This window comes from Pyrus communis, chromosome 2, assembly GCF_041283825.1.
Source record: "Pyrus communis isolate YQ-2024b chromosome 2, ASM4128382v1, whole genome shotgun sequence".
Taxonomy (NCBI): Eukaryota; Viridiplantae; Streptophyta; class Magnoliopsida; order Rosales; family Rosaceae; genus Pyrus; species Pyrus communis.
In genome coordinates, this window is record NC_142566.1 from 8,999,965 (window position 1) to 9,061,931 (window position 61,967).

Consider the following 61,967-nt stretch of genomic DNA (forward strand, 5'->3'; position numbering starts at 1 on the left):
TGTGCCGTGCATTCTCTACCAATCCAAACACCATTTCTTCTCCTCCATTGCAGCCACTCCAACCATTCCCCACTCCATTCCACACACATCTAAAGCCCTAAACATTTCCTTAGACCTTGTGCTACAACAACGAGGAAGAGAAGAGGACCTAAACGTTCATACAATTCAAGTTTGAGTTGTTGGAATGTTTAGGTGTTTCTTTGATTTCAATGTTTAATTTTAATTCTCTTTGTTTTGTACGTATGAGGAATGGAAGAGAAGAGTGCCTAAACGTTCATACAATTCAAGTTTGAGTTGTTGGAATGTTTAGGTGTTTCTTTGATTTCAAAGTTATGAGGAACTAAACCCCCTTTAGCTAGGGGGTGATTCGAAACTATGTTTATATTTGCAATATGAATTGATTACCTTTCGTTGGAATTTCATAAGTTGTGGATTCAATTTGTTTAACCGTTTGATTGATAACTTATTTATGTACGTTTATTAAGAATGCGCGCTTAATTTTCATGCATGAATATGACGCTAGAATATAAGTGAGTTTCACCTAATCATTACGAACTTATATTCACAAGTAGTGGAGGTTGCTTATAAACAATCGCGTTAAATGAATTCTTGGCATGAGTTTCATGCTCATCATAGTAACGAATGCCTCGTCAATACTTATAGTTTTCATAATGCTTAATGATCTTTGATTGTATCTTTATTGTGCTGTTCACGTAAAGGACTTTTGGAGAATGTTGTGAATTGCGTTGCGCAAACCCATCCAATTCATTAACTTAAGGAAAACTTGACGGTTAATTTAAGCGGACCTAATTAACCCAGGGTGTTGAGTTTCATAATTTATCGAAAGACCAACTGAGAATCAATCTTGTATGCAAGTGTAACATGTGTGGAGAAGAACCCCTTGGCTATTCCATCATCCATATTTTCATCACATTCATATTTACGTTTTGCCTTTAATTACAATTTGTGCATTTTAGTTAATTTCGTCCAATCAAACTCCCCCCCCCCCCCATATTTTGTTAAGTCTTAGTCATTTGATTTGTTATAGTATTTTACGTTTGTTTAGTTTTGCATTCTTTGAGTTTAGTTTAATGTTTTATATTTTATTTGACGTTGTTTAGTTTTGCATTCTTTGAGTCTAGTATAGTGTCTTATATTGTGTTTTTACGTTTTTGAGTCAAATCCAAGTGATTAACAATCCCTCCTAATCCCTGGTCCAGAACGATCCCTACTTACATACTTACTACAATTGATAAAAAGAGGGTTTAATTTGTGCGCGTATAGTTCTCGCATCAAATTTTGGCGCCGTTGCCGGGGATTAGCAACTTTGCTAATCCTTTGGATTTTTATTTTCGTTTTCTTATTAGTTTTAGTTTTCGTTTCTGTTATATATTTTAGTTTTAGTTTGTGATTTGTGTTTTGTTTATTGAATTCAAGTACTAGAGAAGGATAACATGGCACTTGATAATGCTTCTCTTTTATCACAGCTCATGGAAAGGTCCCAAATGCAAAGCGTTAGGGCATTTGATCTTCAATCAAGGAATAATGTGTTTTCGAACACTTACAATTCAGATTGGAGTGATCATTCAAACGCGATGTGGTGGGAACGTCAACATGTTCAAGAAGAAGGATATTGGCCGCCATATGAGGAATTCTATTCAACGCCTATGCAGCCACCACAACCTGCCCAAAGCAATGTAGGTAATTCAAGTGATAATGATAAGATTTTTCAATTACTTACTACTTTGACGCAGGGAATCCAACTTCAAAACAAAGAGAGGCAAAATCAAGACAACAGGTTGGACCACTTGGAAAGACAAATTGGGCAGATAGCGGAGTTTGTAGAACAATTTTGCGACCAAGGCAAACTCCCTAGTTCAACCATTGTAAATCCGAAGGGAGTATTTGAAACCACCAATGCTATCATGTTAAGAAGTGGCAAGGAGGTTGGAACGTACCCTTAACCCTCAAATTCAAATCACAAGGAAGATGAAAGATTGCAATTTGAGGAAGAGGAGTTGGACCAACCCACGACAAGGGTGGAAACACCTTTGCCGGAGGCACCTATTGCTCCTACGTCATCTAATTCAATTAAGGTTGTTCCAAATTTAATTATGTCTAACCCCGTTCTAACAAATATCCCTATTCCTTGCAGGTTCATGATTTCCAAGGAAGAAGAAAATGAAAAAGACACCTTGGAAGCCCTTCCAAAGGTGCAAAGTATGGAATATCATGAATTCATCAAAGAGGACGTTCTTCCTGAAACGTTCAACGAGGATGTGTTTATTCTTGAGTTCATGTCGGAGCACACAGGTAAGCCGCCTCCCTGAATTTCAACTTTCTTTTATACTAACATGTTGTTAATAATTCAGGCATCCACTCTAGTACTTAAACTATTAACGGATCATCTCAAGTATCACCTCCCATTCAAAGATCCATTGTATGTTGTGGGTTCTAAGTAAGAAATAAAGTTTTCGTCCGGCTGCAAGACGATAAAAAAAGCGCTACTTGGGAGGCAACCCATGCATTCAACAAAGGAAGACTTAGAAAACACTCCAATTCCAGACTTGCATTCCTAAACTCTTCTCTTTGTTGTTATTTCGTTTCTGCCATGTTTGGTTGTTTTATTGTTGTTTTTTTTTTGTTTGTTAATTATGTGAGTCTATGATTGGAACATTGAGAAAATGCTTGATTTATTGATATGCACTGCTAAACAAAGAAAGAAGGAGCCTTCACAAAGGTCGTTTACTAGAAGCCCCACTACTTGGGAAAGTTACAGAAGCAGGAGGCATCAAAGAAGAGGCCTCAATTGGTGGAATGCTGGATGAGCCAGGAAAAATGTGCCTCTGGAAGAAAGCCGCAAGCCGTTGACGGTCACTTTGACGGTCACTTTGAATGCGACCACTGGATTCTTGCAGCTCATCAAGCTTCCTCTTCATGCCAGTCGAATAGTTATTTGCAAGCACATGCAAACTTCTATTCTCGTACTTAAGCTGTTTGATCTCCTGCTTAAGAGTTTCCACCTTCGCCATCAATGATTCCACTTGGCGGGATCGAGTAAGTAGGCGTTGGCCCATGTTGGACACAGAGCCTGCGCACTAAACACTGAGAGCGAGGGACTCCTGAATGGCCAACTCATTAGACCGTTCTGAAAGCAGCCTACTATCTTTTGGAGTGAGGAGGTTCCTAGCCACTATCGTAGCTGTTGTTGTGTCCTTCATCACAGAGTCTTCACTTGTCAAAGGGCCATTAGAAGAAATGAAAGAAGGGCACCATACATTTACCTGACGCGGCGCACTCGGATCACTGCTTAGACTCAAATCTAAGCAAATGTTAGACGGGTTAGCCATTGTCAAAGGGTTAAAAGAGAAAGGTGGATGGAGTAAAATCTGAAAGGGCCGAAGACGATTTTCACAAATGAGCAAAGTGTGCATGTTGGAGGTGATCGATACCTCTATAAAAAGCCAAGGCAACACGACCACCGATTCAAAGAGCCGGATTTTCCTGCGTGAAGTTCGGCGACGCTTTCGCAGCTTTTCAGACAACGCGTTCAACTTTGTCAAAAGATCTCTGACAAAGTTGAACACACGTGAAGGTTATCATCCCAACTACGCACTTTTGCCAACACGCTGTTGGAAATGTGCCCTAAAACCAATCATATGATGATACTTTACGGACATTTCACAATGTTAAACTAATCTAGTTTAATATTAAGGGCAAACATTATTGTTTGAGCCGTCTCATATAAATGTTATATGCTTAAACGATAAGTCCAAGGAATATGTGATTGGGAGAATGCGATCTAAAGAAGTTAGATTCATGAGACCATTCTTTCGTAGACACATCCTAAACGTTCCTGATCATAGGATTGTCAATTGGGCATTGACAGTCCGTTAAGATCAGTAGGTGCTATGTCTTCTCTCAGGGAGAGTGACTAGTCTCGAGTCATTGGTGTGTATGACATCAAGACAAGCATGTAGGTGCTCAATAGAGAATGAGTTCACTGAACACGATCAACGAAGAGTTCTCATATTCATGTCACATGAGAACTCATGGTTGGGATAATGTAAATTAGTCTTTTGACCTGAGGCATCACAGTTGTCTTGTGGTTAGGTCCTTAATCTTTGATTATGTCAAAGTCACTCCATCAGGAGGGTGTCCACGGCATCGTTGGGGTTAAGCCACTTAGCCATGGAGGCAAGTGAATGCGCAACAAGGGATCTCTAACCTTCAAACTGTTTGAGGGAGAATACTCTATGTTATGATTTAGAATCTCTGGCTAGAGTATGAATGAGATGTTGGAATGCGTTCCAGATCACATTCAAGGTAATCATATAAGCACAAGATTCACATTGGATAGTAGACATGAATAAACTATCAAACCAAACAATGTGGTCAAGAGTATTGTATTAGAGAAAGACCGTATTGCATTTGTAATCCTAAAACTGAATAGGTTCTCCACCTCTTCTGATTAGCTTAGGTAACCATGACATGCTGCTAGGCGTCAACCATGGTTTGTGGAAGCCCTAAAAGTGTATTATCACTAACGGGAGAATTGAAAGTAACTTTCAATTCACAATCGATTTGAAAGAGTTTGAATCGCCCACTGCCTCGCTAAAAGGAACCTAATGGATCGTACACCGTGTAAGGTAGAGATTGAAGATTCAACGAAGATGGGTAAGAATAATTAAATGGTTTAATTATTTATGGCAAGGATTAATTAATATGATTATTAATCAAACGAGTAAGTTCGTTAAAAGACCTCGGGATAGTTTTGGACCTTAAGGCCCAATGGGCTTCGAACGTCAAGTCCATCAACTTAAGTTGTATGACAACTTAATGAATAATGATTCACAAAGGCCCAAATAGCCCAATAAATCCCATATGGCCGGCCATTTAGAGGAGGGTAGTGAACTTGGCTTAATTGCAAGTTTGCCACTCCATTGTGAGGTGGTATAAAGACATCTTTATAGCCATTTCATCCTTAGGGTTTTCTTAGGAGTAAAGATGAGAACAAAAACCTCCCTTTGCTCTCAAAGAGGCCGGCCACCCTAGAGGAAAACATCTAGCAATCTTACTTCCTCTAGGTCACTCATTTCTTCTACAATATGCCTTGGTGTGGAGACTTAGAGGTTCTCAATTTTGGGAACTTGGAGAAACCTTTTCATTCATCCAAATCCATGGATCTAAGATGCAAGGAATGAAGGCCCTCTCTTTGGGTGATTAGCCTTTGCTTATGCAAAGAGGAATCTACAAAGGTATTGATTTCTCAACTCACTTTGTTTTGAGTTGAGTCTTGGTTCACCTATCTACTAGGCTTTGAAGTTCATGGGTTAAGTTTTGTTTTTGAGTGCATATAAACATGATTCCGCCTTTTAATTGTTAATTGCATGTTGTTGATGTTGCTCAAATGAACTAGTTTTTCACAAATCTTCCTTCAAGTGGTATCAGAGCCTAAGTCTAGTAGTTGGTGAATCCTTTTGGGTTTTGTAGTTCATAGTTTGTGATTTGAATGTTGTAATTGTTACAAGCTTTATTCTTGCTTCTTTGAATGTAAATTTTGTTAGAAAATTTGCCATCTCAAATGTTGTAGATGTAGTTCATATGAGCATGAATTTTGGAGCTAAATTTTGGTGCCATGTTTTTGGGGAAATTCGGCCAAATCCAAAGGGTGGATTTTTGGGTTCTTGTTTGACTTGTTAAAAGTGTTTTAAAGTGACTTTTGGAACCCCTATGTACCCTAGTATGGTTGTATGTTATTTCCCTTAAGTTTGAGTGGTTTTGGTATGTTTTTGGGTGAAGAATGTTCATGGAGCTCTTATGGGTTTTCATGGATGTTCTTCATTGTTCTTGATATGTTCTTGCCAAGAACAAAAGGTTTGGTGATTTGATTCAAAGTTTTGATTTATTTCATAAAGTTTTTGTTTTGAAATATTTCTTATGTTTAAATATATTAGATATTTATTTTGAAAAATATAAAGAAATTTTAGTGGGTAGGTGTGTAATGATTTATTCCATTTCACACACCCCACTTACAAAAACTTTGAAATTTTTATATATACTTTGCTTCAATGGCCGGCCACCCTACTCAATTAGCGTCCTTGTGGGGCTTTTATGCAATTACATAAAGTTTTGATACTTTTGTGTATTTGTAGTTTGACCCAAAGGTTTACGTTTTTACGTAAAGGTCCAAAATCACTAAAAAGACAAATTGTTTTGCTCCTTTAATGAAGTTTTAGCTTTTGTGGAAATTTTTGGGTTCTAGTTGTAATTACATGAAGTAGTGGACTTTTGTGTTTTTACAAAGTGACCCCAAAAGTTTAAGTTTTGCAAAATGGCCCAAAAGTTGAGGTCATAGCATTTTGGCCCAAATTAGGTAGAGAACAAAATTGTTTTGTCTCTTTAAATGAGAATTGGATTTTCATTTCATTTAGCTCCATTGAAATCAATTCTATGGATATAAAAACCAAATGAAAATGTTGCATTCAAGTTTAGTTAGTTAAAGCGTTAATTAATTAAAGAAAGGGTGATTATGAACCTTAGCCTACGATAATTGAGCTATGTGAATGGCCGTTTCAAATTTGTTTGAACCATGGGAATGTGTAGATTAAATTTTGGTTGTAATTTGATATGATCAATTGTTGTAAAAGAGCATAAGCTCTTCTTCACTTTAAAGTAATTTGATTTGATCAATTGTTGTAAAAGAGCATAAGCTCTTATTTACTTTGAAGTACTCCTTTCTTGTTTTATTCGATATGCATGAAATTGGAGTAGTTGGGTCCAACGCCCAATAAGACAACACGCCTTAATGTGATTAAACGCGTAACTAAAATCAATCACCATCCCTAGACCGAGATTCAACACTAGGCTCGTGTTGAATCGAATCAAAGGTTCATAGTCATCCTAAGGCCCTAAGGCAACTATATAGAACATCAATGAATGCAAATCTCATGTTAGTAGTACCATATAGTCTTGCTTTAAAAACCGTTTTACAAGCATAGTGGGAGTATTATATACTACTAAATCAATCATATGGACCAATAGTTGTAATAGGACCAAAATGTTTTAATTGGATTAAAATGTATATTTATGTGATGAGACCTAAAACCCTCAACAAACGAATATTAAGTTGATAAACGAGAGATGTTTTGAACATTTCTTCGTAGGCCTTCCACCGTGGTGGGCTCCAATCGTTTGTGACTCATGCACCGACTTCACCCTATAATGGGGAAGTACAAAGTATGTGCTTACATCCAGGAGGAGTCCATAAACATATGATGAGGTGAGTGTAGACAACGAGTATGACCAACATGATATAATTCTGAGGTTGTGCTTGAACCTCTACATAAACTAAGCATGGTGGGAATAACTTAACTAAGTGCAATGGTGCCAACATGATATAATTCTGAGGCATTCATTCTCTAGAGGCCAAACTAGATGGGTAATTACAAGAGTTGTAAATGACTAAAGTGTTATTCTCTCATCATTATTTTTGCTAACCAACATGATATAATTCTGAGGTGGGCTTGGTAATGGTGAGTCTCCCATGCCCCGCTAAGAGTTCAACAAAACTCTCGAATTCCGATGAGGGATATGGAATTTGCCAAAAATAGTGGGTGGTGCTATTTGATTTAAAGACCCGAATCAGATGGTTTAAAATCAATCAATTTATATTCGTTATGTATTTGTTTACCAATATATTTGCAAACGCTATCCAAAACTTGACAAAGAAAAACCGAACGCTTTAGTTTCCGAACTTGGTACCACAATCCCATAGATTGTCTTGAATGGATTGTAAAAGTGCCTAAGTAGTCTCATCCTCACAATCTTCCTATTGATAATGTATCAATGGAAGAACATGTTAGATAAGTCTACCATGAAGAGGACAATCCAAACTCTAGTGCTTGTCTCTTTGTTACACGAACAAGGAACTTGAGAAGTAAGCACAAGGGCATGGACACTTTATGTGCCATGATTCTTCACTTACAAATTGTTGTATGAAGAAATGAGAGTTGCCTTGAACAACTCTTGAAAGTTTGTAATTATGTTGAGAACATAATGGTTGGTTGACAAAAATAGTCCATCAACATGGACTTATGATGATTTTGAATCATTGAATGTTGAAGTGTCAAAACACTTAACGAGACGGAAACTAGGCAAGGACTTCACCTTTGTGTCCCTATCCTAATGGTTCACTAAGTTTATTGTAAACTAAATAGTGAACAATAACCGCACGCTCTCCAAATCGTTTGACGTGTATAACACATTTGAAATAAGTTTCAAGAGAGATAGTGGGAGTTTAGGGACCATGACTATTGTAGTCAAAAGGGAAGTCAAATGAAGAAGGCAAAATAACTCCAAGGGAACAAACTTCCTTTATGAAAGGATGGACATTGGAAGGGGTATTTGCAAGAAATGTCTTGCAAGTGTCAAGAACACACCTTTCGAAGGTGTTGTAAAATGTTCTTGAATAATTCAAAACAGTTGGTTCTTCTACTTGAATACATGATTCTATATTAGCAACTATGTTTTACAATTGTTGTAAAATTGTGCTAATAAAAAGTAGAAGATTAATGAGAGAAGAGAAAGTACTTCACATTCGGAAAGTGAATAAAATATAGATCTCTGCGAAAGCGGATTGTACTTACTTCCTCATATGAACTACCAAAGAAATTGGAAAATACTAAAGATTGTCTTTACATTCCAATTTTAAGGAACTTAAATCCGTCACTATAGTAGAGATGGATAAATGTTTTGTTTGACAAAACATTGTTCTTTATTAATCAATAAATAGATTATTGTAATTTAATTGGTTGTCTCTATAGTAGAGATGATGTGGTAGTTTAACTGTTTAGAATACGATGATGCTTAAAACCCAAAAGGTTGCAAGGTAGTGACTAATCCCAACTGAGTTGTGATACCTCTAAAACATAAGTTACGAGTTGGTCATAGATGGATGCTTTGGATCGTTAGATCCGGATCCAATACCTTCTTGTTAAAATTGTATAGAAGCGAAATGTTCGAATCTTTATTCTTTTGGAAAGAAGAAAGAATCACAAAGTTGTTGAGGTTAATTCACTTAGATATTAGTGGCACTTGTCCACAACATAATACTACTCATGCTGTATGACATTCACCTAAGATCACTCTCGGTTGGACTATAGTTTATTTTGAATAAACACAAGTCCGAATACTTTGCAAAAGGTTTCAAAGAATTCAAGAAATGTAAATAGATGAGTAAGACGTCTAAAGTATTTACCTCCTTAGATTTGATCCAAGGAAAGATAACACTTTAGATGAGTTTCCTTGAAAGATATCAAGGAAAATAGCATCATAAGATAATGAATTTCTCCATTAGGAGAAGAACGAACTTGAATAAAATTTAGTTCGTTGGATGTTATCTATTACCCATATATAAGATATATATACTTCTAAAACAATATGATTGTCAATTAGAAGATCTTCCAAAATTTTCATAACTCCATAAGATGTAGTTGGAAAGAAAGACAAATCTTAAACATGTTAAGATTTGGGGTTGTGTGCTAATAAGCAATATTTGTTTGATATGATCAACAAATATAACAACCTAGTTCCTACACCACAAGCTCCAAGGTAGTCGAGAAGGATTTATAAATCGTCTCAGTTGAATGGTTTGAACTTTATGACTATGTCATAGAGTTACACCTCTTAATTCGAAAGAAATAAGAATGAAAATCCTTATGACTACACTTAGTGGGAGCTATAAGCATCTTATGAGAAAAATGATCAAATCGTTTGATTTCTCATAAAGATGTAAATGAATCTTTTGTTTACTAGGTTTACAAAAGATTAGTGGGAGTTAATCATATTCCTAAATTTAATATATATACATGATATATATTAATTTTGAAAATGAAAGGAATTCTTCATTGTTAAAGTTATGACTTTAAACATTCTATAATGATAGAATGTATATGGGACATATAGTCTATGGGATGGAAATCTATAATGATATATTTCAAGATATAATTGGATTATATCAATCCCTAAAATAGACAAGAGATGCTAGGAAGTTTCTCATATGATGATAAACTTCAATTAGAATGACAATTCTAGTGAGACTAGGAAGTTGTTCTTCTCAAAGGGAATGTACCCTTTGACTCCCAAAGAAATAATGCGTAAATAGAATCCTTTATGCATACGCAGAAAGGTGATTTATGTATTTCATATTGTATGAAAACATTGATATAAGTTGTACCTAGAACGGTACAAAATGATATCAATGCAAGCCCAGGATCAGAACCATGGCAACAGTCAAGTGAATCCTTAGGTATTTAAGAAATACTAAGGATGGATTCCTCAAGAATGAGGAAGAATTCAAGTAACGTAATGAAAGCGTAAATGTATTAGATTATGAATCTAATCCATCATAGAATATCTCTTCATTATGAATGAAGTGATAATGAGATATCTCTTTATTATGACTAAAGAGATATTTGGGTGGAAACGTTAAAAAGTAATGACTTTAATGTGTTCCATCATGTATGCAAAATATATTGCCATATAGAAGCTTACAACATTGTTGTTTGGATGGGAAAGTTCATTTATGAACTTTCCATTCGGTTCCAACCAGAAAGTGTATGACACTAATGGGGCGATAGCTCAAGCCAGGGAATCAAGGTCTCATCAAGGTCCGAACTCAAATGAGAGACTGAACCACATGATTGAGAATCATGTATAATGGTGACGTCGTTATTCTCAAGGTTGCTTCTATGGATAACATATAGATATCCATTGTTTAGGCCTACTACTCAGCCATTTATGAAATGAATTACAGAAGAGGTATCATCACTGATGACTAAGTTGATTGGCTCTAGTGCAAGTGGGAGATTCTTGGAAATGTGCCCTAAAACCAATCATATGATGATACTTTACGGACATTTCACAATGTTAAACTAATCTAGTTTAATATTAAGGGCAAACATTATTGTTTGAGCCGTCTCATATAAATGTTATATGCTTAAACGATAAGTCCAAGGAATATGTGATTGGGAGAATGCGATCTAAAGAAGTTAGATTCATGAGACCATTCTTTCGTAGACACATCCTAAACGTTCCTGATCATAGGATTGTCAATTGGGCATTGACAGTCCGTTAAGATCAGTACGTGCTATGTCTTCTCTCAGGGAGAGTGACTAGTCTCGAGTCATTGGTGTGTATGACATCAAGACAAGCATGTAGGTGCTCAATAGAGAATGAGTTCACTGAACACGATCAACGAAGAGTTCTCATATTCATGTCACATGAGAACTCATGGTTGGGATAATGCAAATTAGTCTTTTGACCTGAGGCATCACAGTTGTCTTGTGGTTAGGTCCTTAATCTTTGATTATGTCAAAGTCACTCCATCAGGAGGGTGTCCACGACATCGTTGGGGTTAAGCCACTTAGCCATGGAGGCAAGTGAATGCGCAACAAGGGATCTCTAACCTTCAAACTGTTTGAGGGAGAATACTCTATGATATGATTTAGAATCTCTGGCCAGAGTATGAATGAGATGTTGGAATGCGTTCCAGATCACATTCAAGGTAATCATATAAGCACAAGATTCACATTGGATAGTAGACATGAATAAACTATCAAACCAAACAATGTGGTCAAGAGTATTGTATTAGAGAAAGACCGTATTGCATTTGTAATCCTAAAACTGAATAGGTTCTCCACCTCTTCTGATTAGCTTGGGTAACCATGACATGCTGTTAGGCGTCAACCATGGTTTGTGGAAGCCCTAAAAGTGTATTATCACTAACGGGAGAATTGAAAGTAAGTTTCAATTCACAATCGATTTGAAAGAGTTTGAATCGCCCACTGCCTCGCTAAAAGGAACCTAATGGATCGTACACCATGTAAGGTAGAGATTGAAGATTCAACGGAGATGGGTAAGAATAATTAAATGGTTTAATTATTTATGGCAAGGATTAATTAATATGATTATTAATCAAACGAGTAAGTTCGTTAAAAGACCTCGGGATAGTTTTGGACCTTAAGGCCCAATGGGCTTCGAACGTCAAGTCCATTGACTTAAGTTGTATGACAACTTAATGAATAATGATTCACAAAGGCCCAAATAGCCCAATAAATCCCATATGGCCGGCCATTTAGAGGAGGGTAGTGAACTTGGCTTAATTGCAAGTTTGCCACTCCATTGTGAGGTGGTATAAAGACATCTTTATAGCCATTTCATCCTTAGGGTTTTCTTAGGAGTAAAGATGAGAACAAAAACCTCCCTTTGCTCTCAAAGAGGCCGGCCACCCTAGAGGAAAACATCTAGCAATCTTACTTCCTCTAGGTCACTCATTTCTTCTACAATATGCCTTGGTGTGGAGACTTAGAGGTTCTCAATTTTGGGAACTTGGAGAAACCTTTTCATTCATCCAAATCCATGGATCTAAGATGCAAGGAATGAAGGCCCTCTCTTTGGGTGATTAGCCTTTGCTTATGCAAAGAGGAATCTACAAAGGTATTGATTTCTCAACTCACTTTGTTTTGAGTTGAGTCTTGGTTCACCTATCTACTAGGCTTTGAAGTTCATGGGTTAAGTTTTGTTTTTGAGTGCATATAAACATGATTCCGCCTTTTAATTGTTAATTGCATGTTGTTGATGTTGCTCAAATGAACTAGTTTTTCACAAATCTTTCTTCACACGCGTGGTAACAGAGCCGCACCCGTGATCACTACATGCCATGCAGAAATCGAAGGGGCGTTTGTTCAGAAATCAAAGAGCCGTTTGCTTAGAAATTGAAGAGACGTTTGTCGACAAGGGTAAAAGAACAGTACCACCACTTGCTATTGAGAAATCCCTATATATGTCGACCTTCATCTCTTATGGCAAAGCAGACCTGAAGAAAATGCCCAACTCTTCCTCACCTCTGAGGGCGCACTCCCAGCAAAGCCTTTTGAAATACTCAATTTTTTCTCCCCCAAAGAAGATACCAGATACCTGGAGTACAAATGAAGCAGAAGGAAACGGTCGATTGAAGCATGTAGAGACAACCACAACAAATACATGTGCTGCTTCATTCGCCGTTTCTTCAAAAGCAAAGGTATCTCATATCATCAAGGTCTAAAGCAAAAGTATCTCATATCATGCTCTTTCCCTGTCCTTTTCTTTGTCCTTGTTCTTACTTGCATAGCAAAGTGAGAGAAGTAATCAGCCGGCACTTGGAGTCAGTCTTCTGATCTGGAACCGACTGCCTGGAATCCATTCCTGATTGCTTACCTAGCGTTGCTCTCGAGTAGTCATCTTCAACGGTTGATACACTGCTAGAGAAGGGACCACTTCTGCAAGGGGAGCAAGCAAGGCAAGTGAAAATGATACATTGAAGCATGTGGAGACAAGCATAGGCTGAGTTATCCTCCAACCCTTTTCAATACGAATTGGAAAGATTGAACAAAGAAACAGACCAAAGGAGTAAGCTCAGACCTTCGGGGGAGACCAAAAGAATCCTGCTGCCCAATTCAAGAGTAGCACAAAGGAAAATCAACGATGGGAGGAACCCCTGTGGAATCACCAACATCAAGCCTCAATGCAATCAACAAGGAGAAGATGGAATTTACATTCCACAACCAGATTTGCGTCTCTAAACTCATCTCTTTGTTATTTACATTATGCCATGTTTAGTATGTTTCGTTGCTGTTTTTATGTTTACTTTTGTTTGGTGTGATTTTAAGCTTAAAACATTGAGGACAATGTTTGATTTAAGTGTGGGGGGGGGGGGGGGGGGTAACTAATGTTGTTGATACAAATTCGTGAGATTTTATCACCCATAACTTCAAGCGTTGTTCCTTGCTGTTTTAAAACGTTTTTAAGCTGTTTTAGAGTGTTTTAGTATTTGTTGTTTTATAACTCCGAAAATCACATAAAAATTTGAAAAACATGTTTTGAAAAACCTAAAAAGAGTGTTTTGAGTCGTTTTTGTGTGTTTGTGTCTTAGGATACCTTCCAACACAATGATGAGGATTTGGTTTGTAATTGCATGACTGTTAAAAAGAGTTATAAACATGGATGAAAGTTTGATTTACTCTTGGTATATGCTTAGTTATGGTTATAATGTATGACTTCACATGCAATCATAAAAGAAAAATTCGTTTTTGTAACATGCTTGAAGGAAGGAACTCATACAAACGCTACATCCCTATGAGACTCGAGCCATTACTTTCTTTGGAGAGTTATAATCTGTGCTTCTTTGTTTTCTAAAGTTGTTGCATGATCTCATTATTCCTTGCTTGGTTGCTACTTAGAATGCAATTGTATAATGATAGAACTAAATGCTAGAACTTATATCCGTTTCATTCAAAGCATGACATTGAATTGCATAACATATATCAAGATGAAGTTGTGTAGTTGCCACCATAGCCAAATATCCTTATTTCCCATATTACGTATATATTGTAAGTTTTAACCCCGTTGAGCCTCGTTTAGCCCATGTTCTTTGTTAACCCATATCATCTCACCTAGCCTAGATTAGGACCATCCGTACCCTTGTTCTTGAAGCATAGTAAGCATGACGGAAAATGAATTCCTTTTGAGTTACATTATGCAAGAAAATGAGTGTGGGGGAGTAAAAGTTTGTTCTTAAAAGTTTATATGTATGTTTTGAGATTCAAAAGAAAAAGAAGAAGAAAAGAAAGAAAAGGAGTGAAAATAAGTGAGAATGAACTCACGAGCGTTGATGGTTGAAGAAAGGGTCCAAAAAGTTGAATATGGCCCTAAGTTTTGTGAGATTCCCCCTTGAGTGATCAAAGTTGATTTTTGCATTCTAAAGGGAATTCTAAATGTCTAATTCATTACTTTGCTCGCTATTGCTTAAAGAACCTTTATTTTCCATATTCCTTCTTTGTTATCCAAACACCCCAAGCCCCGTTACAACCCGTGACTTCAATCTTGAGTGTTATGTATTTCAATTGTGGAGTTTGAACTTGGTATGAGCATATGGTGTCACTGGTTCTCGCATCTAAGTAGTAGCATTCCAGTCATGAGATCATATCTAAACATGCTTATTAACTCCAGAAATTGCTTCCTTTGAAATACATATATGTGAATGTTCGTTTTTATGTTTACATCAATCTTCTCACATATAACTAGTTTAGGGTGTGTAGTCAGAAAATCTGAGTGAAAACAGAGTGCATATCTTGTAAGGAATTGAGCAAATTCTCTAAGGCATGTTACTACATTCAAAACATGGCTTTAAATGCTTAATTGTGAACTAATATGTGGTGACTATGATTAAGTATGTACTTAAGTGTAAGGATGATTAAAATCTGTGGGAATGATGATTTTTTACATGTCATGTGCATTGGAAATCCCTGAGGCAACGTTTGAAGGTTTAAGTTTGTCTTTGGTTTGTTTCGTTTCGTTTTGTTTTGTTTTTCTGTTTTGCTCGAGGACTAGCAAAAGCTAAGTGTGGGGGTATTTGATAGGAGCATATTCATGCGACTTAAATGGCTTGTTCTCGTACATTTACGTTATGTTTCTTTAGTTATTTTAGTCCTTTATGCTTCTTTTGTGTGTTTTCAAGATCATAGAACGTGTTTGACGAAAGGATGCATTTTGGAGTAGTTTGGGGCATTAAATGGATTGCATATGCTTAAACGCCAAGTAGATGGACGAAATTGAAGACCAAACTATCATAACCACCTATCATACACATATCATTCACTTATCACTTAACATATCATTCACTTATCACTTAACATATCATACACTTATCATAACAACATATCATACACTTATCATAATCATTCACTTATCACTTATCATAATCATTCACTTAATCTTTCATCATTCAACCACCAATTCAACACATGCATTCATCATCATAACCTAGCTGCACAAAACACTCCACATACATCAATGCCGTGCACTCCCCTCCACATTCCAGCTTTCCTTCTCTTTGCAGCCACACTTCCACATGCAATCCCTCTTTTCCTAGCTGTTTTTCCATCATTATTTCAACCTAACATTCACCCACATGCACCCTTTAAACAAACCCAAACATGCAGCCACACAAACACCAACCCTTGCCGTGGCTTTCACATCTCCATTTCAGCACACTCCACATGCAATTCCAGCTTTCCAACCTAGCCACATTCACATACATTCACTCATAATCATTCACCAAACTTGCAGCCACATTTCCACCTATTCCTAGCTATCATGTTCCCTATTATTTACCTATAAATAAGCATCCATTGCAGCCACAATTCATTCATTCCATTCACAACACAACACACAACACACACAACAACCTTGTGCCGTGCATTCCCTACCAATCCAAACACCATTTCTTCTCCTCCATTGCAGCCACTCCAACCATTCCCCACTCCATTCCACACACATCTAAAGCCCTAAACATTTCCTTAGACCTTGTGCTACAACAACGAGGAAGAGAAGAGGACCTAAACGTTCATACAATTCAAGTTTGAGTTGTTGGAATGTTTAGGTGTTTCTTTGATTTCAATGTTTAATTTCAATTCTCTTTGTTTTGTACGTATGAGGAATGGAAGAGAAGAGTGCCTAAACGTTCATACAATTCAAGTTTGAGTTGTTGGAATGTTTAGGTGTTTCTTTGATTTCAAAGTTATGAGGAACTAAACCCCCTTTAGCTAGGGGGTGATTCGAAACTATGTTTATATTTGCAATATGAATTGATTACCTTTCGTTGGAATTTCATAAGTTGTGGATTCAATTTGTTTAACCGTTTGATTGATAACTTATTTATGTACGTTTATTAAGAATGCGCGCTTAATTTTCATGCATGAATATGACGCTAGAATATAAGTGAGTTTCACCTAATCGTTACGAACTTATATTCACAAGTAGTGGAGGTTGCTTATAAACAATCGCGTTAAATGAATTCTTGGCACGAGTTTCATGCTCATCATAGTAACGAATGCCTCGCCAATACTTATAGTTTTCATAATGCTTAATGATCTTTGATTGTATCTTTATTGTGCTGTTCACGTAAAGGACTTTTGGAGAATGTTGTGAATTGCATTGCGCAAACTCATCCAATTCATTAACTTAAGGAAAACTTGACGGTTAATTTAAGCGGACCTAATTAACCCGGGGTGTTGAGTTTCATAATTTATCGAAAGACCAACTGAGAATCAATCTTGTATGCAAGTGTAACATGTGTGGAGAAGAACCCCTTGGCTATTCCATCATCCATATTTTCATCACATTCATATTTACGTTTTGCCTTTAATTACAATTTGTGCATTTTAGTTAATTTCGTCCAATCAAACTCCCCCCCCCTCCCCCATATTTTGTTAAGTCTTAGTCATTTGATTTGTTTTAGTATTTTACGTTTGTTTAGTTTTGCATTCTTTGAGTTTAGTTTAATGTTTTATATTTTATTTGACGTTATTTAGTTTTGCATTCTTTGAGTCTAGTATAGTGTCTTATATTGTGTTTTTACGTTTTTGAGTCAAATCCAAGTGATTAACAATCCCTCCTAATCCCCGGTCCAGAATGATCCCTACTTACATACTTACTACAATTGATAAAAAGAGGGTTTAATTTGTGCGTGTATAGTTCTCGCATCAATGCGGCCGAGATAGTAATAGACAAACCCTATGTTTGCAAGGCCTTGGCGCAGGTGAATTCCAAAGACACCAAAACCCGTTTGGCCGTCGAGGAAATGAGTAAGTCATCGAAAGTATACACTTTCGATATCACCAAAGCTGATGCAAACTTCGATCAATTATTGGCAGCAAAAATCATCAAGCTTCGGCCGGGACATAATATCCCTAAGGCCGATGAATTAAAAGGAAAGATATACTGCAAGTATCATAATTCTAATAAGCATGCAACCAATAATTGTGTTGTGTTCCGAGACACAATTCAAAGTTGGATCGAGAAAGGAAAGTTGAAATTTCCGGAAAAGCAGATGGCGGTCGACGTCAATCCCTTCCCTTCAACAACGATTGGTATGGTGGATGCTCATATCCCTAAAAACAAAGGGAAGGCCGAATACGTCCCGGTGCAGCATATCCATCAACGGAATGGCCGAACAAGACTAAAGCTTGATTTGTTTTCAAATGCACCACCTGTGGAACAATCAGGGCCACCCGCCGATGATCCTATGACGAGATCAAGTCCCGACGGAACTCATGAATCAACAGTTTTATGTGATCATTGTAAAACACCAGTTGACCCTGGGAATAAGACATCTTCAACACTCCCCACGGCCCCTGTAACATCACCGAAGGGACTTGGTAACGGTCCACGACGTCAAGTGTTTGATTGACTCGGCCCAAAAGTACAGCCGAAAGACCAGACCTCGGTCAGGCGGCGTCTGGATTTCGACGCACCTTTCTACAATGAGGATTATTACTCGCGCAATACCAACAGTTCGGGCTCACCAGCCGATTGCAAAACTTTCAAACCACCCAGGACATCGGATCAACGCTGGTACAGTTACAATTCTCCGACTGGCTTATATACGGCGCTGTCCAAATCCCAAAAACGTCGTCGTCAACGGATAGATTGCATAGCTCGGCGACGAGAAGCCCAGGCCAGCCCGGCCAACCAGTGGCAGCCAAAGAAGGCCGTGGAAGACATTAGCAAACGGCTAACCCCGACTATCATGACCGAGTTAGCCGAAGGGAAGAAAGTAGCAGCTACCGGTTTCGAAACCACCATTGAGGAATCTGAGAAACGTATTAAGATCTTTCTCCGGCCTGGGGAAACGAGAGCTCGTCTAGAGTACTTTAGACAGGAGGCCAAAAAGAGACTTTCTCCGTTACCACCGCGCGAGCCGTTTATTAAAATATGACGCAACTTACACCCTCCATTCCTCGGTGAATCCCTGGAATACATGCGAGAGTTTCATAAGAAATACTCCGCCAATGACTTGTACGGATTACCCAAGGTGTGTCAGGAAGCCCTCGACTTAGCTTTAACTTGCCCTGATGCCGAGCAAATTAACCAGAAAACTTCCAACCCAGCGATTAAAGCTAGGTTCCAACATATACGGGAAGCTCGGGTCCTTGGTTTTGAGGTCGATCCCTATACAGACATCGACACCGCCGAATTACCTTTTTCGCTTGAAGACCTCCAGCATTTACGCTATCATTTCGAAGTTTCCTCGGTTGTATCGCTTTTCGGCCTCACGGCCGATGAGGAACAACGGATAGCACAGTTGGATACATATCTAGACACGAGGAACGCCCGTATTGCCTATGAAGAACGAGCCCGTGTAGCCAAGGACCAACGTAAATCTTCGGCAGTCAACATCGTCGAGGGAAATAGCCCACCCGCACTTGATTTGGTTCCCACGTCTCAGATACCAGTTCTTACCAAGGAACTCAAAAGTTTAATTGAGGATGTTCAGCCAACTACTACTGAGGTTAGTTCTGCAGAGGACGACGACCACGATCCAATGGGTCTCTCGGTCCTCGAACATATGGAGATCAGTAATGTCCACGTCCTACCAGCTGAATTCTAGCCAGGTACCCACCAGTCGAATTTCTTGGACGGGGACGTAGTTGCCGAGGAAGCAACACAAGTAGACTTCGTCGCAAACTACGACGACAGAGAAACCCGAAGCGGGGACAACCTTAAGGCAGCTTTGGCCGAGCTATTTCCCCGCTCCCCCTCGGTTAATCTCCAACACCTGAAGCCGTTGTATGTTATAGCTCACATCGAAGGATTTCCCATTTCTAAGGTGTTTGTCGACTGTGGTGCCATAGTCAACATTATGTCAATCTCCATCATGAAGGCTTTACGCCGTTCTGATAGTGAACTCATTCCGTCAGGGATCACTATGAGCAGCTTCGTTGGTGATAAGTCTCAGACCAAAGGAGTACTCCCGTTGGAAGTTAGCATTGCCGGTCGTCAACACATGACGGCATTCTTTATCATTGATTCCAAGACCAATTATAACGTATTACTTGGTCGCGACTGGATCCACCAAACCAGTTGCATTCCTTCAGTACTTCGACCTCGGCAGGTGTCGGTATCGCAATTCAGTCGCCTGACCACTGTCGATGGTATTTTTCTCTCAAGTTAAATTTCAGCTGCACCAATAATCAGGCCGAGTATGAAGCCCTCATTATCGGCCTCCATGTTTTACACGATCTGCGGGCCCCCCGCGTTCTCGTCCTTGGTGATTCCGAACTTGTGATTAACCAACTGAATGGCGTGTTTCGTTGCATGAGTTGTACTTTAGCTCCCTATCACATGGTCGCCACCTACCTAGCCGAGTCGTTTGAACGAATCACATTTGAACATATTTCACGTATCCACAATACTGATGTCGACGAACTCGCCCAGATCGCCTCCGGAGCACAACTCATGGGGCAAACTAGGTCGAATTATGGGAATTGCGAACACGGGTCAACGCTTGTACCCCGCCTTGATCAATCAGCAAACTCTCCAATGCGCGCACATAATACGTACAAGGGTAATGTCGCTCCCATCCTTACTAGAACGAGGAGATCCCATAGAAGTATATGTCGTCGAAGTAGAACCAGATGATTGGAGAAAGACGATGTTACGGTACCTCGATAACCCCAATGGGAAACACGACCGAAGAACGAAGGTGCTCGCCACGAATTACGTGTCATATCAAAATGAATTATATCGCAAGGGCGAGGATGGTTTACTACTATTGTGCCTCGGCCCACACGAGGCTGCCCAAGCAATGGCCGAGGTACATGAAGGAATTTGCGGGGCACACCAGTCTGGACGAAAGATGCGCTGGTTGCTACGACGACACGGTTATTTTTGGCCCAATATATTAAAGGATTGCATCGAATATGCACGGAGATGCGTATCATGCCAAATTCATGGACCTGTGCAGAGAGCCCCGGCCGAGTTACTACACTCGGTTACTAAACCATGGCCGTTCAGGGGTTGGGCAATGGACGTAATTGGCAAAATCACGCAATCATCGGGGGCAGCGAAACACGCATGGATAATTGTAGCAACTGATTATTTCACTAAGTGGGTCGAGGCAAGGTCATACGCCGAATTAACTGCTAAAGAGGTATGCAACTTTGTAGAGGAGAATATTGTGACCAGATTCGGCGTGCCAGAAACGATCATAACTGATAATGGCACTATATTTACGGCCGATAGGTTTAAGGAATATGCGGCAAGATTGAATATCCGACTCGAGCAATCTACGCCGTACTACCCACAGGCAAACGGGCATGCTGAGGCAAGCAATAAAGTGTTGATCAGCATCCTTGAAAAAATGGTAAAAGAGAAACCTGGGTTGTGGCATTTGAAGTTAAATGAAGCATTATGGGCGTACCGAACTTCACCCCGGTCGGTCACTGGAACCACTCCTTACGCGTTAACTTATGGACACGACGCTATGTTACCGGTCGAATTGAGGATAAGCTCGTTACGAGTAATCGAGCAGAGTGATGTGTGCAGTATCGAATATAGTCAAGCGATGCGACAAGAGTTAGAAGACTTAGAAGAAAGTTGAATCGACGCGGGTAATTTATTGGTAGCACAAAAGAAAATTGCCAAGCGAGCGTATAATCAGCGTGTAAGACAAAAAACGTTCGGCGAAGGAGAATTAGTTTGGCAAACTGTGTTGCCTGTTGGGATTAAAGACCCCAGATTTGGCAAGTGGTTCACCAAATTGGGAAGGGTCATTCATCGTTCACAAAGTCCTCGGCAAAGGGGCATATCATTTAAGAGATCGGACGGGTTCAGTTCACAAATTGCCGATTAATAGAAAGTTTTTAAAGAAGTACTATCCAATTACATGGGAAATGCAAGAGTAAGATCATTATATTGATAGCAAAATAACCATTGTATTGATAACAAGAGAACAAATATGAATACAATGATAAATTCCTAAGGGGTCGAGGGGAGGAAAGTCTCGAGGGCATCTTTTAGCTCCAGCCACTTCGCTTCGCTCAGAATAATCTCAGCCTGCCTTGTCTTCTTGTTGCACTGCAGTTGCTGGATACGCCGTGCGCTGGCAGCGTAGGCCGTCAGCCGAGCCTTGTTGGCCTCAAAGTCCTTCTCAAGCTCGGAAGCAGCAGCCGACCTTTGCCGTTGAAGGTCAGAAATTTGACGTTGGAGGTCAGAGATCTGACGATCAAACTCGGTCAGCTTTGCTTTCTTCGCCTTGGTTGCCTCCATCTCTACCCGGCCAGCCTCATGCGCGACCTTGGCCACCTTCAAGTCATCCTCAGCTTGTAAGGCTCGCTCGAAGATGAGAAAGTGTTGCCGAGTCCGCTCCAGGAGATCGGTGAGAAAAGAGATACCCTCTGGGCTCAGGTGACCACCGCTGGCGAGGTCATTGAGACACTCTCCAACAGAGTCAAGACCCTTACACCGGAGAGCTTGGGAGGCAGTCAGAGACAAGAGTTCGTGCAGTTTCACGAAGACTTCGGCCTCGGGCACGGCGCCTGCCGGTTCGGCGGGAGCAGTAGAAGAACCGGCCTCACCAGTCGTGCTTTGAAGAAGAGCGTCGAGCTCTACTTCCCACGATGGCTGCACATAAAAGAACTTTGTGAAGGAAAGTAAGATGTCGTGATATAGTGCATAAAGAAAAAGGGGATTGTTTTAGACCTGGCGAGAGGAGACTTCGGCCATGCCCTCTGGGTCATTGCTCGAACCCAGGGAACTTAATGGCCGAGCCCAGTGCCTTAGACCGCTACGCAATTCACGCGACCGATGGAGGTTATCTACATTTGATGGCCACGACGGCGGCCAGGAAATATAGACAACGCCCCTCGGCGCATAAAATTGCCGGTGAAATGAATGTTTGGGCACCTGACATTTAATATGTTTTTAAGAAAAACATGTGTCACGAAAAAATCAATACAAAAGAAACGAGACTTACAAAGGCCGAAGAGACTTCTTGTGAAGGAATGGGAGGGTCTTCATCCTGCGGATGGATCGGCGTTTCGGCCGTGGCCTCAGGATTGGCCATAGGCCTCTTGGCACGATCCGCCGCAGAAGAACGCGGTCGAGCGGTCGTCTCGACGACCGGAGGACGATGGACGGGAGGAGAGTTGACTGGTCGACAGCGGCGTTGCAGCGGGACTTCGTCACTCTCGCTCTCGATATCCTGAACAAAAAGAAAAAAATATTTAGCATTACGACCAGAAACCTAAAGAAACAAGTGGAAGCAGAATCATACCTCCAAAACGACCGTTGGAGTCGAAGGTGCTTCGGTAGGCGCAGCCGACGCCACGACCGGCTCCGAAGCTGGAGCGGGTGCGACGATTGGATCGGCCAAGGAGACGGCTAGAGGAATCGGGGTTGGAGATGCCGGGGCAGCCGGCACAGATGGAGAGCCGGCGGGAGCAGGCGTCCCAGTAGTGTCACTGGTCGCCCTTTTTCGCCAATTTCTTGACGCGTTTAGAAGGGCGAGGGGCCTCCTCCGCCGGCTCGGCCCCTCGGTGGGGGCGTTTGGCAGGGACCGGCCGCTCGGTGACAAGGGTCCTCTTCGTGGGCACCTTCTTTACCCTTACCACCACGGCGACCACTTCGACCGTCCTCGACCCGCGGCCCCCTGAAGAACAAAGTAATTAATAACAAAAATGATAAGTAAAAACAAAAAGAATTCAAGAAAAATGGAAAGACTACCTTGGGCCGACTCCTTGGGTTGAGCCGAAGACGTTGACCTGGGACGGTAGGCGAAGATCTTCCTCACCAGATCTTCGGCCGGGGCGCCGAAGAAGTCGCTGGTGTACTCCTCCCACCAGTCCCCGAAGGTGTCGGTTCCCAGCGATTCAGGAACTGTCGGTCGAATCCGAAACTTCCTGCACTTCTTTTGGAATTCCTGGTCCGACGTCTTGCATTCCCTTTCAGAGGAACCGGTAAGACACCCCCGACTCAGGAGAGACCGAGAAGCAAGCAGGGGGACGGGGCAGCCTTGAAGATAACTGAGCTGCCGGGCGACAAAATGGGGGTGGTAGACCTCCCAGCTGGCTCGGCGGGTATCGCAACCAAGAGGAAGGTCGCGAGCCAGAACGAACGACCCCCAGCACTGACAGATGCCAGCATCCTCGGACTCGGCCCATGCTGCCGTAGGGAGCCTAAGCGAGGAAGGGTACTCCTGGCGCCTGCATACCAGGAACTCGTCATCTGAGAGGACGTCGAGGCTGAGGAAGTGTCTGAAGACCTCGTCGGCTCGGTGAGGTGGCGCCGGTCGAGAGGCCAGTTGAAGGCCGAGGGCGGCCGTTCGCTGTAAGGCAAGAACCTCCGGTCGAAGGGTGGAGAAGTAAACCTGCAACCAGAGTTGGAACACCCAGAGGGGTCTGTTCTGGTGCGGGTCAATCTTGCCAATGGTCGCCTCGGCTAGGCAACGGTAGAGGTTGGCGAGTATAGCTGGACTGAGCGTCAGCGAGCGATCATTAGCCAGTGCCTGGGCCACCGGCATATTCTCCACCAAGCATTTGTTTGACCTAGTACAACAGATGAATTTGTTGTACCAGTAGAAGAGGAAGGCCTCGTGCTCTCCCTTCCTAAGGCCTTCCTCGCCTCGGCCGGCGAAATGAAGGATGAGAGTGTTGTAGTTGAAGAAGTTCTTGTGGAGCTTCTGAACTTCTTCCCTTGAGGGCTCCCGATTGCCCCGGCTTAGCGTTTCGACGGCCCTTTCGTCGAATAGTGCCTTCAGGTCGAGAGGAGAAGGATATCCGGAAAGGGCGGCGTCAATAGGAAGGCCGGTCGGGGAAGTCCCAAGGATGGCCGAGACGTCGAGGACTGTGGGGCCGAGAGGGCCGAAGGGTAGGATCATGGTGTTGGTGGCCGAACACCATAAGCTCAGGGCCGCCATAAGCAGCTTCTTATCCATGGCAATCTCCATGGTCGATAGAACGATGGCATCATAGATGCCGAGAGCCTGCCATTCCTCGCCGAAGAATGCTTTCATTCGATCAACCCAGTCAGCCCAGGCCATGGTGGTCGAAGGCCAGGCTCCCTAAGGCCGCGCCAGAATCCACTTTGACCAATCAAACCCCTGCAGCAGGGGTGTTAAACACTGCTCCTTGAGCAGGTTAGTGACAGACGACGGCACTGCGTCTCTGAAGAGGGGACCCAGCATCTGGTGGGTGGTGGCCATGTCATTTTCGAATCGCAGCGTCTTGACGGCGCTCCGATCGATGAAATCTTTACACTTGTTGACTTCATCGGAAAGTTTCGAGATAAAGGAGGCCATTGGAAGAGATGATAGGAGATAGTTTGGAAGAAGAAGAGATTGCAGAGGGGAAAACTGGAGAAGAAATCGCAGAAGGAAGAACTGGAAGGATTTTTTGCTTAAACGAACAAGTATGATAAAATTGGGATTTTGGAGTTTCTGAAAGCGTACAAGAATTCGAAAATGTGGGTATTTATAGGCTTTTCAGAATGCGAAATGGCAGAAATGTGGGTATTTATAGGCTTTTCAGAATGAATATCAAACGTCTGGAATTCGAAAGGCACTAGAATTCGAAAAGCACTGGTTCAATTTGGGGGGAAATTTAACCGGGAAAGGCTCCAATCATTTCGGATATTTTGGGAACCTGCGAAGAGGGGATCGAGGAGTCGAAAATCCAGAAAGCACGATTGCGTGCGGCGCCAGTTTTAATGCATTAATGAGGATAAGACGTTCCAGTTAGTGCACGGTCTCGAGGCCCATGATTGAAAGTTTTGAGAGCGGCGGAAAATCGACACGTGGCCACGCGTTGAGGGCAACGAGGAAAGTGCAATCATGTCTCATAAATGCGCAGGAATAATGGTCATTAAGGAAGTAAAATCCACAAAAGCAATAAACGTTTTCGCTTCTTCAAGGCCGAGGCCCGACCAAGAGTTAATAGTCGACGACCTCAGAAGCGAGGGGGCAATGTTTGGGCCCAAAATATTATTGCTGGGCCGAGCAACAGGATGTGCTCAGCCAAAGTGATGGTAAATACTATGGGCCGAGTAATAAATCCCGGGCCAGCTGGCAGGATCGGCCAAATCCTATCCTAAGTAGTCCGGATGAATAGGAAAGGTCGAGGAAGTCCTAGTGCGACCAGGATTCTCGACCGGCAAGGAATGGAGTCCCGAAAAGAAGGAAAATTCAGAATCCCAGTAGGAATAGGTTTGTTCGAGTTAGAGGCGAAATGGAACAAGGACTCCCAATCCAAATCAGAATTGGTTTCAAGGAATGGGGAACTATAAATACAAGAAATCATGCAACAGAAAAGGACTACACAAAATCAGCATACAATTGCCCTGCGCAAAACCTCTCAAACACCTTGAGATTTTTCCTTTTCTTTTCCGGCCGACACACCTTCAGTTTGGATAAACAGCACTGTGGAAGCACCCGGCGAGCATCTTCAGTTTGGATAAACAGCACTGCTGCCGCAGAATCAGCCGACCGAGAAGCACCTTCAGTTTGGATAAACAGCACTGCGTCGAGGTCGACCGGTTATCTATCCAAGTCTCGGCCGAGAAGGGTTTTCGAACCTTTGTTGGCAGAGGTCACCTCGCTAGCCTTTTCGGCATAGTCAGGTGTTACGAACTGCATTGCTCGGCGTACAGGACGCCGAGTTATTTTATGATTGGATACTCGCAAGTAGGTTTCAGGGTTCGGCATTCCAACGGCCGAACTACGTTTACCATCAAGACATACATCACGTTTGAGTACCTGTGCCCATATAGTTTGGTCTCGATTCGACGTGCTTATACTCTTACGAATATAATCACAGTGACCGAATCGGGCTCCGACGATTTGTGAACTCTGCAGAATTAGTAGCCTTGTCTTCAGGCTGTAGAACCCAGAGACCGAGAGTGTTCCTTCCTCGGTCGCAATCGCAAGATAGAGAAGTCAACGACGCGTTCAAAGCGACATCAACAAATTTTACTCCTCGGCCAAGCTCGGCCGACGAGTTGGCACGCCCCGCATTCGACCGAAGGACGTAGTTAGCTTACTAGTTACTCGGCCTGCGCGCCACGTAGGTTTTGATGTTAATTATCCCTAAGTTTTGTTAAGGAATTGATTATAAAAGAGCCTTATTACTTTCCTTTTCTCAGTTTCAACCATTCTGCGCACTTAGAAAGTTTTTGGTGATAATTCAACTATCTGGAGGAGTTTTGATGTAAGGCCAATTGGAGAAGGAAGCTAAGAGGCTGAAGATTGTTGTGTCCGAATAGATTCATAATTTTCCATTGAGCCATTCATTCCAGTTTTACAAATCAATTCCACAAAAGTTGTTTTCCCATCAGAATTGTGCAGTTATGGAAGAATGAAGATTTGAAGGCTTTCCCAATTTTTCCTAGTGACATGCGATATATGCCTGGAAAGATAAGGGATAAAGCTACGTTTTCCATATTTTTACAGATTTTTCCAGAAGATCAATCGACCCCAAAACTGGCGTGCAAGACAAATAATGTGTTTCCCAAGCCAAAAAGGATTCTTACCTAGTTTGTGTCATTAATTGTTTAGGAGTTTGTTTTATTTAGGAGAGTTTCACCCAAACTTTTAGGGTTTTCTAGTATAAATAAGGTCCCTAAGCTCTCTCTAAGATAACCCATCCATCCCCCCACATCCCCCATATTTCTCCACGCCAGACTACCATTCACCATCTCCATAATTTGTGAAGAAGAGCTTAGGGACGTGCTTTGCCATGGATTCCGGGTTCTATCTTTCTTTTATTTTTATTTCTATGTGTAACTAAGTTATTTTCTAAGGTTTATGATGAAGCCATGACATGAATATTTGCGAAGTACTTTGTTGATTATTATCCGATTATATGCCATGTTATATTCTTAATCTTTGTGGGTATTTTATTCTAGATTCGAGTTTCTAATGACTGATCACCTTTAGGAATTTTGCATCTAGATAGTTAGATAAATCTATGAGGATGACCAATCAATTAGGTTTATTGGAACTAAGATTAAGAAGAGTAGACAAACTAGTGAGGATGACCAATATCAAGCTAGTCCTACTTGGTTGACATGATTCTTCTATGCTTAATGGGTTTTTATGTGTTTAATTGTATGCTTAACCAATAGGATATAATTATCATGTGGAGATACAAGAGTTGATGCCTGACCATGAATTTGTATATCTTACTACAATTGATTCGTGTGATTAATCGGTTAAATTGGTGTTAAAACAATCCATGTCGGATCGACCTCGTATTTGTATATCTTACTACAATTGATTCGTGTGCTTGCGAGTTTAATTTGGTTTAAATTAATCTATTATTTAGGTTAGTTTAAATATACATGAAGTTTTTAGCGCCATCGTCAGGGATTGCCCCTTAATCCCAATTTGGCTTGCGCTTTACTATATTTTATTTTCGTTTTCTATTTTTATTTGTGTAGTGAGTTTATTTTTCTGTCTTTCTATTTTCTGTTTTATTAATAAAAAAAATTAAAAAAATTTTTTTTTTTGCCGCAAGTGTTTGGTTTTGAAATTCCGAATGTTTGTGGGATTCATTTCTTCATAGTTTCCTGTTACTCATTAGGTTCAGTTTTAATTCCTCTTTAATATTTTTTTTAGGACAGTTTTTATTTTTATTTTTTTTTCCTTCTTAGTTATTAGCCTTTTTACTTTTTGACTTGTTTCCTGTAGGCGGAAACAGTTGGCTTGGCATCAACAATTTCCAATGGAACATTGGCCTAGTTCTCAATTCTCAAAATTTATACAAGAAGTCACACCCGTGGAGCTCACAAAACCTTTATGGGAAGAAACTTTTGCACTGATGGTTCAAGTTAACACGCAATATCAACAAACCACCTTTCAAATTTTGCAAGCTCTCCAACAAGGGCAGCAAGCGTTCCAACAAGAGGAGCAAGCATATGCTCATGCAATCGCAAAATTGGAGAAGCAAGTTGGAAAACTTGCTGCGATATTGAGTGAAAGAGACCAAGAAATATTTTCAAGCCAACCTGAAGCTAATCCCATTGAGCAAAGTGTGCCATGTACAAGTCAATGCAACTGAAAAATTCGAGAGTGAGGAAAAGATGTACAACAAGCTTGGTGAACTAACCAAAATGGCAGCATAAGACGAAGACAATGATGCCACCTCACTATCTAGAATTCTTACTTATGAAGAGGAGTTGCCCTTTCTGCAAGGTTTCACGAATCCACATGAAGAGGAGCCAAACATAGAGTTCGGAATAGGAGCCTACCCATCACCTCCCTCCTTCTTTTCCTCTCAATCCAAGACAATAGAGGCCACACCTCATTTTTTTTTTCTCTTCCTCTCGATGTAAGCAAGTAGAAGGCCTGCACCTCCCTTCTCACTCACCAAGCGGACAAACCTAAGCTTAGGTTTATTCTCTCTCCCAATCAGCGCGAGGCCCAGCTGGGCCTTTCTCATTTTCCTTCCACTTTTGGCTCGGGTCATCCATCTCTTTTCATGGGCTAAGCCTAGCTCTCCCAGTCCACCACATCAACACCCTAGCACTTAAACCACCAGCCTGAGCCAATCATTTGGCTGGCGCCAACCTCAAGTCGTTGCCCTTGCCATGCCAACTCTTCAACTTAGCTGACCCGACTCCTTCATAGCAGCAGCCTTAGAGTAGCTCCAGTTTGTGCTGGAGCCCGAGAGACAGGCGAGGGAACAGGGCTAGAGAGCCTGAGCAATCAAGCCCAACGTGTGTTGGCGATAGAGCTCAAGTAGGCCTGTGGATAGTTGCCAGCCCGAGAGCCCAGAGTAGGTTTGATGCAAGGCTGAAGTCGCCTATATTTTTTCTTTTGATTTGCGTAAGTCGCTAGGAGCCATGTGCATAGCTGCATTAGTGACCGTTGGAGGCCACGTGGTGCTTTGGCATCCGTTGGATCTCAACGGTTATTTGTTTTATATCGTTGGATTTCCAACAGTATTAATAATTTTAAAACCTTATTTAATTGCAACCGTTGGATTTGAGATCAACGGTCCATGTTATTCACTTTTATAAATTTAAGAAAAAAAAGAAAAACAGTTTAAAAATTAGAAATCTTACCATTGTGCCATGTGGCACAATCTGGAGTGTTGGAATTCAATTTTTTTTTAATCCAACGGCATAGATTAATTAAGTGAGTAAAACTTAATAAAAATCGGAAAAAAAAAAAATTGATTTTACTTTTCTATAAATACCTTCTCATTATATTCTGCTTTACACCACAATTTCATATTTCTCAACTACTTTCCACCATATTCCTATCTTTCTCTCAAAGTTTCAATCCAATTTTTTTCCAACAAAATGACTCATGATGTAGGTACGAATTGGACGCTTCTTGAAGTTACTCATGATTTGCTTATAGGTAATGAGATGCAGTTGCGAGAAATGTGGAGTCTTGTTTATACCAATTATCTTGAGAAAATGGGTGGGAAAAGAACCAAAGAATCGATGTCAAGTCGTTGGAAATTACTTAGCCAATCGTTTAGTACGTGGAGAGATGCCTTGGCGCAAGCTAGTGGTAATCTTCGAAGTGGGGAAAATTTAGCAGATCAGGTAACAATATATTATTTATTTCTTTGTCTTATTTATTTGTTAGCTACTTTGATTATAATTATTTGTTTGTATTATTTATTTGTTACCTGCTGTAACATCCCGCATCACCCAAGGGAGTGGATCATGTAAGCCTTATATGTGTATTCCCATCTCTACCTAGCACGAGGCCTTTTGGGAGCTCACTGGTTTCGGGTTCTGTAGGAACTCCGAAGTTAGGCGAGTACGGGGTAAAAGCATTTCCAGGATGGGTGGCCCACTGGGAAGTTCTAGTGTAAGTTACCAAAAACAAAACCGTGAGCGTGTGGTCGGGGTCCAAAGTGGACAATATCGTGCTACGGTGGAGTCAAACCCGGGATGTGGTGGGGGCCCGGGCCAGGATATGACACTTTGGTATCATAGCCAATCCCTGGCCGGAAGTGTGCCGATGAAGACGTAGGGCCCCTAAGGGGGGTGGATTGTAACATCCCACATCACCCAAGGGAGTGGATCCTGTAAGCTTTATATGTATATTCCCATCTCTACCTAGCATAAGGCTTTTTGGGAGCTCACTAGCTTCGGGTTCCGCAGGAACTCCAAAGTTAAGCGAGTATGGGGCGAGAACATTCCTAAGATGGGTGACCCATTGAAAAGTTCTCGTGTAAGTTCCTAGAAACAAAACCGTGAGGGCATGGTCGGGGCCCAAATCGGACAATATCGTGTTACGGTGGAGTCGAGCCCGGGATATGGTGGGGGCCTGGGCTGGGATGTGACAATTTGTAACATCCCACATCGGTTAGGGGAGTGGATCATGTAAGCCTTATATGTATCTTCCCATCTCTACCTAGCACAAGCCCTTTTGGGAGCTCACTGACTTCAGGTTTTATAGGAACTCCGAAGTTAAGCGAGTACGGGGTGAGAGCATTCTTAGGATGGGTGACCCACTGGGAAGTTCTCATGTGCGTTCCCAGAAACAAAACTATGAGGGCATGGTTGGGGCCCAAAGCGGACAATATCGTGCTACGGTGGAGTCGAGCCCGGGATGTGGTGAGGGCCTAGGTCGGGATATGACACCTACTTTCATTATAATTATTTGTTTGTATTATTTATTTGTTACCTACTTTCATTATAATTATTTCTTCTCCTGCATTGTGCAGGAACTTTAAGCACAAGCTTGGTATAATGCCAAAACCAAAAGCAAAACCAAATCATTCAACCGGTGGGAATGTTGGAATATTGTCAAAGATTGTCCTATATTTAGAGTTGTGCATGTCGTTCCAGAAGTTTTCATGAACAACACCATTCTACACTCTACACCCGATCATTCAACCGGTGGGCATGTTCATAAGAAGTGACCGAAACGCCCCTCTAACAAGCGTCGGGGTTAACCCGTTATCCAATTCGGCCTCAAGGTAATAAGGCTTCAAAAGGAAAAGACCAAAAATGATTATGCAAAGTATATGGAAGAACTTGTTCGCCAAGGTGAATTGACTTTGGCATGGGAAATGGCAAAATTTGAGGATGATAAGGCAAGAGAGGAGGCAAAAGCTGCAGCTGTTGAGGGAGAATTTCAATCTAATGAGAAAGAAAAAGAGCTACTTAGGCAAGAAAGGGAACAGGTTAGAGAAGAAAGAATGGCTTAATAGGATTGTGACATTATGAACACGCCTCTAGAAGGGAAGTCTCCAAATTCTAAATATTATTGGATGTCGGAGAAAGCGGACGTGGTGCGAAGGAGGTGTGCAAGAGAAGCGAGAGCAAGACGACATGGTCCTAGCATGACAAGAGAAGATCATTCTAGCACAACAAGAGAAGATCATCCTAGCACCACAAATTGGTTAAGTGATGATGAATAAAGTACTTTGGGTTGTAATTTATTATTTACTGAATAGAGTACTTTATGTTGTTTTCAATTTATTGAATTTGGTACTTTATTTAAAGTAAGAGTAAATATATTTAATTTGGTAATTTATTTATACTAAGAGAATCTTTATTCAAATGGTATAAACATACCACATAATAAAAAACTCACTAAATGAACTAAAAAAACAAACCAAATTAAATTAAATAAACACACCAAATAAAAACAAACACACTAAATGAATTTAAGTATCTTGAGTTGGTTTCAATTCTCACTGGTGCTTTATCAGGTCAACTTGCTGGGCATTGTGCATGTATGGCCTTTGAAGTGCAGTACATCATTGAGCCTTTCATTGTAACGTCCATCCCTTTCTAATGGCTCGTGTTGCACGGGTTCTTCGGTGGAGTCATGAGCACAATATATTTATGTTTTAGAATTGTTCATCGTGTCTGGTTCATGTTCATCAACGACATCATAATCGTACTCATCTTCCACAATCATGTTGTGAAGAATAATGCATGCCAGCATGATGGATCGAAGCGACTCTACATGAAACATTCTGGCTGCACCCCTGACAATCGCCCATCGAGCTTGGAGGATACCAAAACAACGCTCCACATCCTTCATGCACCCTTCTTGACAGCTTGTAAAGTGTTTTTCCTTTGCACTTTACGGACGTGGCACTGTTTTGACAAACATTGACCACCTTGGGTAAATGCTGTCTGCTAGGTAGTATGGCCCATCATACTTACGTTCGTTGACCCAGTACGTGACTTTTGGGGCATTTCCTTGCAGTACATCGTTGAACACTGGGGATTGGGTAAGGACATTGAGGTCATTTTGAGCTCCCGGAACCTCAAAAAATGCATGCCAAATCCATGTATGCCACTGCCTCCAAAATGATACTTTTTGCTCCTTTTCTGTCCCTATAAGCGCTTTGCCATGCACTTGGACAGTTTTTCTAGGTCCAATGCATACAGTTGATGCTTCCAATCATCCCAAGAAAACCTTGTATCTCACCCTTCTTCAGATGCCTTTGCAAGTCTATGTCAGTAAGTTTTCGGAGGTACTCTACGGTGTACATAGATTCAATTGCTCCACAAAACTTCATCAGGGACTTAAGAATGGTTGATTTCCTCATCATCGCTATCTCATCCACTTGGTTTGCACATGCTCTATATGTAAGCATCTGTAAGGCAGCAGTAATTTTTTGCTCAGGAAAGAGACCCATAACATCAAAAACATCATTCTTTTGCACAAAGTAAGAATCATGGTTGCAAACAGCAATCATGATTTTGTTGAACAAATGTCATTCCATTCTAAAACGACGTCTAAAGTACGTATCAGGAAATGCACTATTACGAACAAAATAATCGTCCAAGAGATCCGTACCTCGTCGTTGCCTGTTTCTATCAAGGTTTGCAGAATGGCTGGGCCTGGAGATCTGAGCCATAGCTTGGATGACTCGACGAGAATGTTAAGTTTTTTGGCTTCTTGCTTTGTCATCTCTCCTTCTACGCTCCTCATCCTCTTCCCTCTCATTTTGGGCCACCTAGAGATTGAACATTCCTTCTAATTGGTTAAACAATTCTTCCTCTTGCTGATCAATTTCCCACATCATCCTTGAAGAAGAAGACATTGTAGGAAGGAAGCAGAAACTATGAATAATGATACAGATTTTGATTTTGGTGAAGAAGGAAGCAGAAACTATGAATAATGACAGAGATCTTCAGACAATTGGTGTGAGATTTCTGAGGATGGATGGTGGATTATATGGAGGATTCAGAAAGGATTAGGTTGTACATAATGTCAAGTGGCATGCTGTCATTCGTTAAAAATCTGATCGAAATCTATCCTTAAAAATTGTAAACAAATTGTGACACGTGACGCGACATGATTGGTTAAAAATCTTAATCGGAAATCTATCATCAACGATTCTGAAAAGGTAACAACACACGGCACGACGACATTGGATAAAAATCTTATCGAAATCCATCACCAATAATTGTCTTTTGGATAATGACACGCGGCGCAATGAGAACAATTAAAAATCTTATCTGAAATTACAAATTAAGTCATTTTGTATTTATTTTATAAATAAAAAATACTAATATTTTATTGCCTATTGTCAGGGCTATTCAGTGTAGGGGTGGAGATGCAAAAGGCTGTTACTGTTCATTAAGGGCAGTTACTGTTCACTGGGTGGATTAAATAGTGAATAACCTGGGGGGGCCTTTCCCACGGTGGAACTGTTCTTATGGTCTCCCAACCATGCCAGTCCAGGCCTCGACCTTCTCTAAGCCTTCCCATCAAGCCTCGCATTTCCAGAAAATAAAAAAAGAAGAAGAAAAATTTAATTTTTCTTACCTTGGTGCAGCACAGAGAAGGAGAACGATAATAAGCAACTTTTCGCAAGGGCAAGCAAACAAGAAGACCAAGGGAGGGGGTACAAGTTCTTCTGGTTTTCTCTTTTTCATGTTGGGATAAAAATTGCTCTCCAAATTTATTTAATCCTCTACTTAAGATAGACTTAAATAAGTTTTGGTGGCAATTGGTTTTCTTTTCCTAGAAGGCTTTAACTTCAAGTCAAAGTGCAGAATCTACATTAGATCAGGAAACAATTTTCTGTTCACCTACTCAACTTAGGATTTTCTACACCTCCTACCCTTTTCAGCGCGTAGCCCAGTAAGTGTGCAGGCATTTTGTGGAGACAAGAGACAAGCTGGTATTTTAAAAAATTGTTTCCATGTTTTTTGGTTGGTTTTAATCTTCTTTTTTTTTTTTTTTTTTTTTTTTTTTTTTTTTTTTTTGTGTTTTTGTTTGTCTTTGAAATGTTTAAAGCTAGTAGAGTTCTATGAAATATAGTGTATATTTTGTCTTCATATGTCAAGCTGTAACACAGATTTTTTTATTAATGAAAAAAAAAAATTTAATACTCGAGTAAATTAGATGGTTTGTTTGTTCCTCCTAAAAGAATTAACTGCCTTCCTACAACATATGGATTATGTTCACTGGAGTCGAAGGCACATTTACATATTATATGTCATTTCCGACTTTATGGCCAACACCATGGAGCCACCATCACGATCACGATATGTCACGTTCAAATGATTCATGACATTTCTGTGTTTTTATCTGTTTCTGGGTCAAATGGAAAAAGACATTTCAGACACGCCTGCACAAGAGTTTCCTCTTTTTATGAATCCCAATGCTCAATACCAGCCTCACTAGTCACTACAACTTTTGTAAAAAAGTTGACCGCATGTTATATTGATCGTTGACTCTCCCAATTTCTATCATAATCGTTTTCTGTCTATTAAATTTTACTGCTAACCGAGAGATTTATAGTCTGTTGATTGATAATATTCTAGTCATATTTAAGTTTTTACTCATGCGCCTCGGGTTTGAAATTTCTTCATATCCTAAATTAATGTAATAGTTTCGAATTATTCCCCTGCCCGTTAATAGTAATAATGTTTTTCTTTTAAAAAAATTAAGAATATTCTCTCTTAGGGCTGGAAAAAAATTCCCGAAAATCCCTAATTAAACCAAAATTCCCGAAATTTTCAGGTTGAAATCCCAAACCAATCCTGAAATTTTGGTATGGGATTTGGTATTGTATATGACACACCCCGATCAAGATCAGGGCATGCTAGCCGTCACGTGGAAGTGACGTAGCCATGTGCATAGTGCGGAAGCTAATAAAATAATAATGTAAATAGTATGAATAATAGAAACTAGCATACAAAAAGTAATCGAAACAAGTGCTAGCGTAAGTGAGACACGAGTTCAGAGCATAAGCCTAAAGCAGTCCAAATGAAAATGAGGCGACAACAGTACACCCGAAGGTGGCCCTACGTTGGTGAATGTCTGTCAGAAATGCCGGGAAGCCCTCTGGGAAACCACCGAACCTGCTACTCAACTAGAACCTGGAGGGGCGCAAAACAAAAGCGTGAGTGGGCAAAAACAAAGCTTTTCGAAAACCATTAATAAATACGTTCATTAATAAATACGTTCTAACCCCTCGCCGTAAAACATGTATACTTCCCAGAAAATAGATATACGTATAATATATACAATCATGCTCAAGAATATGCCATGCCAAAACCTCAAAATGAAATGCAAGTGCTCAGGTGTAAATCATATCGATATCATATAATCTGGCAGCCGGAGTCACCTAACGTGACCTGTACGGCTGCATCTAGAGCTCAAATCTCAATCTCACTAGTTGGACCTGCACACGAGTCGGAACCACCTAAAGTGGTCTGTACGACAGGCCTGGGTGTAATACATATATACCCTCTAGTGATAAGATCACGTGAAGGCTGGGCGAATAATCGCGGGTCACCTACGAGTCAGAACCACCTAAAGTGGTCTGTACGACAGGACTGTGCACCTAACTTGGATCCAAGCTGAGCGTGTGGTGCGGGAGGTGAACATCACGTGAAGGACTGTGCCCTACTCTGAGCGGGAGCACTAACACCGGGGGTGCAGGTTATGAGCTCTATAAACATCTCGAATCACTACTGAATGTAAACATGAATAACACTTACCTAGCACTTACCTGTGCGTCCACAGCACCAATATGTACACATATAAATGCAACTAACCAAGCATAATCAACGGCAATATAAAATGCATGGCATATAAACTAATAAATATTTCAATCAATTTCTGGGAAAATATATGTATATAGGTATATACGGAAAACCAAAAGCCCACTCACTGGTATGTGGAAGGGTCGTAGCCCCCCTGCCTCGAGTGACCATGCTCGTCCTTGGGATAGGTATCACCTATATGCGAAACAACTACAAAAACGTTGATTTTAAAGCACAAACCAAACCTTTTGAAATAACTTCTCATACAATGCTCAAATGGGGTGTATGAATACACCAACGTGATCTACTCAACCTCAGGAACATCCCCATATTTTTAAAATAATTTTTCACCGTCGCACGCGCCGGCCAAGGCACGGCCACACGCGCCGGCCACGCGCAGGCACGTGCTTGGCACACTGACGGCGTCAATTGACGCCGTTAGGAATATTCCGTCAGTTTTAACAGATTCCGTTAACGGCGTCAGGAATATTTCGTCAGACTTGACGGAATATTCCGTAGCCTTCTCCGGCGAGCCTCCGGCGCCGGAAAATCGGGAAAATTTCAAACTTCAATATCTTCTTCGTTTTTCAACCAAATTTCACAAAATTGGTACCAAAATGAAGCTTAGCACTTTCAAGTGCTAAAAACCACGAAATCTCACCTGGAAAATCACCCCAATTCCGGCCAACCTCAAAACTCGTGATCCCGATGTCCAAAACCTTCAAACGAACCACCCCGAGCCTCCTAGGGACCTCACCAAGCTTCTTACAAGCTTGAAATTCCCTAAAATGTGAGAAATCACGTGTGCATGAACAGTACAGGAAATCGGGCATCGTGGATTCGACGTGAAAATGAAAGTGTTCTTACCTGAAAAAGGTATGGTTGGACTCCTACAAGCCTCACGAGCTCGAATGTGTGCTTGGATTCGACGATCTGTGAAGGTTTGATGTGTTTTGGGTGTGGTCCGTAGAAAGAAAGGAAAAATAGGAAAGGAATGGGGCTCGGGACAGGTGCAGGGAAACAGGAGGAAAGGTTGTGGTGTGTGGGAAAATGTGTGTGGCCTACAACATGCCAACCAAACTCAAGATCAACCAATAAACGTAAAGAAATCGAACTAGGGGCAAAATTGTCTTTTCACGTGTACGTTGTAATATTTCTGGGACGGGCTGTCACAACCTACCCACCTTACAAGAATTTCGTCCCGAAATTCAAAAAAACCAAATAACAACCCCTAGTGATCAAAGAACAACTGAGGATACAAATCCCTCATCCGATCTTCTGTCTCCCACGTAGCTTCCTCGACTGAATGATTCCTCCACAAAACTTTTACTAAGTTCACCGTCTTGTTCATCAGAACCTTTTCTTTCCAATCTAGTATCGTCACTGGCTCCTCATCATAAGTCAAATCTGGATTAATTTCCAAGGGTTGAAGAGGTATCACATGAGACGGATCAGCAACATAATGTCGAAGCATAGACACGTGGAAAACGTTATGTACTCCAGCCAACTCCGGAGGCAACTCCAACCTGTAAGCTACCTCACCAACTTGCTCTGTGACCATGTATGGTCCAATATACCTGGGACTCAGTTTAACCTTCTTTCCGAACCGCACAACTCCTCTCCATGGTGAAAGCTTCAAAAATACCCAATCTCCGACCTTATACACTCTGTCCGTAGCATGCCGATCTGCTAAACTCTTCTGCCTGTCCTGGGCTGCCTTCAGGTTAGACTTAATCACCTGAACATTCTGAGTAGTCTCCTCAACAATCTCTGGACCCACTAAAACTCTTTCTCCGACCTCTGACCAACACAACGGCGTGCGACAAGATCTACCATACAATGCATTAAATGGCGCCATGCCGATACTTGAATGAAAACTGTTGTTGTAGGAAAATTCCATTAAATCCAACCGCTTGTGCCAAGCATCACCAAACTATAGCACCAAAGCTTGCAACATATCCTCCAAAGTCTGAATGGTTCTCTCAGACTGTCCGTCCGTCTGAGGATGATACGCCGTACTGTAAAGTAGTCTCGTACCCAAAGCTTCCTGAAAAGCTACCCAAAACTTGGATGTAAATCGTGGATCATGATCCGAGACAATACTCACAGGAACACCATGGTATTTCACAATCTTCGAGATAAACAATTCCGCTACACGGCCCAAAGAATACTTCTCCCTCATAGGAATAAAATGTGCTGACTTAGTAAGCCGATCAACGATCACCCAAATGCCATCAAAACCATTATGTGTACGCGGAAGCTTGTACACGAAATCCATAGTGATATTTTCCCATTTCTACTCTGGAACGGGAAGCGGCTGCAACAACCCAAATGGCTTCTTCCTTTCCGCCTTAACTTGCTGACAAACAGCACACCTACTCACATACTCGGCTATCTCCTTCTTCATACCCGGCCAATAATAAATGGTCGAATGGTATGATACATTTTAGTAGCTCCTGGATGCATGGCGTAAGCCGAGATATGTGCTTCATCGAGAATTTCCTTATTCAAATCCAAATTATTAGGCACGAACATTCTACCCTCCTGCATTAACATGCCATCCGATTCATGAACTCTGAGGTCTCTCCTCATTCCTCGATCTTGAGCTTGAATTAGTTCTTGAGTCTCCCTATCAGATACCTGAGCTTCAAGCACCCGATCAACTAAAATTGGTCTAACTTGAAAATTAGCAAGTAAAGCCACATCTCGGTCTTCTGCTTCCAACCTCACTCCTGTAGAACTTAAATCTGCCAAAAGAGGAATACGACTCGCATACAACACATTAATGCGGCCTTGAGACTTCCTGCTAAGTGCATCAGCAACTACATTTGCACGACCAGGATGATAATCAATCGTGCAATCAGAATCACTGAGCAACTCCAACCATCTCCATTGACGAAGATTAAGATCTTTCTGCGTAAAGAGATATTGAAGACTCTTGTGATCTGTAAAGATCCTACATTTCTCTCCGTAAAGGTAATGTCTCCATATCTTCAATGCAAAAATGATGGCTGCCAACTCCAAATAATGCGTAGGGTAATTCAACTCATGAGGTTTCAACTGTTGTGAAGCGTAAGCAATCACCCTACCATGCTGCATCAACACATATCCCAGACCATTCAAGGAAGCATCACTATAAACCTCAAAGTCACCATTATCGTCTGGGAGTGCCAAAACAGGTGCATGAGTGAGACAATACTTCAACTGCTGGAAACTCTGCTCACACTTATCATCCCACTCGAATTTAACGTCTTTCCTTGTTAATCTCGTCAGTGGTAAAGCAATCACAGAAAAATCCTTAACAAATCGCCGATAATACCCTGCTAAACCAAGGAAACTCCTCATCTCTGTGACGGTTCGCGGTTGTTCCCAATTCTCCACTGCTGCGACCTTCTGAGGGTCCACCAAAATACCCTGAGCTGAAATAATGTGCCTCAAAAATGCAACTTGATCTAACCAAAACTGGCACTTGCTAAACTTAGCATACAGTTGGTGTTCCCTCAACCTTTTCAACACCAAAGTAAGATGTCGAACATGCTCCGCCTTCGATTTAAAATACACCTGAATGTCGTCGATGAAAACAATAACAAACCTATCCAAATACGGTTGGAACACCCGATTCATCAAATCCATAAATGCAGCTGGTGCATTCGTCAACCCAAATGGCATAACCAGAAACTCGTAATGACCATAACGAGTCCTGAATGCCGTCTTAGGAACGTCATCCCTACTAATCTTCAGCTGATAATACCCAGACCTCAAAGAATACACAAGCACCTCGAAGCTGATCAAACAAATCATCGATACGTGGCAACAGATAACGATTTTTAATCATCACTCGATTCAATTGCCTGTAATCAATACATAGCCTTAAAGTATTGTCTTTCTTTCTCACAAACAATACTGGAGCACCCCAAGGTGAAGTACTAGGCTAAATGAAACCCTTATCCACTAATTCCCTGCAACTGAACTTTCAATTCCCTTAACTCAGTGGGAGCCATACGATAAGGAGTCAAGGAAATAGGATTAGTACCTGGAAGTAACTCAATAGTAAACTCCATGTCTAGGTCTGGTGGTAAACCAGGTAAATCCTTGGGGAAAACATCGGGAAAGTGCCTGACTACTCTCACATCCTCAACGTTACTAGGAGCGGCCTCATCCAACACCACATGAGCTAGGTACCCCTGGCAACCTTTAGATAACAACCTTTTCGCTCGCAAAGCTGAAATAACGCCATGTCTCACCCCACTCTGCTCGCCCACAAAAGTAACCACAGGTAGTCTAGGACGATGAAACGTAACTATTTTCCCGTAACAATCAATATTGGCACGATTGAAATGCAACCAATCTGTGCCTAGAATCACATCAAAGTCAACAATATCTAATGGGATAAGATCAGCTGGCGTAACCACATCCTCTACTATCACTGGACATCCTGGGTACACACAATCTACAATACATCTCTCCCCTTTAGGCATAGCGAACTCTAAATCATACCCTAAAGGTGTGGGGCGAGGTTGCGTCACTTGAGCAAATGTATGAGAAATCACAGAATTTGTAGCACCACAATCAATTAATACTCTAGCAAAATAACCAAGGATATTTAACGTACCCATAATCAAATCCGGATTGTTCTGAGCATCCAGCAGTGAAATATTATGAATACGCCCCTGGGTCTGTTGTCGTCCACCTCGACCTCTGCTCGCCTGGCCACCATGACTCTGTGTGCCACGCCCCTGACTGGGCTGACCAGACTGCCTCGAAGACCCCGCACTACTCGTAACAATCTCTCCCTGTTGGAACTGTCCTCCCTGAAACCACTGAGAACCACCTGCTGAGGCTGGAGGATACGGCATATAGCCGCCAGAATACGGAGGATAACCACCCTGGGAATACAGGTCCTGGGGATACTGATACTGTCCCGAGGCATAAGGAACAGCATCACCCTGATAGTGGTAGGCACCACCTCGACCTGCCTGTACATAACTACCCGGACCCTGAATCTGCTGAATCGGCACAGGTGGCGGCAAGAAAACCTGCTGCGGTTTTTGCTGCTGACTCTGGGGACAATTTGCAGCCCGATGTCCTATCTGCCCACAAGTGAAGCAACCACGGCTGCCACGCCTACACTCACCAAAATGCCGGTTATTACACCTACGGAAAACTAGGGCCCTGCCTCGAACACCATCACCCTGTCTCTGCCCTCTGGCACCACCAGCAAACCTACCACCTCGTCCCTGACCAGTGGCACTAAAACCACCGCTAGAAGAGCTAGAACTAGTGCCACCCCTCTTGAAGTTCTGTGTCCTACGAGACCCGAGCGACGCCTGACCTTTACCCTTATCATCTTTCTTCTGATTACCATTCTTCTCTTCCTCCTCACTCTCGCTCGGCATGTTCTCTGAATCCTCAATCCTCAACAATATCTCATAGAAATCCTGGTAGGTATCACAGTGGGTAGTGGTCGCCATCGAACGCCACTTCTTCTTAGTACCTAGGCGGAAACGACGAAGCATCTCCGCCGGATTACCTGCAACATCTGAATGGTAGCGAGACAGATTAGTGAACCTCCGATAATACTCATTCGCCGTCAACTTCCCCTGTTTCAGCTCAGTGAACTCTTGCTTCTTACGATCAATGTACTCAGGAGGCACAAACCTTCTCCTGAACAACTCCTGGAAAACATCCCAATCAGTCCTCTTAGCTGGAGTCAAACGACGAGATTCCTGCTCCCACCAAGCTGCAGACTCCTTACCCAGAAACCATGATGTCGTCTCAACCCATCTCTCAACAGGAAGGTTCCCTTGATTGTGTAACACACGAAATGTCTTCTCAATATGCTCCAACCATCTCTCTGCACCCTCATGACCCTCACTACCTTCGAACTTATCCAATTTCAAATTGTACATATTCTCCAGAGGAGTCCTCTGGGGAGGGCGGATCACCGAATGAATGGCTATAGCAATAACTTCCCCCAGCTGAGCAATATCAGGAAAACTAGGCTCAGTAGAGCGACGTGGTTCCCGACGAGGCGGCATAATTCTGACAGAAGACACCAAAACCATGAAAATACTCACAAAAACACAAGACTGCCAAACCTAGGCTCTGATACCAAACTGACACACCCCGATCAAGACCAGGGCATGCTGGCCGTCACGTGGAAGTGACGTAGCCATGTGCACAGTGCGGAAGCTAATAAAATAATAATGTAAATAGTATTAATAATAGAAACTAGCATACAAAAAGTAATCGAAACAAGTGCTAGCGTAAGTGAGACACGAGTTCAAAGCATAAGCCTAAAGCAGTCCAAATGAAAATGAGGCGACAACAGTACACCCGAAGGTGGCCCTACGCTGGTGAATGTCTGTCAGAAATGCCGGGAAGCCCTCTGGGAAACCACCGAACCTGCTACTCAACTAGAACCTGGAGGGGTGCAAAACAAAAGCGTGAGTGGGCAAAAACAAAGCTTTTCGAAAACCATTAATAAATACGTTCATTAATAAATACGTTCTAACCCCTCGCCGTAAAACATGTATACTTCCCAGAAAATAGATATACGTATAATATATATATACCAATCATGCTCAAGAATATTCCATGCCAAAACCTCAAAATGAAATGCAAGTGCTCAGGTGTAAATCATATCGATATCATATAATCTGGCAGCCGGAGTCACCTAACGTGACCTGTACGGGTGCATCTAGAGCTCAAATCTCAATCTCACTAGCTGGACCTGCACACGAGCCGGAACCACCTAAAGTGGTCTGTACGACAGGCCTGGGTGTAATACATATATACGCTCTAGTGCTACGATCACGTGAAGGCTGGGCGAATAATCGCGAGTCACCTACGAGTCGGAACCACCTAAAGTGGTCTGTACGACAGGACTGTGCACCTAACTTGGATCCAAGCTGAGCGTGTGGTGCGGGAGGTGAACATCACGTGAAGGACTGTGCCCTACTCTGGGCGGGAGCACTAACACCGGGGGTGCAGGTTATGAGCTCTATAAACATCTCAAATCACTACTGAATGTAAACATGAATAACACTTACCTGGCACTTACCTGTGCGTCCACAGCACCAATACATACACATATAAATGCAACTAACCAAGCATAATCAACGGCAATATAAAATGCATGGCATATAAACTAATAAATATTTCAATCAATTTCTGGGAAAATATATGTATATAGGTATATACGGAAAACCAAAAGCCCACTCACTGGTATGTGGAAGGGTGGTAGCCCCCCTGCCTCGAGTGACCATGCTCGTCCTCGGGATAGATATCACCTATATGCGAAACAACTACAAAAACGTTAATTTTAAAGCACAAACCAAACCTTTCGAAATAACTTCTCATACAATGCTCAAATGGGGTGTATGAATACACCAACGTGATCTACTTAACCTGAGGAACATCCCCATATTTTTAAAATAATTTTTCACCGTCGCACGCGCCCCCACGCGCCGGCCAAGGCACAGCCACACGTGCCTGGCACGCTGACGGCGTCAGTTGACGCCGTTAGGAATATTCCGTCAGTTTTAACAGATTCCGTTAACAGTGTTAGGAATATTTCGTCAGACTTGACGGAATATTCCGTCGTCTTCTCCGGCGAGCCTCCGGCGCCGGAAAATCGGGAAAATTTCAAACTTCGATATCTTCTTCGTTTTTCAACCAAATTTCACAAAATTGGTACCAAAATGAAGCTTAGAACTAGAGGAACACATTCATACCACTTTCAAGTGCTAAAAACCACGAAATCTCACCTGGAAAATCACCCCAATTCTGGCCAACCTCGAAACTCGTGATCCCGACGTCCAAAACCTTCAAACAAACCACCCCGAGCCTCCTAGGGACCTCACCAAGCTTCCTACAAGCTTGAAATTCCCTAAAACGTGAGAAATCACGTGTGCATGAACAGTACCCGAAATCGGGCATCGTGGATTCGACGTGAAACGAAGGTGTTCTTACCTGAAAAAGGTATGGTTGGACTCCTACAAGCCTCACGAGCTCGCATGTGTGCTTGGATTCCACGATCTGTGAAGGTTTGATGTGTTTTGGATGTGGTCCGTACAAAGGAAGGAAAAATGGGAAAGGAATGGGGCTCGGGACAGGTGCAGGGAAACAGGAGGAAAGGTTGTGGTGTGTGGGAAAATGTGTGTGGCCTACAACATGCCAACCAAACTCAAGAACAACCAATAAACGTAAAGAAATCGAACTAGGGGCAAAATCATCTTTTCACGTGTACGTTGTAATATTTATGGGACGGGCTGTCACAGTATACTCAATCTTTTGGTAATTCCATACAAAACCGAAAATAAATAATATATATTATTGTATATTTATATATATTTGAATTGTTGCATTTGAAAATAAATAATATATATTATTATTATTATACATTTGAATTGTTGCTAACTACTAGTAGCAATATAATTGATGTGGTCTAAGCTAGTAATCATAGCCCTTTGTTGCCACATTTGGCGGCATGAACCTCCCACAAATGTGTCTATTTCTTCAACATAAAATCAAAAAATTGTAATGTTAGTTTTCGAACATATTAGGTTTGTAACTTATTTTTTTACTTTTGGGTTTGATACTTATTTTATTTTGGTTGCATTTTAATTTAACTTGGTATGAATGATTACTATTTCAATTTGTATGAAATTTGGGAATATCAAACCATCCCGAAATACCGAAAATTGGGAATACCGAAATTTTGTTTTGGGATTGGTGTTCAAATTCTCATCCCGAAAATTTTCAGTTTGGGATTCGGGATCCCATTTTCGATTTGGGATCCCATACCAAACCACTCCTAGTACCTAAGGTTGCAAATTCAAAATCCCCCGCTCGTATAATTCAATGCAAGTCGCAAAGATGGTAATTAAGCATTCATCTAGCAAGTCTTATTAACCTAATTCTTGAACTTATGTAAATACCAAAGTATAAAATCAAGGAAATATCATAGAAACATTTATGAGAAAAATGATGTAGCAAAGATATGAATGGATGATGTGGATAATGATTGGCAAACTTTTGCGGTTGATTAATTCCTATCTCATATTTCACTACTCAAATGCTAAAATTTCATGCAAAAAGAAAGAAGCACTGATTAAAATCTAAAAAGAAGTGTTTTGTAATATTTTGTGGGGCTTACATTTGTTGCTTGCTTTTTGAAAAGTTGGCAAATTAGAGGCTTGAAAGTGTGGTTTTGGGCATTGGAATTAGGAAAAGGAGAAGAGGAGGCATTCAAAGTAGGTTGTTTCATTTCATGATTCCCTATTCTCTCTCAGCTGGTCTTTGGTGGACCAAACACTTTTAATCCTGCACCAAATGAGGAGCATACCTGCAGCAAGCATAGTTTACCCTTTTGTTCATTTCCTTATAAAGAGAGAAAGAGGATTGGGATCTGAATATCAAAATTTTCAACTAGCTAAGTTTGGGTCACTCAATACTACAATTTGGTGGTATTCCTTTTCACTTGTTATTGGGAGATTTTATGTTCAAATCTCGTAAATATCAAATTTGATACCAAATTAGGTTGCCTAGTGTGTGACTTAGCCGAACTCCCCCCTCCGCTTGCTATAAAATATATTGTTGTACTAAAAAAAACTAGCTAGGTTTGCAAACTTCTTACTCCACAAAGATGCTAAGAATTTGATTATTCTCTCCAACGCTGATACGACCAATATTGCATACATTTTAATGCCCCTTAATTTAGATTCTTGTAATGTTTTTGAGTGACTTTAGTTTGTTTCACTAGTTTTATGTTTTTTTCAGATTTGATGAGTGAAGAGGAAGAAGGAAGAAAAATGAGCACTTTTGCTATTGAAATAAGTTTGGCATGCTGGAAGCAGAAGCTGTTTGTGCAGATCAGCCAACTTTACGGATTAAACTGTACTTCCTCAGAATGAAACAGCTGTTGAGCCTTGTACCAGTAGAAAGATATGAAAGTTAGCTTTCAGAGGAATTTTACGGTTCGTGATTCCAAGTTTCCTAAATGATGTTATGAAGATTTTCGTACAAGACGTCGGTCAGCCAAGTCTACGCGGAAATTGCAAAGTCTGTTGGGTTTTTGAAGTCTTCAGTCAATCGAAGCCCAAAGCCCAAGATAGAACGTGTTGAGCTCATTTTAATCCTATTGGTTTGAAGTAATTAATTGGAAAGTTGATTTGCCACATCATCGGTCGTGCAATACAAAGGATATCACAAGACCTAATTATGTTAGGATTTGTGTACTATATAAAGGGAGTCCAAGGAGCAAAAAAGGAGGTTTTTGGGGGGGGGGGGGGAGGGTTTGTTCTTTTGGGAGGATTCTCTGCGTGTTTTTGGAAGAAGGAGCAGCCACTGACCATCTTTGTTATTCCATCTTCATCTTTCAGAAGTTTTTCATATTTTTAAGATACTAATTATGTTTTTGTATTCTATGAGTAATTAAACTCTTTTTCTAGGGTTAGGATGATGCCCTAGCATGGATATTTATGGTTTTTAATGTTATTCATTGGATTTCTAGTTTCTTTTAGATGAATGCTTAATCATTGTTTGAATTGTTACTTTTTGTTTGAGTTCTTTGATTGATCACCTTAGGACTTTGCATCTAGTAAGATTGGCAGATCAATTTGAGGCTGAACTAGTGATAGGAGCATATTCATGCGACTTAAATGGCTTGTTCTCGTACATTTACGTTGTTATTTCTTAGTTCTTTAAGTCTTTTAAGTTAGTTTTGTGTGTTTTCAGGATCATAAAACGTGTTTGACGAAAGGATGCATTGTGGAGCATTTTGGGGCCTTTTGGAGTACTATTGGGCTAAGGATGGATAGCTTATGCTTGGAGCCCAAGTGTTGGATGAAATTGAAGGCCTTGTATGCAATTGAGGACACAAAACAATGGCCCTAACCCAATTACATTCACCTTGCCGTGGGCTTAACACAAACACCATTCCTTGCCATGCAAGGGGGAGCAATTTGGGTCCATTTTATGCACTTAAACCCTAGCCCAATTACACACCATTGCAGCCAAATCCATTCTTTGCCATGCACTTGCACTTATTCCTCCATAATTACACAACATTGCAGCCACATGCACCAAAAACTACCCATGCCGTGCATTCCCATTCATTTCCAGCTTTCCACCATTTTTCCTAGCTGTTTTGCACATGCATTCCCTTCATTATTCCATGCATGCACCACCAATTCAGCCACATACACTTATTCCTCCATCATTGCATCACAATTCCAACCATGCAGCCACACATTCACCCACATGCACCCTTTAAAACATTCAAACATGTAGCCACATAAACTACATCCTTGCCGTGGCTTTTCCCCTTCATTTCCAGCCATTCCACATGCATTTCCAACCTAACATTCCCCCTTTAATGCACATGCATTCCCTTCATAAATCAGCCACATGCACACTCAATCACTCAACCCTTTGCCGTGCACATCACCACACAATTCGAGCTTTCCAACCTAGCCACATCCACATGCATTCACTCATAATCATTCACTCACCTTGCAGCCACATTTCCACCCACCTCCTAGCTGTCATGTTCCCTCTTATTTACCTATAAATAAGCATCCATTGCAGCCACATTCCATTCCATTCCATTCACAACACTTCACACCAACACAAACACAACCTTTGTGCCGTGCCTTCCCATCCACCATTCCAGAAATTCAACCTTCCCATCCCTCCAAAACACTTCACACCATCACACAACCTATCCTTAGACCTTGTGCCACAACGAAGAGGAAGATAAGAGGGCCTAAACGTTCATACAATTCAAGTTTGAGTTGTTGGAATGTTTAGGTGTTTCTTTGATTTTAATGTTTAATTTCAATACTCTTTGTTTTGTACGAATGAGGAATGGAAGAGAAGAGGGCCTAAACGTTCATACAATTCAAGTTTGAGTTGTTGGAATGTTTAGGTGTTTCTTTGATTCTCTTTGTTTTGTACGTATGAGGAACTAAACCCCCTTTAGCTAGGGGGTGATTCGAAACTATGTTTATGCTTGCAATATGAATTGATTAACTTTGGTTGGAATTTCATAAGTTGTGATTCAATTCGTTTAACCGTTTGATTGATAACTTATTTATGTATGTTTATTGAGAATGCGCGCTTAATTTTCATGCATGAATATGACGCTAGAATATAAGTGAGTTTCACCTAATCGTTATGAACTTATATTCACAAGTAGTGGAGGTTGCTTATAAACAATCGCGTTAAATGAATTCTTGGCACGAGTTTCATGCTTATCATAGTAACGAATGCCTCGTCAACACTTATAGTTTTCATAATGCTTAACGATCTTTGATTGTATCTTTATTGTGCTTTTCACGTAAAGGACTTTTGGAGAATGTTGTGAATTGCGTTGCGCAAACCCATCCAATTCATTAACTTAAGGAAAACTTGACGGTTAATTTAAGCGGACCTAATTGACCCGGGGTGTTGAGTTTCATAATTTATCGAAAGACCAACTGAAAATCAATCTTGTATGCAAGTGTAACATGTGTGGAGAAGAACCCCTTAGCTAGCCTTCATTCCATTCATTAAATCCAAATTCGTTTTACAATCTGCTTAGTTTATTAACTTGTTTTGTTATTTCAATTTTCGTCAAATCAAACTCCCCCCCCCCCATATTTTGTTAAGTCTTAGTCATTTGATTTGTTTTAAGTATTTTACGTTTGTTTAGTTTTGCATTCTTTGAGTCTAGTATAGTGTTTTATATTGTGTTTTTACGTTTTTGAGTCAAATCCAAGTGATTAACAATCTCTCTTAATCCCCGGTCCAGAACGATCCCTACTTACATCATTACTACAATTGTCAAAAGGAGGGTTTAATTTGTGTGCGTATAAATCTCGCATCAACTAGCAATATAATTCAATTAGCTTCTTGTGGTTAAGTGTAGTAAATTACATTATTGCTTGACAAAGATTAACGGTTTGCTTGATTCCCTTGTTTTCTACAGCGTAAAGAGTCCTACTTGTTAAATTTATGCCTTAACCAAGATAGACTGCATGTTAGGATATACGATCTCTGCCTGAACTAGGAGAGAATCATTCACTTAAGGAAAACTACGGTCTAATGTACCTGACAAGGACTTAGATACGGGAATTATCAACTAAATAATCAAAAGATCCAATGAATGCATTGAAACCTAAACTAGATTGCTTGTGGTTGATTCCAAATCCCTAGATTTTTCATCACTTGCCTTAAAACACAACATTTTCTTCTCTTTAATTTTAGTTTTCATATAAGGTTCTGTTTTTGTTCATTTATAAAATCATCACAACAAACTCTTCACATCTTTGATTGAATTATTAATTAAGATCGAGTCTAGTTCGTTGTTTGGGTTTATATTTTTGGGTTTGTGTGTCTTTAATATAATTAGATTTGGTTTAGTTTATCAAATTGGAGATTGAATTAGAATCCTCATGGGAACGATACTTGGACTTGATAAACACTATATTACGACTATCTTGTGCACTTGCAAGTTTACACCAAAAGCTTACAGAAAAGTTTGGAACTACTGTTTATTGGGACTAGTGACATCTAATTCTCATTTCATCTCAAAAAATATTGGCTTAGAAAAAGTTAAATCCTCCGTAAACCATATTTTATATACAACGATATTGGGGTCAGTAGTTTATTAGTATTGAGCTCGTTATTTATATAAGTTGGACATACTAATATCTCATAAGTGAAACACTAAACACCAATGTTAATGATAACTCTAGTTATCGATTAAAAACTCATGATGTTTTTATGTCTGACCAATCTCCAATGGTAAGGGACCTATAATTCTCAAACCCCTACTTTAAAATTTGTTAAACTTTTGCATTTCCTTGATTATTTTGCTAATAATTTTAAAATTATTTTTTATACAATTTATCTTGTTTTATTTTTACGAACATTTTGATGTAAAAAAATTCAAATTTCGAAAAAAAAAAATTCAAGTTAAAAATTCAAATTTCAAACAAATGGATGGCATTTATAGAGTTTTGGTGTTGGATTTGATTTGGATTAATTAACAATATTATACTGACAGTTGGATTTAAATTTGAGCAGTTGGACTTAAAATTGACTAAATTGATGTAGCTGGATGCGCCACATTGGATAAAAACCAAGAAAGGTGCTTAACCATTGGATGGCACCTTTAATCTGGGCAGTAGAACTTGCGTCTTCCGTGCGCTCGCCCGCATGGAATTCGTCCCCTCTAATGCTATTAACCGATGTTCTAAAAATCCCCGCCTAGCGCCGTTTAGGCGTTATGCAGCTGGCCACCACCCCGATTAATGCCTAGGCATTTGAAAATTAAAATGGGCACTTAGACCTACTGAGGCACTCGTCTAGACTGTCTAAACACCCACCTAGGTTGCGACTCACTTAGACATAAAATAGATGACTTTCATTTTGCATTTTATAAAGTGTAAGATACTTGTTGAATACTTAAATGAACACACATTATATGCTTGTTCCCATGTTTCCATTATGTTCCAATAGCTCATAATAGATATGTCAATTCTATTTTGTAGTTTATGATGAAATCATATGTGCTTTAAGCATAAACATACACTTATTTACACGAAATATAATAGATTTAATTAAATCCACCTAGACCCCACCTCACCGCCTAGGCGCTAGGCCCCAGCCCACCGCCCGACTAGCGCCTAGGGTCTTTTAGAACCTTGCTATTAACAGGCAGGGCCTGCCTTTATCTGCACTTCAAGTTACAGTTGCTGAAATGCGAATAAGATTATCTCCCCTCCTAATCTCTCTCCCCTCCCATCCCCTCCTATTTAAACAGTTATGATTAAACTACATCAACATCTTGTTTTGATTTTTTACATAGACAAAAAGGAGTGTGTGAGAAGAGGGAAGGGAAAAGAAGGGTACTAAAAGGGAGAGAATCCTACTTCGCTGAAAATGGAAAACTGAAACCTTATCCACCCAAAATTCCCACCCTAATTATACATGCAGAGAGGTTTTGGGCCAAATTTGGGGTTTTATTTGTTTCACATCCTTCCTTTAGAGATAGCCTTAAGGCCTATAGGCTATAGCCCATAGGATCCAAAACCTTGTTTCAGATTATATACTGAATATATCACTTTCAATGGATGCACTTCTCCATTCAATGGAATGAGATTTCCCCCAAGTCCAAGACAAAATGGGGACTAATGAGTCAATTTCATATTATATATTTAACCCTATTCTTAGTAAATTTTGGTTATTATTTTGGAAGAATTTTGATACTTCGAATTGTATTTTCAAAATAGGACTTTTGATTTCATTTGGAGCAAAACATAGTCAAATGGACAAATTTTGGAGTAATTCCAGTTGGAGGACGTTCGTGAGTCACTTGGCTTGATTGTATCAAAATATCAGATTTTTCTACTAGGCGGTTATTTCCTGATAATAAAATAAAGGAGTGTGTAGTGCTGGAATAGTGACGTTTTGGGCTTGAATTGCATTTTTGGAGTCCAAGATGATCTCGGATGGGTTCATGGCCTTCAGGAGATGTGTTCAGAACGTCCTTATCTTTAAAACAAGCTATCATGGGCCGGATTTGGGGGAGATTTGAGGCTAAAACGTGGCTGGACAGTTTCTGTTCAGTTTATCCTAACTTAATCAGGACTTTATGTTTTAATATATTTTATTATTATTTAGTTTCCTTGTTAGAATAAGAGACCTATGTTTTAGGTTGGCTTAGCAAATATAGTGCTTTGCCGTTCTTAGTTTTTTCTATGCTTTCTTTTATGCAACTTTGGAGATGGAGAGAATTGCTAGGGTTATTGGAGATTTTCTACTTTAAGGTGTTTTCAATCCTTTTCTTAATAACATTTTCTGTGATTTCGATTATAAATATGTGTAACTAATTCCTTTTGCTAGGGCGAAACCTTGAACCTTAGCATGAATATGTGATTTTTATTTAATTGCTTATGATTGATTGCATGCGCACTTTGAATTACTAATCACCGTGATTAAAACTATTTGACTGTCTTAATGCCTGATCACCATTAGGATCTTTAGAAAAGTAATTTGATGCAATTTTGGTCGGAAGGTTCCCTGAAATTGGCGCTGGCTTCTTGTGATTAATAATTGTAATTTCACTTAAGATGAACACCACGTCTTAAGGGTTGCATGGTTTTTCAAAGGGTTTTCATAAAACATAATGAGTCTCTCATGTTCAGATCTGATCCAAACATCCGAATGGGTTGCATGTTAGATATATGTTCTATGTTGGAGGTTCTAAGTAGAATATAAACTAGGAAAACCTAACCTTCAAAGTAGCATGTGTAGATCATAAGTAATTGGTAAAAGCTCATAGGATTGGTGGGTAATGGTAGAACCCTAGTGCTTTCTTAATTTGATTTCTCCAGAACTTTTCCTTTTCTTTCAGCTTTAACATTGCAGATTGTTTTATTTTTATTAATTAAACTCGTTTTCTTAAATTAGGTCATAAAAATCAATTATCTCAAATATCTATTTTACAATAATTAATTGGAATTTGATTTATTTCGAATTATTTAATAATTCCTGGGGAGAACGACCTTGTGAGATCCGTTTATACTACAATAATCTTGTCATCCTTGCAAGTATTATAAGAGTTTTTAGCCCGTTTGCATGTGTGGTAAATTCCGTATCACGGACCAAATCAACTCCAATAGATAGCTAGTAAAAGCAAATAGGAATGGGTATCACGTGCGCTGCACATGACATCGACTCTTGTTTCCCCTTCATTTTTACCACTTATTCAATTGCTCATTACGAAAGTTTTGAATGTGATAGTCACGTACGTAGTGTTACTAAATAATTTGTTATAATACGAGTAAGCAACTTAGTTGATAGGTTATAGAATTAGAGTATTAATAAACAAATTCTTGTGTTATAATCTAAGTAAAAGGATAAAATATATGGCGATGTGACAATTACACTAAAAATTTATTATGCTCACATTCATATAACTATTGTAACATACATTTAAGAATAACAATACTTCACGAGAGTTACCAAATAGTCTACGAGGAATCATGATTAACACCACTTAAGCTCTATTTTCACATGAATTAAAAGGCATGAAACATGCACAACTTGGATTAGGACCAGCTTCAAGAGAGTTACACTCCAAACCACCGTCCTCCCAACCTAACCCGCCCCAACCAGCTACAACAACCCTCACTTCCTTCGTCTTGTCAATGGCATCCGGTCCTCCCCCATTGCATGAGATGTCAAGTTCATCTTCTACAACCTCACCAAACCCGAGCTACAAATATTTATCGCTCTAGAAACACTATGATTCAACGACATTATCATCCTCAACTGTACCGAAAACATGAACAATGGTAAAACCTACACGTACTCCTCTTTGCTCCCACCCATCCTGCCGTACAAATATGACGACGTCATGGAGGCGGATGACGATGTTTTCGTACGCTCGAGCCACGCTGAAGCCATTGCCTAGGTTAGACTTGCACTACGGATTCATAATTCGATGCGCTGGCATGAACCCGTTTGTGGACTATATGTCCAGGAAGAGATTTTTGTTGTCCTGGGATTTGGTTGAATGGATCGGAGCTTCTGACATTCCTAGAAAGGACATGTTTGGTCTCAAGTATAAGTTGGTCGGAAAATGGTTGAAGGTGGGAAGGGGAGCGAAAAATTAGTATTCTACAAAGCCGGCAATGTACAATTATCCTTGAACAAATGGGAGGTACTCTCATGGGCTTATACCAGAAATTGCGGCGGTTCACCGGCAGCAGTGGAGGGATCTATGGTTACGTGTAATCGAAATTTTCAATGTAACCAAAGGAGTGCACGAATCATCACTACCATCCTTGATTTAATTTCTACTTAGGGAAGTAATAAGCGGAATTAGTTTTAACATTTTATAAATTTTGACATGAATCTGATGGATAAATTAAATCGTTATGGTCATATTGCGTTTTTTTAAGTAAATGCATGGGAGCCCAAAACATAGTAATTATTGGATTAATTACATTAACACCCATTGAGATTTATCGAGTTTTCACAAAACTCCCTCACGTTTGAGACATTACATAAATACGCTGTCAGGTTTTAATTTCCCTTTCATATGACCCCTTGAGTCAAAATTTAACTTATAAATTTACTAATTTACCCTTATTGTTACTTGAGACTAATTAAAAAAAAACATTATAGAAATATAAAAAAGTTACAATACATTAGACACTTAAAAACGAGAAAAAGATGGTCCTTGAAATTGAAAATCAATAAATGTAATCCTTGAAAATAGGTGTCACAAATCAAGGTGGTCGTTCCGTCACGATTCTGTTAAAAATTTGTTTAAGTGCTGATGTAGCATATAAATGGGCCCACAAGATTTATGGGTTTTTATCACTAATGGTCCCTGAAATTGACACACACCATCAAGATGGTCCTTGAAATTGACCTACACCATCAAGATGATCCCTAAAATTGAAAAACGACAAATGTAGTCCTTGAAAATAGGTGTCGCAAATTAATATGATCCTTCAGTTACAATTCTATAAAAAAATTTGTTATGTGCTGATTTGGGTTTAATAATTAATTAAAAAAGTTGTCAAAATACCTTTTTGTACAATATAATTTTTTTTCTTACAGTAGGACCTACTTCGAAGAGAGATCCCTTCCATACATTCTCAAAGGCACAACGCTTAACCAAGACCTAAGAGGAGGTTTGGAAATAGTTTTCAACCAACAATAGATGCACCTCGGTTTTAACCTCATTATCTCAAGGTGGACCTCGTCGTTCTTTGAGTCACCAAACCTCCAGGGTAGCGCCGAACAGCATTCCAAGATTAAGGTTGTGAGGATGTTGATCATGTAAATGTTAACGGTGATTTCCTAGAAGTTGTTGCCAATCAGCCAAGTCATTATCAAAGGTGATCTCGATTCAAGTTCAATTCGATGATGAGTGTCAAAGTGTGTAAATATGAGTGTATTGAGATTTTTTTTTTTGAGAATAGACAACGAAGGAAATAGAGGAATGTGGACTGGGATCGGATGTGATTGCAGGACTAGGTTTTTGGGTTCACAACTTTTTATTAACTATGAAATTATTAAACTTAATTGTAACTTTTTAATTTAATTAGACTTGTATAATCTATTTATGTGTCACATCAGCACATAACAAAAAATTTGTGAGAATTGCGACAAAAATGCTACATTGATTTGGGACACTTACTTGTGAGACTACATTAATCAATTTTCAATTTCAAAGACCATTTTGATGTCGCATGTCAATTTCAGGGACCATTTTGATGTTGCGGGTCAATTTCAAGGACCAAATATGAGAAAAGAAGACTTATGATACCCATTTATGTGCCACATCAGCACTTAACGGGATTTTTAACAAAATTGTGATGGAATGACCACATTGATTTACGTCACCTATTTTCAAGGACTACATTGATTGATTTTCAATTTTATGGACCATCTTGATAGTGAGGGTCAATTTCAGGAACCATTTGTGATAAAAATCCAAAAATGAATTATAGAAGAAGCATAATCGATGCCTCTTCAAAATCAAGGCAGGGACACCACTGCTTTAGGAAATTTAATATTTAAATTTTCCCTTCAATTCAGAAAAATTAATACTTAAATTCCCCTTATTAAATTTTCAACATGGAGGTGGTTGCAATAGGGGAAGATGAGATTGTTGGCTAGGGTCAAGTGAAGTTAGTTGCTAAAAGTTTGAATGGGTGGTGATGGAGAAAGAAGGAGGAGATGAAGATGGATGTGGTTGCTCAATCATGTGGGAGGAGGAGAAAATGAATAACTTAATGGCTTTTTAGCCAAAATGATCCCTGAGATTTGCATAACACATCACTTTGGTCCCTGAGATTGAAAATCAATAGAAATGGTCATTGAGATTGTCCATCATCCATTATTTTGGTCCTTCCGTTAAAAACTCAGTTAAGTGTCCCGGAGCTCTTGGCCGGAAGTATGGGCAATTTTCAAAGCTTCGTAACTCAATCGTTTCTTAACCAAATTTGACCCATAATATATTAAAATGAAGATAGGAAGGTGTAGAATAATATTATACCTATTTGGAAGCCCAATGGTTCCTGGCGATAGCCGGAAAATAGCCTGAAAGGTGACTGGTCCGCGGGAAAATTGAAAAACTTGTCGGAAACTAGGTAAACTTTAAACGTTCATAACTTCTTCAATACTCAACAAAATTGAATGATTAAAAAACGAAAATCATACTTCTTGGCAAGACGAAGAGCATGGTACCTTTCTCGAAGGCTAACTCTTTCCGTAGTTTATCTAGAAAACGGCTCGAAAGTGACTATCTTGGTCGTCAAGTTAGCCATTTTCGAGACATTTTCCAACCAAATCATAAAACATTAAGTACTTTAAAAAGAAAAACAATTTAATTATTACTTTGAAAATAATATATATATTTTTTAAATTAAGTTAGTCTTTTTAGCCAAAATGGTCCCTGAAATTTGCATAACACACCATTTTGGTCCTTGAGATTGAAAATCAATAGAAGTGGTCCCTGAAATTGTCCACCATCAATTGTTTTGGTCATTCCATTAAAAACACAGTTAAGTGTCCTAGAGCTCTTGGTCGGAAGTTTGGGCAATTTTCAAAGTTTCGTAACTCAATCGTTTCTTAACCAAATTCGACCCATAATATATCAAAATGAAGATAGGAAATTGTAGAACAAGATAATGGATGGTGGACAATCTCAGGGACCATTTCTATTGATTTTCAATCTCAGGGACCAAAGTGATGTGTTATGCAAATCTCAGGAACCATTTTGGCTAAAATGCCTAACTTAATTTAAAAAAAAAAAGAGGGTAAAGTACAAAAAACTACCTCAACTATTGGTGTCACGACACTTTCATACCTCATCTTTTAAAATTGACAATGTCATACCCCATCTTTAGAATTTGGTCCAATGTTACACCTTCCGTTACTTGGCCGTTTACTTTTCAGTTAAATGCTGACGTGGCTTGATCCGGGTCCTACTTTCTATTAAAAAATTAATAAATATTATTAAAAACTAAAAAAAAAATCATTTAATAACTTTGAAATATTAAAATAATAAAGAAAAGTTAAAAATAAAAAAAAATAAAAGCCTTATGTTCATACCCCTTCCTCTTCCCCTCTTCTCTATCTTCTCCCCATCTTCATCTTCTTCTCCCTTCCAATCCCCTTCCTGCAACCCAGAAGAAAAAAAGGAGGAAGAAGAAGAAGAAGAAGAAAAACAAAAAAAAATAAAAAATCGAATCTACAACCCAGAAGAAGAAGAAGAAGAAGGAAGAAGTTGGAGGAGGAAGAAGAAGAAGAAGAAGAAGAAGAAGAAGAAGAAGAAGAAGAAACCTGAATCTGCAAAAGAAGGAGGAGGAAAAAAAAAAAAACCCAGATCCCATTGAGGTGGAATTGGGAAACCTTCATGAGCTCCTCCTCCTTCTTCTCCTTTTTCTTCCTCTTCCTTCTCCTTCTTCTTCCTCTTCTTCTTCGGGGGGTTAATGAGGGGTTTTTTTTTTTTTTTTTTTTTTTTTTTTTTTTTTTTTAAATTTTTTTACTTTCTTTTAATATTTAAAAAATATTAAATCATTTTTTTTAGTTTTTAATAATATTTTATTATTTTTTTAATAGAAAGTGTGACACACTCCGACCCAGAAAGTCCACTTGGACCCTGAATCGAGCTGTGTTGGCCGAGACCTGGAAGGTGACGAAGCCATACAATGTGGTAGAGTGTAGAAAAAAAGTGAATAATTTGAACCTAAAAATTTTAAATACCAACGTGCGTTGTGAGCGGGAGCGAACTCATTTCACACACGATGTCAGAGCATAAGTAAGGTACAGGAGTGTGGGTAAGAATCATACCCTCAGAAGTATCAATCAATACTAAGATTCGCCACAGATCCTTGTTACATACAAACTTAGCAGCTAAAACCTGGAAGGCACCAAATAGAGAGTGTGAGTGAGCAATAAAACCAAGCTTCCCAAAGTTATTACCTCTCTAAAAGTAATGCCCCTCAATGTAAAACCCGTATCGTTTTACATAAGACAATACAACATATATACATATATCCAAACCATACTCAGAAATGGCCAAAACCACGGTTTGCCATCAACTCCACCATGCATTAATAAGTAGGCCAAATGAACTTAATCAATACAAAATGATATATCAGTCAGAGTCATCTAATATGACATGTACAACTTCTCCATATCTCATCAATCATGGCTAGCATATAAGTCGGAGTCACCTATAATGACCTGTACGACTTATCCATATCTCATCCATCATGGCTAGCATATAAGTCCGAGTCACCTCTTGTGACCTGTACGACTTATCCATATCTCATCAATCATGGCTAGCATATAAGTCGGAGTCACCTATAGTGACCTGTATGACTTATCCATATTTCATCAATCATGTTATCCAATAGCTCAATAAGTATACCTGCACACAAGTCGGAACCACCTAAAGTGGTCTGTACGACAAGACTGGGTGTAAATAAATACGCTCAAGTGCTACGATCACGTAAAGACTGTGCGAATAATCGCGGGTCACCTATGAGTCAGAACCACCTAAAATGGTCTGTACGACAGGACTGCGCACCTACCTTGGATCCAAGGTGAGCGTAAGGTGCGGGAGGTGAACATCACGTGAAGGACTGTGCCCTGGCCACAGGCGGGAGCACTAACACCGGGGTGCAGGTTTATGAGCTATAATATATCTCAACACAATCATACTCACTACCATCACTAACATCAACATGTACTCACCTGAAGCTTACCTGGGCGTCCGCGGCGTCATATAGCACTTCAAAGCATTCACAATAGTTAGGTTTAGGTAATATCCATAATACGGCGTAACATGTACAATCAATAACACCTTACTCCCAAACTATTTACTTTTGAGAGTAATCACCAGTGTTAAGCCTAATTAGACCCTAATTACATTAACTATCATTACTTACCTTTCCTTACTTCAATTTCTTGATTCTTCACGCATTGATTTATGATCAACATTAATCACCAAATCATAAAGCTAAATCTCACACTTCCCACCAATGTCCCTCACATTGCTCAATTCACTAAACAAGGCTATTGTCTCAATTATTTAATCTCATTTATTATATGGTTGCATCTAACGTCTTATTAGACTGCCTACGTACCCTAAACAGGGATCAAGCCATTCGTAGTTCGAAATGATTAATTGTAGGTAACAAGCATAGATCATTTATAGAAGTGCTTGTGGAACTATCAATTATATGCCTATGAAAGAAAAAGGCCCACTCACCTGGAGTCCACACTATAATTATCTTGCACGCTCATCGAGACATCACGATCTATCGTTGCCTGCCACGAAGTCCAAAAGTGGACGGAAGAAGGTCAATTTTGCCCACAAAGCCGGCGGGTGCCTAAAACTTCCCAACGTCGATTCGTCGTCTACGGTGGTCCAACAGGGTCAAAGTTGGTTGGGTTTTGCTCCTGGGATGATGGGCTACAAAGCCCAAGTGGTGGCATCGGCCATCGTTTTGCCAATTTGCCGGAAAATCGAAAAGAGTGGCCTGAGCACTATTGATTTTCGTCAACTTTCGTGGCCTCCAACCGCCACATACCATGGTTAATCAAGGTGGTTCTTGGGTGAGTTTTGTAGAGGGGAATGAGAGCTTCAAGATGGTGATGGTGGCGTCGAAAAACTCCATCGGAGTTGGCCGGAATCGGCCTTGGAAGATAGGTGGTCGTGGAGGTGTACGGACGAAAACTCACGGGAAAAGCTCCCAGCTTTTTCCCTTTTTTTTTTTTTTTTTTTTTTCCTTTTTTTTTTTCTTTTTTCTGATTTCTCGCTGGTCCTCCACTTCTTTTAATTTGATTGGTCCCTTTTCCTCTTTACTTAAGGCTGATTAGTTAGTCTTCCCACAAGGTAGGAGTTCAAATAATTTAACTACCTTTAAATAACCAACTTCAAACGTCCGTAATTATACCGTTATAATTCGAACTCGCAAACGGCTTTTGCCTATGCGTTCGTAGTGACAAGTACTATGAGGATATGCTAAAAGAATAAGTCATATGTCACTCTAACCGATGATCAATGGAAGTCAAAGTCTTTGCATCTAGGGCATTTTCATAAATTCACGCTTCTAAAATTAATAAAAATGTAAAATTTGGGACGGGTTGTCACAAAGTGGGCCCCGAATCAAGCCACATCAGCATTTAACTGAAAAGTAAACGGTCAAGTAGCAGAAGGTATAACATTGGATCAAATTCTAAAGATGAGGTATGACATTGTCAATTTTAAAAGATGAGGTATGAAAGTGTCGTGACACCAATAGTTGAGGTAGTTTTTTGTACTTTACCCAAAAAAATATTATTTTCAAAGTAATAATTAAATTGTTTTTTTTTAAAGTACTCAATGTTTTATAATTTTTTGTAGAATTATAAAAGTTTTCTTTGTTAGTTTCAAGTAATTGATAAGGGTAAATTAGTAAATTTAGAAGCCAAATTTTGACCCAAGGGGTTATATGAAAGGGAATTAAAACTTGAGGGGTGTTTGTATAATGTTTCAAACGTGAGAGGATTTTGTGAAAACTCGATAAACCTAAGGGGAAATTAGTGTAATTTGTTTGATATTGCTTTTGGAATGACTAAAATGCTTATTTGAACTTTGCCATAATACAATAGCATTTCATTTGGAAGACTTTCAAAGAGTAGCATTTCAATCTTAATAAGAAAGTTGCTGCGTTAAAAACAAAAACGCTTGCGGAATGGAAGCGTTTTCTACGGAAACAATAATAAGGAACTACATTTTCAAGTACTTTGTGTTCTGAACAAATTGTTAGGTTGATGTATTTGCAAGGTCTTTTGTTTGTGTTGTTTTTTTTTTTTTTTTTTTTTTCCCAATCGATTTTGGTTGTGGTGTTAATATTAGGTATTTTGCTAGGTCTACTTGGATCTGCATTTCACCTTCTAAATAATCTTCGGCCAGGGCTTTGCCCCTAGTTTCCAATTTAATTGTCATAGCCATCAAACTTGCAAAATACTCTATCTTAAAATAATAATAAAAAAAGAACCACCAAACGGAAACATGGTTTCGAAAAAGAAAAACG

At 40.1% G+C, this 61,967-nt stretch overlaps 1 protein-coding gene and 1 pseudogene across 1 annotated transcript; one reads left to right on the forward strand and one right to left on the reverse strand.

The window, feature by feature from the left end:
- Positions 1-33,227: 33,227 nt before the first annotated feature.
- LOC148698540 (uncharacterized) lies at positions 33,228-42,902 on the reverse strand. The gene is made up of 2 exons (XM_088678274.1): positions 41,841-42,902; positions 33,228-33,515 (listed from the first exon to the last, which is right to left on the reverse strand). Exons 1-2 carry the CDS (start codon positions 42,900-42,902, stop codon positions 33,228-33,230), a joined length of 1,350 nt encoding a protein of 449 aa, XP_088534400.1.
- A 10,658-nt stretch (positions 42,903-53,560) lies between these two features.
- LOC148698541 (uncharacterized) lies at positions 53,561-54,713 on the forward strand (annotated as a pseudogene).
- Positions 54,714-61,967: the final 7,254 nt, after the last annotated feature.

Excerpts from the sequence above, each read along its gene's own strand:
- LOC148698540 (XM_088678274.1), bottom strand. The coding sequence starts at position 42,902 with ATGCCGCCTCGTCGGGAACCACGTCGCTCTACTGAGCCTAGTTTTCCT. Across the intron at positions 33,516-41,840 it reads GTCCGGGTAGTTATGTACAG|AATGATGTTTTTGATGTTAT; the intron begins GCAGGTCGAGGT and ends TTTGTGCAAAAG.